Raw genomic sequence first — 50,552 nt, forward strand, 5'->3', positions numbered from 1 at the left:
CTAACTACACTACTATGAGGCTTTACAAAGGAGGAAACTGAGGCACTGAGAGCTTAATAACTTGTGTCCTGTGACAGGATTCCTGGGAGGCAGGATGATCCTTGAGAAGTGTTATTGGGGTCAACACTGAGGGGGGTAGAGGGAGCAGCATTGTGCAGAGGAAAGCAGTCACGGCAGAGGCCTCAGCCTCCACTGGGGAAATGTAAGGGCTCCAATCTGCTGTCCTGGGGTGCAGACAGTCCTCAGAGGGAGCGGCCTCAGGCTAGGTGGCCCTGTTCAGGGCAATGTGTTTCGTAGGGCTGGGGTAGAGAGCACGGGGGGTGGGATTAGGAATCAGGGCCGGTGCTAATGGGCGTTGGGGCACACGCAGCTAGCAGCCACCCAGAATGTAATCCAAGAGCCTGTACTCTTGGAGGTGTCAGGTTGTGTCACTCGTCCTTTGCTCCCAAGTAAGCCTGTTAGCTCCAGAATTCATAACCTCGAGAAGAGAAAGGACATTAGGCACAAAGAATCATAAAATCATGTAAAAGGCTAAGAGTGTAGTGTGTCCACCTGGCCTGTCTGGGACAGGGGAGGTCTCCGGGGGGGGTGGTGGGACCTCTACCCATAACCCTTTGCTCTTTGTAACAGGACACTGGCCAGTGGGGGCCAGCTGGACCAAACCTGAGCCTAGCTTTGAGCAGCCTGTCTGACCAGAACTCTGGATGATGGAAACCAACCCCCCAGGAAGCCTGCCAGAGCTAAGGCAGAGAAGCCTGGTCTAGCAGAGAAAATCCTGTGATCCCTCCACCATGATGCAGTCCTGGGTGGATGCCAGAGCACAGCAGGGTTGCTGAAGCAGGTCAACAGCAAGAATTGCCCTCCCACCAAAGGAAGTCCCCAGAGGGCAGAGCTGGGGGCCACCAGGATCTCTCAAGACAGCAGGGCAGCAAGTCCTAGTTCTCCCTGCTGGACAAGGTATACAAAAGGGCAAGTGACCACCAAATGCTGCTTCTCCTTCTCTTTCCAAGTGGATTTTTTAAATTGCAATTCTCTCGTTTTTCCTCTATCATTAAGAATTGGGTATGTTAGAGACAAAGTTATAACTTAGCCCTCAGAGTCAGGCTTAAGGGGACCTGCTGATTTTAGTGCATATCAGACAGCACCCTTTCCTAAGTCCCTTGATGTAGGTGTCTCCCTGTGGAGGTGAGGGCAGCGGGATGGGGAAGACCAAAGTCAGATGCCAGGACTCAGGGCACTGGAGGAGGATATGGTGAGGGAAGTGCTAGCTGCTGTTGGCCCTCCTCATACCCCTGCACACCCTTTCCCACACAATTGCTTCCCTCTGGATTCTGAAGCCAAGGGGACCTGTGGGACTTGGGGTCCCTCGGGACCAACTTGGGGCATGGGGCCCTTCCAAGTCTTAGTGGCAGAAGTCCAGGCTCCTAATTCTGATCCAACCACCCATGAGCCGTCCGTGCCAGGCAGGTCAGGTGCTGTCCCCAAACCCCAGTGTCCTCAGCTATAAAGTAGAGAAATCAGTGTACCTATCGCACAATGAGGTGGTGCAAACTTGAGTGTGGTGACTGGCACAGTAAATGTTTAATAAAAGGTAATTGTTCTTTTTCTAGGCTGGAGCCCCAGGACATGCTGAACCTTGGGGCCAAGCCTTATAACTTGCTTCAACCATGACAAACAACAAACACTGAAAACCTGTTCCTTGTTTGAACCGCTGGGATCTGCATTCCTCCAAGGAACTTGCTGAAAGCGTGGTGGCTGTATGAAGAGGCCCACGGAGGCAGATTCTCCCACGGGTGGTGAGTGGGCGAAGGGCCTCGTTCATCTGTTAGGGTCTGGGCTCACTCAGAAGTGGCTTCATGGGGCTTCTTGAGACAAAGTGCTGAACCTTCTCTTACATCATTACCCTACTCCCCAGCCTCTGGCACCCACCCTTCTGCGTTCTGTCTCTATGAGTCTGACTGCCCAGGGGCCTCTATAAGTGGAACCACACCGTGTTTGTCCTTTTGTGTTCGGCTTACTTCACTCAGTATCATGTCCCCAAGGTTCCCTCATGTTGGAGACCTCACTGGTTTTACTCTGTGTTCCATATACTATGATGATGTGTGTCTGGGTGCTTTTGGAAGAAGTTGGTTAGAGGATTTGACCTTGTGCAGTTAAGGGAGCTGCCTGACCGGTTTCTGGGTGACTCTGTCTGGTCTTTGCATGTGAGGTGGCAGCTTAAAGACCACAGGGCAGGAAAAGGTGTTGCCTTAGCCTGCTCAGGCTGCCATGACAAAATACCGCAGGGGGGTGAAGGGCTTAAACCACACACGTTTATTCTCTCATAGTTCTAGAAGCTGAAGTCCAAGGTCAAGGAGCCAGTCTACTTGGTACCTGGTGGGGGCTCTTGTCCTGGTTTGCAGATGGACGCCTCCTTAATGTAGCTTCACGTGGCCTTTCCTCAGGTATGCACAGGGGGGTGGGGAGAGGAAGAGAGAGAGAAAGAGAGAAATAGAGAGAGAGAAGGAGAAATGTCTTTTTCCTACAGGGACCATCAATCCTATCACTCACCAACCCACCCTCGGACCTTATGTAACCTTGATTACCTAAAAGCTTATCATCAAATAGAGTTACATTAGAGTTAGGGCTTCAACATATGAATTTGAGGGGGGTCATCATCCAGTCTATTGCAGATGTAAAATGGGGGAGAGCCAGAACAAGCTGGGACCCACATGCACACGGTAAAGCCCACAAGGCTGGACTGTAACTCTGACCTTGACAAGGGTTTCCACAGAAGCTGGGGTGGGGCTCTCATTGCCCGGCTAAATACACATCCAGTCCAGGAGCCAACTACCTGGAGGGTGTGGGGAAAGGGGAATGGCTGCAGGCCTGGCTGCTGCCTGGTGCTGGGAGGTGAGTCTGCTGACCAGCATTGAGGTGTGGGAGCAAAGCTGGCCCTGTTCCATTTCTGCCCTCCAAATCTCCCAGGACTTCACATGGTTCAGTCTAACCAGAGACACATTTTGGTGAACTTATCACAATACAAAGTCACTGCATCCTTTGAAAGTTCTAACACTATTTTCACATTTGGCCCTTAATTCACCTGCGTTGACATGTACGATGTGATGTAGGAAGCTAACTCCATCTTTTTCCATGTGGATAATGGGTTTCTCATCAGACTTCTGCACTGATCCACATGCCACCTGTAACCTTCATGTCTCCACGTATACCTGGTTCTGTTTCTGTGCTCTCATTCTTCTTGTTTCCTCTTGTCCCCATACCAGTACCATTAAATCGCTTCCTACAGTGAAGTTATTAGACTTAGTCTCTTATGTTCCATCTTCTGAATGGGAAGATTTATTTGGGAATAATCCTGCCATGTCTTTGCTCTTCTTCAACTGTGTCTTGGTGATTCTTGGTTTTATTCTTTCATGCTCTTGCATATTTATTCTATATTATGAACTCCAATACTCATGTATTAAAATTTTTGTTTGCAATTATATTAATTTCATTATGTTAATTTAAAAAGACAATTGTTATAACATTGTAACTTCTGTAACAACACATCTTCTGTACATGAATTTCATATCTCTCTTTTTATTCAGTCTTTAATACTTTCAATAAAGGCTTATAATTTTCTCCATAATAGTTTTCACTAATTTTGGTAGATTTATTCAAATAACTATGTATTTGTTGCTGTTGAAGTTACATACCTCTGTAGTTTTTCTCATCTTTTTATGATGACACATTTTAAAGGCGCAGAAAATATGAAAAATTAGTACAATGAATATATGAACACCATCCTCTGAGACCCAACAATTTTTAACATTTTTTCATATGTGGCTTTTTGTTGATGAATCATTTGAAAGTAAGTTGCAGACATTGTGACATGACTCTTCAAGAATGACATTCTCTTACAAAATCAAACTACCATTATTGCAATAAATAGTACATGTTAGATTTGCATTTCCAATGCTTAGTTGGTGGTAGAGAAGAATGCAAGCTATTTTTGCGTATTTTCTCTATCAAATATAGGTGACTAAGTTTTCTTAATTCTCAGGATATCCTATTGATTCTTTGAGATTTTGTAGGCATACAATCATATCTTCCAATAATGACAGAATTGTTTCTTCCTTTGTAATTTTCATTAGTGTAATTTCTTTTTCCATGTTGACTACCTGGGCTAAAACATTCAGTACGACGTTGAGCAAGGCGATGCTAGAGTGATCTTTTTCCTTTTATCATTAAGAATATTTGAAGGAATTTTTATAGATACTTTTTAATAGATTAAAAAGTTTCCTTTTACTTCATCTTTACAAAGGACTTTTTTCAAAGTCCTCATGAAAGTTTACTGAATGCTCATTCTAAATATGTTATTATGGCTTTATGATTTTTTCTGTTTTAATATGTTATTGTGTTGAACTATACTGAAAGCTGCTTTTCTAATGTTAAAGCAATATTATGTTCCTAAGAAAATCCCAACTTTGTCATAATATTTTTTATACATTGTTGGATTCATTTTCCTAATATTTATTTGATATTTTTATATTTATATTCATGAATTAGATTGGCTTATAATTTTCCTTGAACTATCTTTCCTGGTTTAGGCATTGGTGAGTTGGACAGTATTTTCTATATTTCTGTTGCTTTGAAGAATTTCTGAAAGACTGGAATAGTATGTTTAACTATTTCTAAGAATTAACCTGGAAATACATTTGGCAATTATTTGGTGTAGGTGTCTTTATATGCCATTAATAGAGTTTATTCATTGTGTTGTTCAAATCTTCTAAATTTTTACTGGGTTTTTGTTTGTCTGCTAGTTGGTTGGTTGGTTTGACCTATCATGACTAAGAGAGAGGGTGGTGAATTTGTGAAGATCTTGTAATTCTAGAAATTTTTTCTTTATTACATTTTTGGAGATTATGCTGTTAGGTATATACAAGTTCACAACTGTTATATTTTTTCCCAGTTATTTGTCCATTTTTACATTATAAAGTGACTCTCCTTATTCTCAATACAATTTTTTATTCTAAAGTTAACTTTTTTCAAAATTAATATGTATAGCCAAACCAACTTTTCCATATAAATACTCATTCCACAAGGTTTCATAAATAACATATAGCTGTCTTGAAAATTAGATAATCTGAGCCTGACCAGGTGGTGGCACAGTGGATAGAGCATCGGATTGGGATGCGGAGGACCCAGGTTTGAAACCCCGAGGAAGGTCACCAGCTTGAGCCGGGCTCATCTGGTTTGAGCAAGGCTCACCAGCTTGAGCCCTAGGTCTCTGGCTTGAGCAAGGGGTCACTCACTCTGCTGTAACCACCCCCCCCCCCATCAAGGCACATACGAGAAAGCAATCAATGAACAACTAAGGTGCTGCAACAAAGAATTGATGCTTCTTATCTCTCTCCCTTCCTGTCTGTCTGTCCCTATCTGTCCCTCTTTCTGTTTCTCTGTCTCTGTCACACACACACATACAAAATTAGATAATCTGAAAATCTTTTTAAAATCTACCCATATAAAGTAGACCATTTGGATTACTTACATGTATCATGATTCCTGATGTATTTGAATATATTTCCACATTTATATTTGTTTTGTTTGTGCTGAGTCAGTTCTACTCTTCTTCTTTCCTTCATCCTTCTTCTCTACATTATTTCACTTGGTTTCGCTGAATTGTTTCCCCCTTTCCCATTATTTCCACTTTATGTTTAGACACAATCAATATATACTCTATTTTAATTTTTTGTAATTATCTATTTAACAAGCATGTTCAACAAGTTTAAAGTTAATCAGTATATTTATTCACCTCCAGAGTAATACAATCATTGAAATGCTTTCATTTTTGTTCATTCCACTAGGGATTATACTAGGATTTCATGCTATTATTTTCCAATAATTTAGTTTTACTTTTTTGTTGTTGTTTCCTTACTTTTACAAATTAAACATTTTCAGTAGTATAATTTTATGTTGTCAATATTCGGTTAGATTTGCCCACATTTTTACTATTTCTTGGCTTACTATTTCCTCTTGCATTTCTTTCTGGGGTCATTTTATTTTTTCCTGAACTACATCATTTCAAGTTTCTTTCTTTTCTTAATTTTATTTATTGATTTTAGAGATAGAGAGAGACAGGAACATTGATCCATTCCTGTATATGCCTTGACCAGGGATCGAATCGGCAATCTCTGTGAATCCGGTGATGTTCTAACCAACCAAGCTATCTGGCCAGGGCTCGTTTCTTTTTTGTGGTCAATACTGTCTTTATTTCTCTGGAAATGTTTTTTCCTTCTTTGTTGAAGGGTATTTATACAGGATATGAAATTCTGGTTGACAATCACTTTCCCCCAACACTTTAAATATTTTATACTACTATAAATATATTCTGCCTTTCATTTGGGGACATTTAATTTTGGGATGCTTATAGATCTTTTCTTTATTTTGAGGATTCTGCAAATATATAATTTTACTATATGATGTTTAAATGTGGATTGTTTTTTTCCCCTGCTTAATATTTGTTAAGCTGTAATAATCTAAAAATTCATAATTTTTATCAATTATGGAAAAATTTCAATAATTATTACTTCAAATATTGTTTCTACCTTGTTCTCTTAATTACCATGTTTGGAGATCTAATTAGATCATCTTACTCTGTTCTCCATACCCGCTTAGTTTCTTTTTATATAATTAAAAAATAACTTAGTACCTCTGTGTGAATTTCTTCAAGTCTATACTCCATATCATTGAGTCTTTCTTCAGTTACTGAAAATTTACATTTTTTTGTTATTTCTCAAAGTATTCTTTAGTATTTTCTCCCCATTTCAACCAGGTAATTTTAACCAATCTTTGTTTCTTGTTCATTTTTGGATTCTCTATTTTATTTTTTTAAATAATATACTTATTTTCTCATCTGTGTCTAATAATGGCAATATCTATGATCTGATTATGTTGCTTGTTTTTGTCTGCTTTTATGTCTTATTTTAACTTTTTAGTTAATTTGCACTGTAATAGTGACTGTGTGGGAATTTTTCCTAGGTTAAGGGGTGTATTAGTCAGAGTTCTCCAAAGGAGGCAGAGCCGATAGGATGTGTATGTATGAGTGTTTATTATAGAAATTTGGTCACAAGATTATAGAGGCTGAGAAGTCCCATGATCTGCAAGCTGGAGACCCAGGAAAGCTGATGGTTTAATTCAGTGTGAATCCAAAAGTCTGAAACCCAGGAATGCTGGTGATTTCTTTCCTTAGTCTACTGATTCAAGTGTTAGCCCCTTCCTGGACCAACCTCACAGACACACCCAGAAACAACATCTTCCCAGTTGGCTGGGCATCCCTTAGTGCAGTTGAGTTGGCACATGAAATGAACCATCCCAAGCAGCATTCCAATAGAGAAGATCTGAGTTTGCTTCCACCACATGCCTGGGGCCGTACCAATCTAAGACCACTTTAGATTAAATTTTGGCCTGACATTTTTCTGACCACAAGGCTAGTGGAAATTTGAGTCTCAAACTAAAATTCTCATATGAGGGTTTGTGTGTAGCTGTAAAGTCTCAGGAGAATATTAGTCTTCCTTTCCTGAGATCCAAGACTAAGATACAGACAAACTTGTTGGCCATCACCCTCCAGTGGGGTAGATATAAATTTTTTTAAAAATCATTCTTTCTCCAAGGGTAGACTTGATGTGGTGGTTTCCTAGCCCACTTCCCAGCTCGCAGAGGCCTTGACCCTGGTTGAGGTGGCTGGATGACTTCAGATGTCTGCCACTAGAATTCCTTTCTCACTTTCCTGGGCATATGCCCCACTTTGGCTTTTATGTCTAAAGATTTCTGAAGTTTTCTTGCAAATTCTGCTGTAATTTTAAAGGATATTAACTATATATTCTATCCAACTTTTGTTGTTCTTGCTTTGCAGTGGGGGCCTTATCTCAGGATATCTAGTCTGCCTTTTGACTATGAAGAGAACTCTGTTGCTAATTTTAAACATATAATCACGTTGTTTTGTTTTCATTGCGTCACACCTATTCCCCTTGGTAAACAGTTCTGATTTTCTATTTCTGTTCATGAAAGAAGCCATCAAGGGGGCTAACCTTCAGAACTGGTTTGACAGAGTGACTCTATGATGTCAGGAAGAATCGGGTTTCTAGCCATCTCTATGCTGGGGTTTTGAGGGAGCAGATATCTTTATCCTGGCCCCAGCTTCCCATGATGGAACGATGGCAACCAATAATTCCCAGACTAGTTGACTCTTCTTCCACCAAGCACAAGGAAATTCCCTTAGAAGAATGGGAAACCTCTAAAGTCAAGATTTTAGCTTCTAACACTGCTTTCCACAAGAAGAAAAAAAAGGTGCTTTGCCAAGTAGCTGTTTCCATGACTTGAGGCCACATCTCACTGGCCAGAGTGGGTAGTGTGTTCATCTCTGAAGCAGGGATTCTGCCAGAGACTAAGATTCAGCTGCTGGGCCAGTGACTGACCACATCCCCACCTCTTGCACTGCGTGGGGCTGGCTCCCAGTGGTCTGCTCCTGGGAGGTATGTACATCCCAACAAAAATTCCAGAATGTTGCCAAAAAAAGAGGAAATAAATGTTGAAAAAACAATTAGCACAAGAGAGCTAAATGTGGAGACACACAGACTCCATGGTGTGCGGTGGACATTAGGGATTTGGGAACAATGGTGTCATTCCTAGGAAGCTCCAAACATACTATTCAAAACAAACAAGTGGCCCTGGCTGAGTAGCTCAAGGTTAGAGCATTGTCCTGATATGCTAAAGTTACACGTTCAGTCGCCATCAAGGCACATACAAAAATTCAACCAATGGGTGCAGAAATAAGTGGAACAATGACTTGATGTTTCTCTTTATTTTCCCTCTCTCTCTAAAGTCAATAATTAAAAAAAAAGTGAATTGCCACCAGAAAAGAACCCGACCCGATATATTTCTACTTAGGACAACCTGGGCACCAATGAACTATGAGAGATGCATAGGATTGATGCATCTACAAGACAGCCCCTTATTGTGGATCTAAGTGGGAGGACCCAAAGGGAGGATGGAAGAACTTACTAGGAAAGTCCAGTTCCCTGGGGGACCTGCCCGGAAAAAGCGCTGAGCCAAGGCAGCACGTGACTTGGAATGAAGGTTTTCCTATGCTAACACCTTATTCTAAAACAACCCACATTACTTGGTATATTGCAAACAGCATTGGAAAAAGCCACTTAAAGATAGGGGTTGGAGGACTGGGGAAGCCATGCTTTTGGACTAAGGCTTATTTCACTCCCTTTCCTCACCACCTGTCCCTTGCCTTGGGTGGGTAGTAAGTCCTCGCGCCACTTCTGGGGATGTTTTGAAGAGGAGGAAGAGACTTAGGACCTGTGGGCAAAGAAAGGCGGCTCAGGAGGAAGGGAGGGTCCTGGGCTCGCTGCGCCGCGTCTTCCGGTTCTAGTGCCAGGGTCAGGGGTCTCCGGGAGCCAACGCCGCGGTCCTCGCCAAGCTCAGAGGGCAGGCGGGGGTCGGGGCCAGGCCCGGGCCGGCAGTCTACAGGAGTTCGCAAAGCAACAGCTCCCAGGCTTACAAGAGGTCTCGATCTTTCATCCAAATCGAGTCCTTGGACTGGAAGCGTCCGCAACAGACGAGATTCAACGGACTTGGTGAGGGAGACGCGCTCCTCCCCAGTCCTAACTGCCGGCGGCGAAACGCGGCCCCGGTAGCGTCCCAGAGCTCCCTCTAGGTCCCGCCGCGGGCCGGGGCCTGGAGCGCGTCCCGGGGTTTCCCTTGGGGAACGCCTCCTCCCGCCCCCCACCCAGACCCGCCCCGCGGGAGCTGCAGCTCCGGTCCGTCCCCTCACCTAGCCAGAGGTGACCCGAACCTGCACTTAGGGGTGTCGCCCTGGGCACTCGGACACCGCCTCCTGTGATTAAAGCGAGAGTCAGGGAGGGTCGAAGACACCCGTGAGGGACAGAGGAGGACGCGAGCTCTGTAGGAAGCAGAGCAGGAGGAAGGGCGAGGGGCGCGAGCTCCGCGACCAGAGAGCGGCAGGTGAGTGTCTCTCCACAGGCGAAGGGGTGCGAGATCACGGGCTCAAGACCGAGGGCGACCTCCGCGCTCAGGTGGCGGAGGTGAAGCCAGATGTGCGCAGCGCGAGCGCTGGAGGTGTGGGACGCGCGGGCTAAGCAAGGCAGGGTGCCCTCCGTGGGGGCTGGGAGGATGCTGCGGGCCTGGAACCCCTAGTGCGCCGCTTGGAGGCCCCCGGCACCTCGCGACTGGGGAAGATTGTCCTGTGAGGTCCCTGGCCAATTGGTCAGAGAAGAGGGTGCCTCGGGGTTTCTCCAGTGGACCCCCTCGGTCGTAACCGGCTTCTGCTCCACTTAACCTCTGTGGCCCTGAGATGGGGTCCAGGGTGCGCCCTTTTCCTTCGGGAACGAGGAAGCGGGGGGCTTGTCAATCCGTTTCTTTGTTTCGGGGAAATCTCTGCAGCCCCGGAGTGTTACCTGAACTCCTTCAGCTTCTTGGTTCCCTCCGGAGGTGGGGAGAAACTGGAAACTCGCTGAGATGCCCGGAGCGATACGGCCGGCGCGGCTGGGACCGTGGGGAAAGGCTCCCGGAGGGTCCCCTCCCGAGGCACACATGTCTCGACGGCCCGGGGGGTGCTGCCTGCAGCCTGGGCCCCATTGCGGCGCTGCGGCAGTGTCAGTCAGAGCTGGCTACCTGGGCACCGGGCACCCGCAGAAACCGGTCGGTGGAGCGGTCCTGGATCTCGGGCGCGCTCTCCCTGCAGGCGAAGTCCAGGCACTCCGGACACTTTGGTCCGCCGCATGCCGAACTCACAAGTGGCTGGGCAGCCAAGCGCATCAGCCAGGCAGTGGGCACCTTGCTCGCGGGCCCCACAGACCCTCCTGTAAAATTGCTTTATGGCCTAAAAGTTTGTGCCTCCGCGTCACAGAAGCCTTTTAAGCGGATGGCCACCGGCATTGGCTCATAGCTCCGAGCCGGTGCGGCACATGGCCGCCCCTCATGAAGGCGTAGTGCAGTGGCCCCCAATACTGTTTCTTGCGCCCAGGCTTGGTCAGGGGGAATCTTAGTAGTTCTTTTTAGGAGGGAAGTGATGGCATGGCGCCCGCGGTATGCCTGGTCGGCAGGGTTCCCTAGGGCTCAGCTTCCGGACTGCGCACCCTTGGATTCAAACGCGCGCGGTCGTCGTGGCGTTAAGATAAGAGGCGCACAGGGGCGCACTGATCCGTGTGCTGCTGGCGCTCACAGATGTGAAGAACCACTCAAAGAATGGAGAATTACAAAGGCAACAAAGTGGAGTTCCAAGATTTTTAGAAAACCTAAAGTGGGGGAGGGTTGTTGACTTTGTCAGGGAGGTCGGAAGGTTTTCCAGGAAGTGAGAATTGAGCCGACCTCTCTAGGTCTAAGGGGGGACGGAGAATGTGGTTCAGAGTTTACCAAGGCTAAGGGACTTGGGGTCCAGGCACTGAGGGAGCCTAGGCAGAATCCTAGGCCGCCCTGCTGCTGAGTGAGGTGGGAGGGGTCGTCTAGTGGTTCAGGTGATGGGGAACCCTGCAGGAATTTCTAGAGGGTTGCTCCCTACTACTCCAACTTTACCAGAGATGGGGCTTACTTACCTCCAACCCCCAACCCGGGTCATACCCTACTGGGCTGATGAGATTCGAGTGGAAGGCAAGGGTTCCATTGAGCAAGCAAAGACAGCACAGGAATTGGATACCTCCTGGGCTGGGACCTCTGCAGACTGATCTTTCAAACCTGTTTCTATTTTTTATAAATAACAACTGGTGAGCAGCTTGGACTTTTGTTCTTGATTTGGACATTTGTTTGGTCCCCAACAACTTCGTTTTCATTGATGCTCCCAAGGGCAACCTGGGCACAAGAGGGTTGTGTTATTGCTGGAGTGCCTTGGAGCTTGGCATCTCACACCCTGGCTGCCCCACCCTGGGCCAGTCACCTTAATTGTCTGAGCAAACTTGGCCACACTGGTGTTAGAATATCAGCAAACATGGATGTGGCACTGTCTTCCAGCCAGGCATCATTCCTTGCCTATTTAACGTGATTAGAAGGAAACTGATGCAGAGAGACGAGATAAGTTGTTCAGGGTCCTGTAGGGAGAATTGGGAATGAGGGCTAGCCATCTGGCTCTGGCACATAGGTCACTTCCCTTGTCTTCCTTCAGAAGGTTTGAATGTATGACAGCCAGTGGAGAGAAGGAGAAAGGGGAGCAGAGAACAGGGCCTTGGGACCCTCGTGTGAAAGGGACTTGTTTGTGGGCCAGGCTAATGCCCCCCCCTAACCTGAGCCCAGAGCCCTGGTGGCAGCCCCACCTGGTCTGGGTGCTGCCCTCTTCTATAGTGACCCATAGAGTGCTTGGGACTCCTTAGTGGAGCTGACCCCCTGGGTGATGAGCCACCAAGGGACAAGACGTTGGTGAAATGTCCTGTAGATGGTGAAGCCTAGGCACACACAGGACGTTATGCCAGTAATTATGACCATCTTCTAAGTGTGCTGACAGTTTCTCTGGGGATCCAGTCTAGCCTGGGGGTGGGGGGTGGTCTACCAGGAAGCATAAACCAGGACCCTGGGTTGGTGATTCTCTCTCTTTCCCACCTGAACCTGTGACAGGGGTGCTGGGGAACTTTGTAACAATAGGAGATCATTGCCTTGGTTCCAACGACTACATCTGACCCTGGGAGCAGGCAGTCTATTGTTCTAAACCAGGGGTCCCCAAACTAGGGCCAGCAGGCCACATGCGGCCCCCTGAGGCCATTTATCTGGCCTCCGCCGCACTTCCTGAAGGGGCGCCTCTTTCATTGGTGGTCAGTGAGAGGAGCACGTTGACCATCTCATTAGCCAAAAGCAGGCCCATAGTTCCCATTGAAATACTGGTCAGTTTGTTGATTTAAATTTACTTGTTCTTTATTTTAAATATTGTATTTGTTCCCGTTTTGTTTTTCTTTTTACTTTAAAATAAGATATGTGCAGTGTGCATAGGGATTTGTCCATAGTTTTTTTTTATAGTCCGGCACTCCGACGGTCTGAGGGACAGTGAACTGTCCCCCTGTGTAAGAAGTTTGGGGACCCCTGTTCTAAACCTTCTAGAATGCTAGGTTTGGGAACTACCACTCAAGTCTGTCTTGGGTGTGGAAGCAGAAAAGGAAGGCAACTGGGTCAATCTATCCACTGGTCAGTTCGGGTTACTTGAGGATTGGAAGCTCAATCCTCAAGTCCCTGCTGGGGAGGGGTGTAGAGGAGGGTTTGGGGGGCATTCAAGGCCGCAAGGCTTTCCCTCCTCTGTTCTCTCCCTCTGCTCTGGGTCCCATGGGTGGTCCCACATTCTACAGTTGTTGAGCCATTGCTACCTATTCTTCTTGGACTCCCTTACTTTTCAAGGTGCCTGCCAGGTTCCCCTGAGGTTGGGTCTGCCCCAGGATGAGTCAGGTGGCCTCTGGGCATGGGGTGCAAAGGTGTTATGGACCTAAGGACTGAGATTTGCACTGGGTAGGACCCAGTGAGCCTTTTCCTGTTTGTAGTTGGGGAACCCCAGAAGCCATTTTAGGCAGCTCTGGCTTGAAAATCCCCAGGGCAGTGGATCCTGGTATAAGCAAAGGGGACACACAGTGCCCCTGTGCCACTGACCATCCTAGCTCCAACTGCACATGGAATATCCAAGACTAACAGATGGCTGGGCTGATCGCACAGGAAGTTTTGGGGGACCATGTAGAGGGGTCAGGAAAGAAGAGCCCAGTGTGGAACCCAGTTTGTCCCAGCCACTGGACGTGGTCAAGAGAAGAGGAACTGGGACACAGGGAAAGTGTCATGGGCAACAGCAGAGAAAGGCAGACACTGATTTTCTGGTGGGGGTGTGGACAGTCACTTGGATTGTAAGTTGTGGAGTTTGAAGAAGAGAGGTGACCCAAAGATAAGCTTTTGCTCTTATTAGAGGAAAGCCAGAGAGGAGGAGGAAAAGGACTTATTCTAGGTGACAAGTCCAGATATTTGGTTTGTGTCTCTGAGTGGAGGTAAGCCATCAGGCATCAATGAAGGGGGGGATAGGGGTAGGGGTGCAGGAAAGTGATAAGAAAAATGAAATATTTGGAGGGTGCCACATGTTTTTGGTTGGGGCTTCTGGCCTAGAAGTTCATTCAAGGACAGAACAGATGGAAGAATTGAGAGTGTTCGAGGAGGGCTGAGAAGAGAGAGCATGGTGATGGCAGTGCAGTGGATGTTTGTTAGAAAAATATATCCAAGTGAGAGCTGAATGGGAAGATTCAACAAAGCTCAGTCTTTATTATTGCTGGTTCGTATGTGGCTTGAGACCCAGTGTCAGGTTCCCTTTAAGGTCATTGCCTTCCAAGGGGCCTTCCTGGCAGGGCACCACACTGACCTCCTAAGCCCTTGATCTACATTTTCTAGGGACGATGGGTTTGGAATTCGTTCTTCAAGTTTCTGACCACACAGAATAAAAGATCATCATGTCTGACTTCCCAGCTAAAGCCCAGCTCTGTTTCTTATTTTTTTTTCCCCCAGAGGGAAAAAGAGAGAGAGAGAGAGAGAGAGAGAGAGAACAGAGAGAGAGAACCATCAACTTGTTGTTCCACTTAGTTGTGTCATTACTTCTTTTTTTTTTTTTTTTTTTGCAAGAAAGACAGTAACAAAGAGAAAGAGGGATGAACAGATAGGAAGGGAGATGAGAAGCATCAATTCTTTGTTGTGGCACCTTAGTTGTTCATTGATTGCTTTCTCATATGTGCCTTGACCAGGGATCGAGGGAGGGCCCCAGCCGAGCCAGTGACCCTTTGCTCAAGCCAACAACCTTGGGCTCAAACCAGCGACCTTGGGTTTTAAGCCAGGAACCTTTGGGATTAAGCCAGTGACCAAGGGATCATATTTATGATTCTTTGTTCAAGCCGGTGGTGTTGCACTCAAGCTGAAGAGTCCGTGCTCAAGCCGGTGACCTCAGGGTTTTGAACCTGGGTCCTCTGTGTCCCAGGCTGACGCTTTATCCACTGTGCTACTGACCAGGGTCTAGAATATTCTTGAGTAATGATCTTTTAGTATTGGATCAAACATTTTTAACTTTGAGAACTCTATTCTTTTCAAGGCACAACCCAGGTGACATTTGAACTTTCTCATTGTTGGAAATGTGGTTTCCCTGGGGTTGAGTTAAACCTGCCTTTCTGATATTCCTGACCATTTTGATACTGGTTCCGTCCTTTGGATTTACGCAGAGTAAATGGAGTCCCTTTTCCATATAACAGCTCCTTAGAAACTGGAAGGTAACCCCCTGCTGCTGTTATGGTATTATTCCTGAGTGCCCACCCCATGTTGGGCCTGGTGCTGGGCCACTTACACGCTTCATCCTTGTGACAACTCCACTTGTTAATTGTCTGCATTTCACAGATCAACTGGCAGAAGTTCTATAAACCTTAGCCGGTGGCCTTTGCACATTCGCTCCTGGAGAGACCTAGACCCATCTGTCATGTGAGGCGTGCACTCCGTGTTGCACACCTGGGCCTGTGTGGTTTTGTCCCGTTGCCCTCTCGTTCTAATATTGCATCTTTCTCATTTGGCCTTTGGAACTCAAAGAATATTGGGACAGTTTCTTTGTATAATACAAGCAAGCTAGATCTTTACAATAATAAATTAAAAACGACCACATCCAATTGCTGCCCTAAGAAGTGTGTTGGGCCTAACCTGTGGTGGCGCAGTGGGATAAAGCATCAACCTGGAAGTGTTGAGGTCGCCGGTTCGAAACCCTGGGCTTGCCTGGTCAGGGCACATATGGGAGTTGATGCTTCCAGCTCCTCCCCCCTTCTCTCTGTCTCTTCTCTCTCTCTCTCTCTCTCTCTCTCTCTCTCTCTCTCCTCTCTAAAATGAATAAATAAAAAAAATTAAAAAAAAAATAAGCATGAAAAAAAAAAAAAAAAGAAGTGTGTTGGGACCATGAGGCATTCATCAAAAAGGGAAGATGGATGACACAGCCAGTACCTTTCCTGAGGGGGTGTCTGTCTGTCTCTCATCATTGTGCATGCTGTTTGTCTGATTGTCTTATATTTGTTTGTGTTGAGCTGTTATTTAAATCTACCACTGTCTGTTAAATTTGACAGTGTGTGATGTCCCCAACAGGTATGAGAGCATCTTTGTGTATAATATGCTTTTGTACCATGGTTGAGGCATAAGAGACTCTCATGGGTCATTTGTTTATTGGATAGGGAGCATCTACTGCTGATAATTGCTTTGGAGTTTGAAGAAGAGACACAGAATCTGAGGTCCAGGAAGGTGGGCCGCATTGGCTTGTCACACCTTATCGCACCTGCAGTCCCCCTCAAAGGCTCCCAGCAGGGCTTTGCAGCGCCAGAGCAAATGCATGAATGGAAGTGCAGGGTGAAGTCAGTGAAGCCTTCATTATAGGGAACCCTCCTGGCCCCATAGGTGGGAGTCAGCATCTGTGAGACAGAGCTCATTTGCATTCTTTTGGGGGTTTTCCCAATTAGTCTCCAGTAAACGTATGCTGAGATGTGCAGAGAAAAGATACTGTGAGGAGAGTCTGTTCTTGTTTGGGACAAGCTTTGTTATGTCATGGGGTGCAGCTGGGCCTCCATGGCATGATCACAGGTGACTCAGCTGTGACTCAGCTCCCTGAAAGGAAGGCCCACAGTGGACCGAAACAACTGTGCCATGCCATGTGGTGTGACTCACGTGGACGATTGCTGGCCGTCAACAAGGTAGGTGGGGTTAAGGAGCTTCAAGGCATATTCACTTTTTTTTTTGTCACTTAAAGGAAAAGTGCTTTATTGTGGCTGGCGTTCGGCAGGCAGTACAATCACCTGTGTCCTTTAAATGACAGGAAAGAACCTTTGTGGCACAGTGTTGTCTCTCTCTGGCCAGCCAGGTGGCCTGGCTCCTTTCAGAGACCAGTTAGAGATTCGCTATCTTGTGTGGGCGTGGACATGCCGTTTGTGGAGCAGCCGGACCGAAGGTGATCTCCAGGTCTCCTTTCAGACCCAGTTCCATTGGGAGAATTCTCCCCACCCCCACCCCTGGCCCTTTTTCTTGGCCAGAGAAAATTATGGGCAGCACGACTCGTCCTCTATTCCAAAGTCCAGGAAGCTGATCTGGGCACACTTGTGTTTTTGGTTCTAAGGTTTAGTGGGATCGCTGGATGAGACAGGATATCTTGCCATTACTTCTGGGTCCCCGGGCTTTTACTGGACAATTCATGGCCGTGGCTCTCTGGGCGCTTGCCTTCCTCTCTGGCTTCCTCGGCTCAGTGTTAGGGATCTTGAATGAATAGGAAGCCTGGATTGGGAGCATCGATTCCTCGCGCCTTTCGGAGGGCTCCTCCACTGGGAAAGCCGCCAGTGGGATCGAGTTTTCATTTCCTGAAACTTCATCCGAACCTGTGACTGGTGGGATGGCTCAGAGGCGGGGGCAGTGACTGCCACCGAGGGCTGGCAAACCAGAGGGGTGGGAAGGCCCTTCTGGCCGCGACTCTTTTGAAAGTAATCTCAGGACGGTGACAAGTTTATTCCTGCTCAGATGAGAGGGGAGTGGAGCTCATTGTGCTGATGTCAAGTCTTAGAAGGTTCTCTCCTCATGGAATAGAGGTAGGAAAGGTATATTAATATGTGATAATCATACTATTTAAAAGCTTAAATATTATATTCCAAATGGTGATCTCTCCTGTTGTATTGATCAGTTCTCTTTCCTCTTCCCCAGAAAGCTGTTGACATTTTTAATCTTTAAAAAAAAAAAGAAACCTCAATGCTGTCCATATGAACTAGTCCTTATATTTAATATTTACATGATCAGTCAATAAATTATCTGGTGCATTTGGGAGGAACCTAGTTAATGAGGTTTCCCAAGATTAAGAAATCATCCTCGTGTTTTTATTCATAACATGTTGTTATTTTTAGATTAGTAAGCCAGGAAACAATTTTGCTAAGGAGACAGCAAGAACAGAAGAAGTGTGCTGGAGTGGACTCTGCTGGGTTTTCAGAGCTGGTGGACTTCCTGCTGGTAGCTCAGGAGCCCTGAACCAGAGGCAAATATGCAAATGCCATGATTAGCCCCTCCCTTCTCTCTCCCCCACATCAGGCTGCTTACTATGTATCATCGTTACAATCACTTCTATTTAAAAGAGAAATGTATGCAGCACTTTACTAAGAGCTTCCCTAACATCAACTCCTCTCATGCCTCCAACAGCCCTGTGGTGGGTGTTATTATTAGCCCCTTTTGCAGATGAGGAAACTGAGGCAGAGAAATGTTAACTGACTTGCCTGAGGTCACAGCTAATGCAGGACTGAGCTGGGGTCTGGATCCAGAGGCTAGTCCGGAGGTCCTGGGCTTTCCCACGTGCCGTGCTGCCTGCTGCGGTTTGAGCACCTACTGTGTGGTGGGCACTTCACAGATGGAAAACATTCAGACCTGAGCTGGCCAGTTTCGCAGTCCAGAGCTTTCTCACTGGGGATACAATCTTGTGGACAGATGATTGCAAAGGCCTTTTCTTTTTTTTTTTTTTTTTTAATAAAGCATTAGTAATATTAAATGCTATATGTACTTTTATTTATTTATTTATTTATTTATTTATTTATTTATTTATTTATTTATTTATTTTTTACAGAGGCAGAGATAGACAGGGACAGACAGACAGGAACGGAGAGAAATGAGAAGCATCAATCATCAGTTTCTCGTTGCGCGTTGCGACTTCTTAGTTGTTCATTGATTGCTTTCTCACATGTGCCTTGACCGTGGGCCTTCAGTAGACCAAGTAACCCCCTGCTGGAGCCAGCGACCTTGGGTCCAAGCTGGTGAGCTCTTTGCTCAAGCCAGATGAGCCCGCGCTCAAGCTGGCGACCTCGGGGTCTCGAACCTGGGTCCTTCCGCATCCCAGTCCGACGCTCTATCCACTGCTCCACCACCTGGTCAGGCGCAAAGGCCTTTTCTTGAGGCATTCTTTGGTCCTTGCCAGAAAGCAGAGAGGGCAGATAAGAGCCCTCATTTGCTTACAAGAGGAAAAGGGATGTCAGGTGGGGCTTTCCCATAGTGCTTTTCATGTTGATGGTCTTTCTAGATATTGTAGACCATTCACAGACATCAGCAAACAAATGACCCAGAGCTCTGTCTTCATTAGAGACAGTCCAAATGATTAGTTCTGAATTTTTTTCTTTTCTGGATTTAGACTAGTAAACGGTGTAGTAAGTGAGTGTGGATGTGTTTTACAGATTTTTTTTACATGGGTGTATATTAAGAAATGGAAGATTCCATATGGCTTATTTAAAAAGTCAGGTGTGGCCTCTACCTGGTACTAAGTTCTAGACCACCTGCTCAGGGTTGTGGCTACTTCCTCATGCCCATGGTACTTTCTCTGCAGCCACAAGCGAGGTAGCGTCTGACCGCGTCCACTGTCCCCCAGCGCCGGCTCTGCCTGCACCCTCTTGCTGAATCCTCAACTAAACAAGACAGTGTCCATGATTATGTCCATCTGTCCGAGAGTCAGAGAGGGTCAGTGATTGCCCAGTGATACCTCCGGGAACTGGCCCTGCTAGGAGTTGACCCCAGGTATTTACCCACCTGTAGCCTCTGCTGAACTTGAGGCTATGAGTCAGCTTGTGTGTGTTCCTAGTCCCTGGATTCTCCTTTCCGTAGTGGTAGCCTAGAGGAGGGTGCAGCCCCAGACTCCTGTGAGTGGCAGTGGGGAGGATTCCACTGCTTGTTCTGGAGTAAGTTAACTTTCACCGTCCTAGACAGTCTGCTAGTGCTTTCTTCACTGATCTTTCAGAAACTAATTGGTACGGAAATATTACAGTCTTATCATTCTTTCTTCTAGGTCATCTTGAACATTCCAAATACCTCTTGTTACCTGATGTTGCTGATAAAGTCGAGATGGCTTTAAACTCAGTAAGTTGTGAACTATTACCCTTCTGGACTTTTCCATGTTCCCTTATTCCTTCTGTTACTTCCCGGGGTGTGTGTTGCTCAGCACTTTAAGAGCTGTTTGTCCTGACTGGGTGTGCTCCGTGGATGTTGGTCAAGGCCTTCTATACATTACAAGTGAGTGGGAGTCAGGGCGTGGCCACATGGTAGCCGCACAGATGTGAGTCTCAAAGCCGTTGGGTGGATGTCGGGAGATGTGGGTTCTCACCTTGGCCTCTTCTCTTCCTGCTCTGAGGGTAGGGGTGGGACAGAGGGCAGGGGTGGTGTGGGGACAGGTGGTGGCAGGATGATGATAAGAGGCGGTAAGTCCAGGGGAAAAAGGTGTGTAGCATACATGAGCCTAGCTTCCTGATATCCTGGGACAGGTCATAATTGAATGGGGCGTTGGGCTGGCTCTCTCTCACTGAATCCCCCGGCCCGCTCCCCATTAAAGACAAATGCACTATCCTTGTTCACCATCATATCTCACTGGTTCATCTTATACCTGGGAATAAGTATGTTTAGTAAAGAGTTGTGTTTAATAACAATTTTCTAGATCCTGTATCTGGAAAATAGACCTATTGCTCCCCTGATCCCCACCGCCTTTATTTGTTACTAGTATATATTTTTGGGGGGTCCATTTAAAATTTCATATCCACTGCACAGGAATCCGCCAGGACAAACAACTGTGCTTGCGGCCTTTCCTGGGCGGACGGCATGTTCTCAGATGCTTCCGATAGAAGCCCAATACACGTGCTGCTTGTTCTGCCTCTGGTGCCCCATTTAGATGGGAGATTACATCTCGTTTTCTCTCTCTGTCCTCTGCTCTGGTTTAGACTTATAATCTTTGGACTTTTGAAGGAGAACATGGGTGAGTTATTAAGCTAGGGTGAACTCTGGGAGCTCGTTTTTATAATCATGCTTCCCTGGAGGCTCCATTTAAAATTCTAAGCCTTAAGTTGCTCTGCTCAGAGTACCAGTCCTCTTAGAAATTCTCTGAGACTACATCAATAAAAAATCAGGGGAGAAGTTAATGAGCAAGCAGAAAGTTGGCATGGGGACCTCAGACACTGATCACGGGGCAAGTATAGCTTCCCAGCCAGGGCGTGACTAAAGGGTGCTGATGTAGGGAAGAACTCAGGCTGGCGGGGTCTAGAGTGGCTTCCTGGGGTCTGGGTCTTGAAGGGTCGGCCTGGAGAGTCAATTCTTAGGTAGAAAGAGAGAAGAAGGAATTTCTCAGAATATAGCAACCAGACCAGGGTTGCAGCTGAAAATAAAATGCTATGGCTGGAGCAGCACCTTCCACTTCTGGACCTAGAAATTCCACACACAGAAATGTAGCTACGGCAGCCTGCACACCCTTCCACAAAAATGCTTGTGCTGTGTGAGGATTGTTTTATGCAGAACTGCTAAGCAATGGTAAACAAGTTATGTGCCCATGAATAACAGAGGGTGAGTAAATACATTTCTGTAAGAGAAGAGGAGATAGAAAAGGAATTTGCAGAATAGCTTGCATAGATTCCTTAACCACTGTCATGTGTCTCTCTGCCAAATGGCTGTAATTCTGGTAGCGCTAGTTCATAACTTTGTGCCCCATTCTTGAGGTGTTGAACCATTCCAAGACTTCTACACTTTTTCATTTTTTATTTATTTTTTAATTCACTGAGAGGAGGGGAGGCAGAGACAGACTCCCACATGTGCCCCTATGGGGATGCACTTGGAAAGACCACTAGGGGGCGATGCTCTGCCTATTTGGGGCATTGCTCTGTTGCTCAGCAACCGAGCTCTTCTTAATGCCTGTGGCGAGGCCATGGAGCCATCCCCAGTGCCCGGGACCAACTTAATCCAATCGAGCCATGGCTGTAGGAGGGGAAGAGAGAGAGAAAAGCAAAAGGAGGAGAGGTGTAGAAGTAGATGAGTGCTTCTCCTGTGTACCCTGACTGGGAACCGAACCTGAGACATCCACAAACCGGGCCAACGGTCTACCACCAAGACAACTGGCCAGGGCCTACACTTTTTCTTTAAAAATGTGATGTGTGTAGGGTTAGGGTTAGGGAAAAAAAATGTGATGTGTGAAATGGGTGAAGGGGGTCAAAAAGGTACTACTTGTAGTTCTAAGATAGATAAATCTTGGGGAATGTAATGTACAGCATGATGATTATAGTTAATAATACTGTATTACATATATGAAAACTGCTAAGAAAATAGATCTTAAAAGTTTCATCATAAGAAAGTAATTGTAACTCTGTGTGCTGATGGAAGTTAACTAGACTTACTGTGGTGATCGTTGCACAATTTGTAAAAATGTTGAATTATTATGTTGTACACCTGAAACCAGTACCATATTACATAGTAATTATACCACAATAAAAAAATGAATAGTAAACAAATAGAATAAAATCTATTGACAGTTAATTGAGAATTCTGGTTAGCTTTTATTCTAGGTAGGTTTAGCTTTTGGTATAATATAGACACCCTAAAAGAATCTGAAGAATGCTTCCAGTGTCTTGTCTGAGTGCACTGGGATATATATGTATTCATTAGGGTTTCATATTATTCTTTTTTTTTTAATTGTTTAGGGATTACCACCAGGTGCTGGACCTTACTACGAAAACCATGGATACCAGCCTGAACGCCTGTATCCCCCACCGCCCCCCGTATCCCCCAATGCCTACCCAGCGTACCCGGCTCACTACTACCCGTCCGCAGTACCCCACTACGCCCCGAGGGTTCTGACAAACGCTTCGACACCCGTCATCCACACGCAGCCCAAGTCCCCATCTGGGGCATCATGTACCTCAAGTAGGACCCATTTTTGTGTTTATTTGCTATACTGGAACCCAAGTTTGGGGTCTTCCTTCTCTAAAGGGCTCCCTTCCCACCAGCTCTGTGGCCAACTCTTCTCGGCTGCTAGAGCTGGTCCATTTAACATGCCTTCCTTCTCCCCTTCCTCTGTGTCAAAGCTGTCAGCTGCCCAGGGGTCACCTCCTGTCCTGAGGCCTTTCAGGAGTCTCTGAGCTGCAAAGATCTTCACATTTCCTTAACTCTCCTGTCCCAGCTTTGTCTCCCAGGATGGTCTTCCAGAATGGGCCTCTCTTACTGTTCTTTGCCTCTGTGGCTTATCTTGAATAAATGGTAGGTAAGCTTTAGATGCAGGAGTAAGCGATCTGACCTTCCTTTGTGGTGCAGTTCCATGGATACAGCCTGTTGTGGTTAAGAGGCTCAATAAGGATTTTGTGTTCAGGGAGTAAAGTGGCTAGTGAGGTCCTTGAGACTTTGGCTTGGCTTTAATGACCTGTGGGCAGGCCCGAACTGGCTGCAGAGAGGACCTGAGGGACTGCCAGCTATGTGTCCATTTGTCATCGATTGATCGTGTCAACAGAGAGTATCTCTTTTACACTCTCATTCACCCCCCTTCTTTGCATTGGACTTTGTCTCCTTCCTCCCCAGACCCTTTCTTCTTCTTCGTCATTTATGTTAAGACCTGCCCAGTGCAGCAGTGGACTAGGACAGCCAGCCCTCTTCCAGAACCAGTACAGTGGCTCTCCTAACGTTTGCATTGCTAATGTTTTTATTTTATTGAGGGAGATATACATGTGTATGCAACTCATGCTGTCCCAGGTGAATAACAAAGTGCATTTCCATTTGCCCACCACAGCATGACCGAAGTGAATCCACCTGTGTTGTTTGGAGCCTTGTAGGCCATACCCCCCCCCCCCAACCTCCCTGCTGTTAACAAGCACTATCAATTACTCTGGTATTTTTGCCTCCCTCACTCTTCACATGGCTTGTCCATGCTGTTCCTTCTTTCCATCAGCCTTTGCTTTATTTTATGTAGCATTTTTAATCCCTTCATGAAGGAATCTCAATCATTTTCGCTTCTTTGCTACAAGGTCCTCTCTTCCCCTCTATTACTTCCTCTGTTCAAGGAAGGCTGCCTCCATGCTAACATCTTTCTCGTGGTTGTTGGGCAGGTGGAGACCAGTGGCCAGTGGTTCTTCATTGGGAGGACTTTGACCCCTGGAGATATTAGTCTGAGAAAGTTTTGTTAAAACCACGGGTGGGGCCCTGGCCGGTTGGCTCAGTGGTAGAGCGTTGGCCTGGCGTGCAGGAGTCCCGGGTTCAATTCCCAGCCAGGGCACACAGGAGAAGCGCCCATCTGCTTCTCCACCCCTCCCCCTCTCCTTCCTCTCTGTCTCTCTCTTCCCCTCCAGCAGCCAAGGCTCCATTGGAGCAAAGTTGGCCCGGGTACTGAGGATGACTCTATGGCCTCTGCCTCAGGCACTAAAATGGCTCTGGTTGCGGCAGAGCAACACCCCAGAGGGGCAGAGCGTCGCCCCCTGGTGGGCATGCCGGGTGGATCCCAGTCGGGCGCATGCGGGAGTCTGTCTGACTGCCTCCCAGTTTCCAACTTCGAAAAAATAAAAAAAACAAAAAAACAAAACAAAAACCCCCCCAGGGATGAGTGCTACTGACATCTCCTGGGTGGGTGCCAGGGGTGCTGCTCAACATCCTACAGTGCACAGGGCACCCCCAAATCCAAGACTGATCCAGCCGAGATGTCAATAGTACTGAGGCTGAGAACTTAGTCCAGCAGTTTTTCAACATTTTTACACGTTTGACCAGTGAAAATAGGAGGATCATTTTGGGGACCACTAAGGCAGAAATCACCCCAAGCATAAGCAAATTCGACTAAGATCATTGGGTCTGTAATTTTCATATAACATTAGGGTGGTTAATTCTTTCATAGACTGGCATGAAATTTCTGGTGGACCGGTCCAGAGGATGGCAGTTGAAAAACACTGACGTCTGTCAGCGTGGTGGGAAGGGAGCCAGGTGAAGAGGGTTGAGGAACCTGACAGTGATACCTGCCTCCTGAAGAAAGAGGACAGGGGTCAGAAACCAGGGGTCCCCTCTTGAGGTCAGCACCTTCAGTAGGTGGTACTCATAAGAATGACCGTCCAACCCAGGCCAACTGAAAGATCCCACTTGCCTGACATGCATGTTCTCACTTTTCCAGGGGAAAAGTTGGTAATGACAGACACCTGGACAGGAATATAGGAATCTCTTGTCAGTTACTTTTTGTGGGAAGAATAGGACCCTACACATACGGTTTTGCGTATAAAACTGTCCATTAAACTGAAAAATAGCTTTTGAACTTACCTCGCTATTATTTTTAGAACATTTTGTTGGCTGATAACATATAAAAACATATATATTTATTAAGTGTAACATTTGACCTTGGAAGTACTTTTTTTTTTAACGATATACTATTTTTTAAAGAGTAGTTTCAGGCTTTTAGAAAAATTGTGTGTAAAGAGTTCCTATATACCTCCTTCCCTCATCCCCCAAAGTTTCCTATTGTCTTACCTGAGCATGACACATCTGTTAAAATCAATGACCCAATATTGATACATTATTGTTAACAAAGGTCCTAGTTTTAAATTAGAATAATACCCTTTTTTATTGTATATTGGTTTTGACAGCTGTATGATGGCACCTGCCCATCATTATTACAGTATCATATGAATAGTTTCATGCCCTAACAGTTTTTGTGCTCTTAGTGTTTATTCTTCTCTCTTCTTGCCCCAGCATTTGGCAACAAGTGATCTTACTGTTGTGTCTTTTCCAGAAAGTCATATAGATGGACTCAGGCGATCTGTAGCCTTGTCAGAGCCTTGACAGTACAGTATTCTGCAAGTGACTTAAGTAGCACAAGTCAGAAGATTCCCCCACCAGGAGTACAGGGGCCATCCTTGGACTTAATGTATCTGTTTGCTTTAGCAGCAGTTACATGTTTCACTTTGAATCACAATGCATACACATGTTACAGTTTAGGTTTTGGAGAATGAGGGCCAGCAAGCCTATGATGCAAACAAACAGTAGGGCTGAATCCTCAGTAGACTAAATTGATCATGATGAAGGTAAATGGAAACCAACATAGAGTCAAGTCTGGGCCGAACAGACACTGATTGCAAAATGCTGGTCCACCAAAGGTAAAACTGGGGGTGCCCACTGCCCACCTGCTCCCAGTAAGACCTGGGCAGATTACCGGCCACACACTCGAGAGGCTGAGATAACCTAATTTAATATCCCTTAACTCACCGGGCAAGTTGTTTTTTTCTTAGATAAAATAACATTCGTGAAAATTGCCCAAAGGAAAAGATTATTCTTGGCCAGCGGGTAATATTGGCCATTTGGAATTTCTCCAGCAAGCGGCCTCTTTGACTCCACCTTGCCTTCCCCAGACATCATCGCTGTAGGCCAAGTTCTGATAATGTTGCAGGGTGGCCCTTGGCGCTCCTTGGAGCAGTGGCCTTGAAGTCACCCGTGAGCCTGTTGGGAGCTGCAAATTCATGCCTTCCTCGCCCCCGTATGAATCAGAATCTCTCCTCTGGTGATTCCTAAGCCTGTTACAGTATGAGAACAGACTGTGGAATTCTCAGAACATGGCTTTCAGCCCCAATCAGATGGGTCAGCTCTGGTCTGTCCACTCCAGAAGCTGAATTTCTTGTCCTGATTGACTTGCAGAAGACCAGAGGTGTAGCTGTGGGTGCACCAGGCCTCCCTATGCAGTCTTCCTTTCCAGCCTGGTGTCCTATGGTGTATACTAAGGAGGTTCGAAGATGTGTTTAAATTTCTTTTCCCCATTTCCCCTCTACCTCTCCACCTTCCTCCCAAAGAAAGCTCCCAGGGGTACCTGGGCCTGGAGCTGCCCTCCATGTAGGAATTGCCACGGGTGAGGGTGTCTGGGGCCGTTCTCTGAAGCTACGTACAACATTGGGCTTACACTCTGACCTATAATGGCATGCCAGTTTGTTTTGACTAGAGATCACTGGTTACCTTTACCGAAGTCTTTATTCTTAGCTAAAAATATTGCTGCCCTCAGACCGAAGGGTCGATGTTAGCGCTGCCCAGTAGAACTTGCCACAATGACAGCATGGTAGCCAGTGGCCACAGGGACCATCAAGCACTTGCATTTACCGAACTATTTAGTAATTTAATCACAATTAATTGAAAGTGCAAATAACCACATGTAGCTAATGACTGGACAAGGCAAGGTGGGTCTGTAGTGTCATTTCATGAACAGCCATGGTGAGACAGTTCTCTTGCCTTGAGTATCACTGACCTGGAGGTGATAGTTTTGGGGACATTTTTAGGATTTTGCTTATGCTTGTAACTACTGAAACAAGGCACTTTTCCTCTTTCAGCCAATTTGTTACATTAATCATTAATTTAACAATTTTGAGACCATACTTTTCTTTTTAAGAGATTAATTTTATTGTATGTTGCTTTATATCATGGCTTCCTACGTTTGGTTTCTGAAAAAGCACACAGTTTAGTGCCATGGAACAATTAAGACCTCCTGGGATACATCCTCAAATGTTGCTTTTTTAAGCGCATAAGAATTATTATTTCTTGATGTACTATATTATAAAAGTAGTAGAATACATTTGAGAGTGTGATAAAAAAAAAACACTTTTCAATAAATCGTAAACTTGTTTCTTTTTCTCAGAGACTAAGAGAGCACTCTGCATCACCTTCACCCTGGTGGCCGTCCTCGCCGGAGCAGTGGCGGCCGCTGTCCTGCTCTGGAAGTTCAGTAAGTGTGGAGTGACCACCCCGAAGCTGGAGAGGGTGTGACTTGGGCCTGGCACGCGATGCTCGGGTCGTTGTGGTGTGCTGAGCACTCAACAGCCTTGATCTTTGGTCTGGGGGTTTTCTCTCCTCCAGCATGAGCTGTCTTCTCCTTCCTTCTGTTTAGTCACTGCGATGCATGGATAACCATTCCTGGAAGCAAGCATCACCTTGTCTGAGTCACGTGCTTCTTCCTAATCTGTGGGTTGTTGAGGTCCCGTGCCATGAGTGTGGTGTTGACACATGGTGGGAGAAGCATTTCAAGTTTACTCAGTGGTTTGGGGCACCAGGTGCCACCTGGCACTCTGAGCACAGGTTCCCTGCCTTGGGACCACACCTGGTCCCCTGTGTCACAGTGTATAGCAGTGACCAGAAAGGTAATGGAGCCTGTTCAAATCTAAGGCCAGGAGTCCTTCGCAACAGCCCTGGAAGAGGCGTGCCCTAGGTGCTCTGTGCTGCTGCCCTGTAGCCTTGTTTGCTTTGATGTATTGTAGCAAGGACACAGCCTCTCGTCAAAATTAAGGGGAAAAGATTCTTCCTCATTATGCAGTGGAAGACAGAACTCGTGGTTATGGGGCAGGTTCCTTGGTTCCTGAGCCTGACAAGCGTCTCCCTCCATCTCTACCAGCACGGAACAAGTGCGCACTGTCAGGGATGGAGTGCGGCTCCTCGGGGACCTGTGTCAGCGCCTCCCACTGGTGTGACGGGGTCCTGCACTGTCCCAGCGGGGAAGACGAGAACCAGTGTGGTGAGTGGGGGACTGCGTGTGGTCAGGGCCAGGCACCGGGGTCCACCATGTTTAGGACATGCCAATGCAGGCCTGTATCATGCTTCCCTTTCTGGAGTCTTGAGTTAACCCCGATTTTCAGATGAGGAGACAGCTCAGAGAGAGTGTTCCTGGTCCTGCATCACACAGCAGTAGGAGGGACACGACAGGGCCAGTCACTGGGACATGCCCACTCCCATCTACCACAGAATGTCACCACATGACTGTGAAAAGGAGCAAACAGCTTCAAATGTAAAGTTGAGGGCACACTCTGTGCTGTGACTGTAACTGAGAAAGAGATGCTTGAGTCCCAGAGTTGGGCTAACGTCACTGACACCCACACCCAGAGAGCAGTGCTTGTCCTCTGAGCTGATAACGTTTCATACAGTTAACACTGGGGAAAGACTGCCCATATCATGGGCATCTTCCTTTCCTCGTGGCTTCCTTGGTGAGCTTTCTCTTCCTGCACATCCTCACTTCCTGGGCGAGACACCTGTGTGGGCTGTGCTGTCAGCCCTGGCTCCTGGACTCCTCCCTGAGGAAGCCTGGGCACCGGGCTGGCCTCTGCTACCCGCATGGTCACCTGTGCCCACAGGTGAATGCCCCCGTCTCTGTGCCAGGAGCTCCTGGTCGGGGAACGTTTGCACTTGCAATCGACTCACTCTCCAAACTTTTGACACAGTGCCTGCCTTTATTTTAGCCATGATCTGTTGGTCACCCGTTTTTGACATTAAGTGGGAAGTTTTGGAGGCTGAGCAGAGGGTGGTTAGGGTACCGGGTAGAAATGGCTTTTGATGTTTCCTACACACTTGTGCGTGTGAGTGAACCAGCTCCAGCGAGACAAATTCATGTTACCTGTAGAGTCTCCTTCTCTCTTTCTCTTCTTAATGTCTGTTATATTTTTCTAAATATATGAAGAATTAATATACTCAAATGGCTCAGAATTCTGAAAGTACCAAAGCATACGTAGTGATTTTCTCTCCCCAACTCCGCTCAAACACGCTCACACACTCACACACATATACACAAACCCACACAGCACACACATACACTGTGAGATAATATATATTGGTCTCTGCCCCCAGCTCCTGGCACAGAGCTCCTGAAACCCTTACAATTTCCTAAGTGACAAGAGCACTAAGAACATCTTTTGTTTTATTTGGACGTTGACATCAGCTCCCGACACCAGACTCCTAAAACCCTTTTAATTTCCTGGGTGACACAGGTATATTTTGTAATGAGAAGACTCTGGGTGTGGGCCTGGATGAGGCTGGGCACCAGAAAGAACAAGCCATGATTAGAAGCTGGGAAGTTTTAGCCCTCCCTCCCATACTCTTGAAAAAGGAGAGAAGCTAAACACGGAGTTGGTGGTCCATCATGGCTACGTGATGAAGCCTCCATATAATCCCAAGAGTATGGTTTTCAGCAGCTTCCTGGTGGGCGGGTGGGCAGAGGTGCCAAGAGAGCGGTGCACCCACGTGCCTTGCCCTCCACACCTCCTCCATCACGTCCTGTGATCCTAAACCAGTGCACATAAGCATGTTTTCCTGAGTTGTGTAATTTCTTCTAAAAATCTGACCAAACCTGAGCAGGGGATGGGGAACCTCCAGTTTGGTCAGAAGCATGGTGACCATCTGGCCTTAGAGTGAGAACAATCCTGTGGGACTGAGCCCTTCACCTGTGGGATCTGAAGCCATCTCCAGATAGACTGTGTCAGGATTAAGTTGTAGGACACCCTGGTGTGGAGAATAGCTTGGTGTGGGGAAAGCCCCCTGCATGTTTGGTGACCAGAAGTGTCAGAAGTAAAATATTCTGTGAGGATAAAGGAGACACATGAGAAACAGGTGCCGGGAGGAGGGAAGAGCTGGGTTGTTTTTCTAACTCACACACACTCATCCACACACTGTCATGTACACGCACCACGTATGCGAACACACATATGAAGTATCCACATACACACTCTCTCTACAGAAACACCACTATTCAATCATACACACTCATGTACACACAAGTCAATTATACACATGTAGACACAGCACATAGAAAACACTTATCAAGTACACACACGTATACTTTTCTCTATTAAAATGCCATAAGAGCCTGACCAGGTGGTGGCGCAGTGGATAGAGCGTCGGACTGGGATGCGGAAGGACCCAGGTTCGAGACCCCGAGGTCGCCAGCTTGAGCACGGGCTCATCTGGCTTGAGCAAAGAGCTCACCAGCTTGAACCCAAGGTCCCTGGCTCCAGCAGGGGGTTACTCGGTCTGCTGAAGGCCCGCGGTCAAGGTACATGTGAGAAAGCAATCAATGAACAACTAAGAAGTCGCAACGCGCAACAAGAAACTGATGATTGATGCTTCTCATCTCTCTCCGTTCCTGTCTGTCTGTCCCTGTCTATCTCTGCCTCTGTAAAAAATAAATAAATAAATAAAATGCCATAAGAGAAACAGAAGAACCACTTGAGGGGACAGAGTTAACATAATGCTTTAGGTACCTGAGATTTGCTAAGAGGGCAGATCTAAATGTTCTCACCATGAAAAGAAAGGAAGGAAGGAAGGAAGGAAGGAAGGAAGGAAGGAAGGAAGGAAGGAAGGAAGGAAGGAAGGAAGGAAGGAAGGGGGTTGAGGTGAATATTTATGCTAATTAGCTTGACTGTGGTGATTATTTCACAATGCATACATACATCAAAACACCAGTTGTATACCTTAAATTTATACAGTTTTTATTTGTCCATGATACTTCAGAAAAGCTGAAAAAAATCACAATACTTAAACAAAAAACTGCTTGAGACCTGCTAGGGTTCTCTGGTGCACCAGCTGACATCTTTTCCCAGTTAGCATTTGAATATAGATAGTTGGAAGGGAAAAAAATCCCTCCCCAAATGTCCATAAATCAAGAATGAAATGTCTCCCTTACTCTCTACCATGTTAGTGTCACTTTCTATTTTTAATTTTGAAAGTATATCTAATTCTGATTACTTAAATTAGTAGGCATACTCAGAAGTTGAGCAGAGTGCAGAATTCCCATCCCCCTCACCATCACCCCTATTTCTTTTAAACTTAAAAAAGTTTTCTTTCCATTGATTTGAGAGAGAGGAAGGGAGAGCTAGAGATAGAAATAGAGAGAGAGAGAGAGTGAGAGAGAAGCATCATCTTGTTTCACTTGGTTGTTGCATTTTAGTTATGTACACATTGGTTGCTTCTTGTATGTGCCCTGACCAGGGATCAAATCCACGACCTCTGTGTGCCGGAACAATGCTCTATCCATTGAGCAACCCGGCCAGAACACAGTTGCCCCTACTTCTAATGTCTTGTACTAGTACAGTACATGTATTATAATTGATGAGCTAATATTGATACATCATTATTAACTATATTTCTGAGGTTACAGTAAGGTTCACTCTTGTTATTGTGGTCAAATGTTTAATGTATTTACGTTGGGATAGTGGATCTGGACACATATATAATGACATGTCTACATTTTTATAGTGTCATACAGAGTAATTTTACTGCCTTAAACATCCTTTGTGTTCCACGTGTTCATCCTTTCCCCAACCTCAGGCAACCACTGATGTTTTTACTGTCTCCTTGGTTTTGCATTTTTCAGAATGTGGTATTTAGAATCATACATTATATGACCTTTTCAGATTGGCTTCTTTCCCTTAGTAATGTACACTTAAGTTTCCCCATGTCTTTCCAACTTGATAGCTCATTTCTTTATAGCCCTGAGTAACATTCCATTGTCCGGATGCAGTACAGTTTGTTTACCTGCTCACAGAACACTTGGCTAACACACACATGGCATGTGGAATCACTCATCACGGAGGTATTGGGAAATAATGAGACCAAGGCTGATATTCCATGGAGGAATGTCAGTCATTCTGCCCAGCAAGTCAGGGGTCATGGACAGGAGGTGAGAATGAGGTCCAAGAATAGTGGGTCCTTTATCGTACACTGTGAGCCCACAGCTGTTCTCCCCAAACCACAGAGCTCGGTTTTTCAGAACGCTCCAGTTAATCCAAGTCCTCTTAGGTCCGTTCTGGGAGTCGCCACTTGACTTTTCTCTCACACAGTGAAATGTGCTCAAAATTCTGAGCTGTGGTTACTTCTAGGGAGAGAGAGGAATGGAATTGGGAGGGGCTTACGCTGTGTTTATAAAATTTTATCTCTTTAAGCAACAGAGCTGAGTTTTGGCTGAATGTGCATGAATTTAGAGGCAGAGCCTCCACCAGGTACTGGGCACATTGCTGGGCGCTCTGCCCTGGCCCAGGGTTTGGGCAAAAGACACTCCACATGCTGCTCAAAATGACTGTTGAAAGAGCATTTTTCAAAAACCTTTTATTTATTTATTTCTTCAAAGCATTTTTTTTACTGAGATATAATTCACTTACAGTAAGATTTATCTTTTTAAAGTGTGTGATTTGGTGGCCTTTACATATTTGCCGATTCGTGCAGCCATCGCCACAGTCAATTCCAGAATAGTTTTGTCCCTTCAGAAGGAAACCTTGAGCTGGCTTCTTCCCACCCTCCAAGTCCTAAGTAACCACTAATCTTTCGGTATCTACAGATTTTCTACGCTGGACATTTTATAGACAGTATGTGGCCCTTGTGCCTGGCTTCTGTCACTAAGTGGTATCTTCCGGGTTCACAGATGTCCTGCTTGTCGGTGCTTTATTCATTTCTGTGGCTGGATAAGATTCCATTGTGTGGATAGACTGCATACTGTGCATTCATCCCTCGATGGACTTTTGGGCTATTTCCACCTTTTGGCTGTTGTGAACAGTGCTGCCAGGGAACATCTATGTGCAAGGCTTTGCCTGAATCTCTGCGTTCAATTATTTTGGGTAAAGAGCACTTTTTAAGCAGGGAAAGAATAGATGTGTGGCCTCCCCCGAGGGCGGTCAGCGCCTTGGATAGAGGGAACTGGCGCCTGAGACCCTGTGTAGGCGGCAGGGCCATGCAGCAGTCGGAACAGCTGTCTGAAATGCATGGGCTGCGTCTCTCCCTGCAGTTCGTCTCTACGGTCCACACTTCATCCTGCAAGTGTTCTCGTCCCAGAGGAAGTCGTGGCACCCCGTGTGCCAGGACGACTGGAGTGAGAGCTATGGAAGGGCAGCGTGCCAGGACATGGGCTACAGGTGAGTTTGGAGCCCTGTGACCTCACAAGTGGGGCTGGGGCACCATGGTGACTGGGACAGGCAGCAGAAACTCGAGAAAGACCAGTGGTTCTCACTGCCCCTCCTGGGAAGTGCCAGCACTCGAGCATCGTGGACAGTTTTCTCCTTCCCAGGGCTGATTTAGGAAGCCAGCTAGGGGACCTCCTGCCCATCACATCTACCCCTGCTCTCTCCCTGCCCGCCACCCAGCTCTGCCTTGACCTCTGTCCACTCCTGGTTCCTCAGGACCATCCAGTGCTGTGGTCACCAGGGCCCAGTATGCTGATGGAGGGCCTCTCTGGGTGGGGACTGGGGTTGGGGGCTGAGTCAGGAGGGCTGGATGGGGAAGTTGGCAGGAACCAACCCTGCACAACCTTCACAGCACACACATGCTAGGCATTGAAGGTGATTGAACAGGAGAGGATTGATCATTGTATTGGTTCATGAGAGAATTCTTTCTTGCACATAGTCACAAGGAATGTGAGAGAGAAGGAGGGACTGTCCCCTCCCAGAGTCCCAACTAGGATCTCACCAGAACATCACTGGTGATTTTATTACTGCTATCTCTTCTTTGGGGTGTCCCTGTGTGACTTCTATGCAGTTCTAGGGTGTTCTCTATATGCCTGTTTCCAAAAGGAATTGCAACTTGATAAGAACATTGGTATCTTAGCTAATGAATCACTTCAAAATGCCATCCCTGCTGCAGAGTTGAATGACAGAGTGAAGCCCGCATCACAGTCCAGGACCTGTACTTCTAACCGGGGGCATTTTAATAGCTGTAAAATCTGTTAGATCATATGTATGTACACATCCTTATTCTCGTTTCTTTCTTTTTAAAATATTTTTATTGGTTGGTTTTAGAGAGATAGAAAGGGAGGGGAAGAGAGAGAGCGAGAGCGAGAGAAAGATTGGTTTGTTGCTCCACTTGTTTATGCATTCATTGGTTGATTCTCATATGTGCCCTGACCTAGGATCAAATCTGCAACCCTGGTGCCTTGGGACAACGCTTCCACCAACTGAGCTACCTGGCCAGGGCAATTGTTGTTTCTTTATTCTCACCCAAACTAGATTAGAAAGACGACCAGTGGAGGACTTTAATCTGACACTTGAGGGTAATGGTGTCGAGAAAGATGGTTATAACGTAGCCACTTGTTCAGAACTTATAATTTTCTTTTCCAAAATGCTAAAGTGTTCCCCTTTATCTGAAGTTCATGCAAGAGAAGTAGTGCGATCTGACATATGATTTGTGATCACTCACAACTTAACTATTATTTTAAATATGCTTTTTTGTCTCTCTCTCTCTTTTTTTTTTAGGAATAGTTTTTATTCTAGCCAGGGAATAGTGGACGACAGCGGGGCCACCAGCTTTATGAAGCTGAACCTGAGTGCCAGCAACACCGATCTCTACAAAAAGCTCTACCACAGGTATTTGATTTCCGTTCTCCTTTGAAAAATGTAGAATGAGAATGGCAGGGGATATCATAGGGCATCACTGTCCTAAGTCTGATTTTTCTGAGCTGCAATGGTGGGTTTGGCTGCGTTCTCATTGCCAGGGGTATAGAGTCTGAGCAGGACAGGTCACCCTGAGTAGCTGGGTTCATTCTGGAGAAGGATTATGTGCCATTTCATTGTGCCCTCCACCCTCGATGGTATTGGATGCCATTGCAAACCTGAGAGTCCACATTATTGTCTTCACTATCTGGACATTAGAACTGGACCTACTATGTGTCAGGGAGGGTCTCTAGAGACCAAGAGAGCAGCTTGGGGTCCCAGCAGGGTGACCAGCTCACGGTTTGCCCAGGACTTGGCTGGTTTTAGCACTGAAACTCCTGTTTCCCAGGAATTCCACAGTTCCAGACAGCGGGATGGTTGGGTTCTCAGCCCCAAGCCTTGTGCCACAGGACGCCCTGTGAGAGGCCAAGAGGGAGCAACTAGTTCTGTTCAGCCACATTTACTGCACTTCCAAGCCAACTTGCAGTCCTGGGTGGGTCACAGTAGTCCTGTGGGTGGAAATGAGCCCAAACAATGGAGTGGGGCAGGGCTTAAGCTACTCGATTTGTTTCACAACTGTTTAAAATGCTTACAGTCTTCCTAGTATCATCATTATCTGACTGTTTTCATGTCAGAGACACAGTGTCTTTTGTGAATAAGCTTTCCTAAGCTCCCTGGTCCCTGTCACTCTTCCCCAGGGGGTAGCCAGGCCATCCCCTCCCCATAGGCCAGGTGCCACTTTAGGGCAGGATGGGTTAATCAGTCCTCCCTCCTTTCCTGTGAGTGGGAGGTTGGAAGGTTTGCATTCCTGGTGGCCGCTGGCTGAGATGTCTGGGGGGCTGACTTCCTCCTGAGCCTGGCTGTCCCAGGGAATGTGACAGGGTGAGTCCAGGGGGAAGGGTGTGAGTGGCCAGGTGTGCCCATCAAAACTATGGCTGTGGTTTGCCTTCCAGAGAAGCTAAACACAGCTGCTTGGGCTCCTTGTAGGGGCTGAGTGTTTCTTTGTCTTCCTGGGTTACACACAGATGCAGAGCTGCGGTAGGGAGGGGAGGCTGCCATCTCTCTGCAAGAGCCTCGGGGACTCACAGGCAGGCTGCCACATTTGGAGGAAAGAAGAGAAGGTCATTTGTCTGGCACGTGGTGTCTCTTAAATGTGTTGGGAGGTGGCAAGACTTTTCTTTTGATTTCAGAAGTTGCTCTTTAATATCAGAGTCTCTTGGCTTCTATCCTAGTGGCCACAGCACACTCAGATGCTGGTGGCTTGCGCAGTGGGGTTTTTTTGTAGAGGAGAATCAACCTCACAATTCTTAGAAAACATCTTCTAGTTCGTGGAAATGTGCTTCTTTTGGCATGGCCAATGCCCCTCAGCCAAAGACCACCAGGACACACCCACAGTCCTCGGCACTGTGGAGCATCTCTGTTGGAAGGGGTTGTAAATGACTTCTAGTATTTGGGCCTGTGTTGCGTCATTCTGGGGAAGATTCACAGAAGCAGGGATTTGCTCTGGTTTGGATGGCTTTCAGAAATCATGGGTGATTCTTGGGTTGGTATCTTAGTGCTTTTTTTCTAGAAGGTGGGTGGCATGCAGTCAGGCTACCTCCAGGACTGGCAAGGAAGCTATAGTTTTGCATGGTAGCCGGCAGAGGAGGTGGGCAGTCATTGGTTTGGAGCAGGTTCATGGTGTGTGTTCAGACAGCACTATGCAGTGGACTGTCCCGACGTTGGTCTCTGTGGAGTTGTGTGCAGCAGAACGCAGCCTGCTGTGAATGCCTGTGAGTGCGTCTGCCCTCTCCAGCCTGTGCAGATGAGAATTTGCTATACAACAGAATGCACCAGTTCTTTCTTTTTTATCTGTAACCTCAAATGTTTATCTCTTAAATGAGTAACTTTTCTTCTGCTCCTGGGAAGATAATTAATCATATTGTTTTCTGTGCAATAATTGTAAAGCAGTCACAAGGAAACCAGTGTTTACAAATGGAACCCTTAAAAATATTAGAGGATCATTTTAAATTCCAGAATAAAAACAATGGCTGACATTGTTGTGTTGCTTCCCCTCAAAACCACCCTATGAGTTAGTGCTGCTACTAGCCTATTCTGCATGTGGGAAAACTGAGGCACAGAGGTTAAGTGACTTGCCCAAAGTCATGTACTGAGTGAGATTTGAACCCATACTCTTCATCCCTGTCCCCAGTGTGGATTTGCTTTCCTGATTCGACCCTTCAGTCATGGATCCGTCTACATTTGGAGAGGCAAGGGAGTGAGAATGTTGAAAGAAAATATTAATTTCTAAGTATTTTGAGAGTCAAGTGTCTCCTGATGTATTGTGACCACAATTTTCTTTCTTCTTTTGTAGCGACGTCTGTTCCTCAAAAACCGTGGTGTCTCTACGCTGCATAGGTGAGTGAGTCCTGACTTTCCTCTTTGTGTTGCAAAAAAGGAGACAGTCTGTACATTTGAATGGGTATCCCCATGTCTTTGAGAATTGGAGAGAGAAGGCCCCCTTTTTGAACCACCCCAAGGTGGAGCTGCCAGTCCCTATGCTGTGTTTGCCTTACTTATAGTTTCCAAACCTTTTATCAGCAGGGAAGGCACTGTCCCTATGCTTCCTCTTGGGTACAGCCCCATTCTGTTCCTTCATGGGCTCTTGGTCCTGAAGCTCAGCTTCTCTGACTGAAGGGGTGACACTGGCAGATGCTCCTGGTGGCTCTATGTCCCAGTGGTCCTGGCACTGGCTTGTCTGCAGGGCTGGGATCAAGCTTCTTTGGTTACCAAGAGAGCGTGGTGCCTGACCCACCTTCCAGCCCCAGTGGCACCAGGTGGGGAATGCGACCAGCACACAGGGGAAAGTCCCTCCTTCACTTTGTTCAGGAATTCTGGGCCTCTGAGCAGTCAATGCCTCTGGGACTCAAAGAGATCCCAAGGCCCTTATCATTCAGGAACCCCCTGCTGAGTGTCTGAGTCACAGTGTCACAAAAGTGGTGCTTCCTGGGGGTGGGGGTGGGGGGGCTGGAGGAGTGCTCTGTCATCTCTCTAACCAAAAAGAGGCCAGGCCATGTTCTTTCCTTTCAAAGTCAGACCCCGAGCCAATGAGAGTGAGAGGTGGTGACAGTTACCCACCAGCCTGGCGGTGGGACCTTTGGGATGGCAGCCCTCGGGGCACACACAGTGCTAGGGGCAGTGGCGGGTATTGGGGATGCAGGGTGCCCCAGATCTTGTTCACTGGCCAGCTGTGTTGTGCTTGTCACCTTCAGAGTGTGGTGTCAACACGAAGATGAGCCGCCAGGGCCGGATCGTGGGTGGGACGAATGCCGCTCCAGGGGACTGGCCCTGGCAGGTCAGCCTGCATGTCCAAGGCGTTCATGTCTGTGGAGGCTCCATTATCACCCCCGAGTGGATCGTGACAGCCGCTCACTGCGTGGAAGAGTATGTTCATGGTGGGACAAGGGCTTCTGGGTTTGGAGGTGGCTCCATGGCCATGTGGCCTTGAGTGAAGTCTTTTGAACTCTTGCAGCTGTGGTTTCTGTGTGTTTACGTGGGAGTTCTAGTGGTGCCCGCTTTGGGGTATGGCTGGGGAGGTCAGAGGAGCTGCTGCTTGTGAAGCACATGGTCAGACCCATCCCTCAGCAAGTATGCGCTGGGTGTCCACACATGCAGGCGGGGAAGCAAGATGCAAGGTGGGGCTGGGATGTCACTGTCCTTCTCTGCCCTCTTGGAAGCTCTGATTTCTTGTGGACAATTATCCTTGGTCTAGAGGCTGCAGTCAGACTCGCCCGGGGTCTCATTCTTCCCCGCAAGAAGGTTCCCGGTGGCCTCAGTTAAGTGTCCTTGGGCCAAGTGTTGCCCACACAGCCAGGTTGGGAGGGGTGAGGGTAGGCATAATTTATAGCATTAACTTCTTGGAAATATTGCCCCTTCCTTTTTTTCTTAAACATAGAGTTTTTTGGTCACACATCAGTGTTGGAGGAAACCTCCCTCATCAGAACAGCTTTTCTGGGTTAGGGTGTGTTGGGGCCTGACTCAGCTCTCTGACCATAGTGTGCACCTGTAAGACAGGTGCATCTGCTCCTCCTAAGAGCAGTGGTGAGGGCTGCAGGAAGCAGTACTCATTCCCCAAGCTTGTCCCCTCCCTCCCTTCACTGGACTCTGATGGCTCTCTAGGATTTGGGGTGCTCTCAGTGGGAAACACCTTGATGGCTACCGACCTAGAGTCTTTTCATTCCTACACATTTATCAAGCACCTCCTGTGGCAGAAAATGCCTTAGCATATAAAGGTAGGTAAGACTGGTCCTGCCGAAAATGAAGTTTAAAACTTCAGAGGGGCATTTGGATCCAAGAAAAATATTCTCAGAATTGTGAGGGTTTGTGGGCTAGTGTGGAAATGCACAGAAGTCACAGGTTCACCCATGAGGTAAAGCAGGGGCTAGAAAGAGGGAAAGTGTGGAGGTGAGGCCATGCTGAGGTAGGGATTGAGGAGAGGAGAGCCTGTGCCTTCTTGCCAGTCTTGCTGGCTTTGATGGGGGCATGTCACCCCTGGGAACTTTGGCTCCAGTGTATGACTTTAGATCATCAAATGAGTGTTCACACTATGGTTCTGAGATGCTGAGAGGTATTTACCTTTATCTTCCAGACCTCTGAACAATCCACGCTATTGGACGGCCTTTGCTGGAATTCTGAGACAATCTTTCATGTTCTATGGAAGTGGGTACCGGGTAGAAAAAGTGATTTCGCATCCAAATTATGATTCTAAGACCAAGAACAATGACATCGCTCTTATGAAGCTGCAGACGCCTCTGACTTTTAACGGTACATATTTTTGTTTGTGAGACTCAGGGTGCATGAACAATTTTGACCAAACCTTAAGGTGAGGCGGATCGGAAATCAAACTTGTGCTGTGGTAGTAAATGGAAGGAAGTAACTTGCACCGGGTTGGGGTGGCATGCGGGAGGGTTGCCAGATGGATGTGAGCTTGGCAGAAGCCAGACTGCCCGATGATGTGCCCATATGTGTTGAGGGAAGCGGAGTGGCAGTGTAATCAGTCCATGAGAGTTTAGACAAGGGTGTCAGCCACAGTACCACAGACATCCGGGGCTGGCTAATTCTCTGTGGTTGGGGGTGAGGGTTGTCCTCTGCAGTGGGGTCATTTAGCAGCATCCCCAGCCCCTGCCTACTAAATGCCAGGAGCTACCCCTCAGCTGTGACAAGCAAAGTTGTCTCCAGACATTGTCAGATGTTCTTTGGGGGCAAAATCACCTCCAATTGGCGACAACTGGTCTATAATTTGTAAAGATGCTTTAATTTTTTTCACATAAATTCTAGAAATAAAATACTTTAACATAATAATTTAAAATGATTTAAAAGAAACCAGCAAACATGCTTTTCCTTAGCTTCTTACTTAGGTCCCGTTCTAGTCCGTCCGAGGGTTCAGGGTGCCCTATTTCCACATGGGTCCGGGAAAAGGGAAACCTCATCCCTCCCCTTGAGAGGTCTGCCTTCAAGCCAGGACGCTGTGGGTGCAGGAAACCAGCCCATGGGGGCTGGTGAGCAACGTGGGGTCCCAGGGGCAAGCTAGAAGTGCCCTTCAGCTTTCCAACCACTGTCACAGTCTGGTTTTTTTCCTTCTGTCCCTTGGAGACATTGTTTGTTTTTAACCCCTATTTCATGAAGATTTAAGTTTGAAGAAAAGTTAACCATGTAATTTTTTAAACAGAGCTAGTAAATAATTCCATTGATAAGTTGCATAACTCCCAGAAGCGAATGTCTTGCCATTTGGAAGGAGGGCGCTGGCAGGGGCAGCCGGTGGGAGGGCTGGGGCTGCTGGGGTCTGGCATCCCCTTGGGCAGGATGGCCCAACAGCACACACATGGGGAAGTTCCAGGTGAAGATCATCGCCAGTGGTCTTCAGTTAGACCAGACCAGCTCACGGTGTTATTTTATTCTTGAAACAGACAAAGTGAAGCCCGTGTGTCTGCCCAACCCAGGCATGATGCTGGAGCCGAAGCAGTCCTGCTGGATTTCCGGGTGGGGGGCTACCTACGAGAAAGGTGAGGCTCCTCTGGGCACGCATGTCTGCAGCTCCCGTGAAACACAGCACTGGGTTTGGGAGCAGGAGGCCTGGGTGTCACTCCTGGTTCTACTCCTGAATGGTTGGATGACTGTAGGCAGTGCACGCAGCCTTCATGCCTCAGTTTCTCCATCTGCTGAATGGGAAGAATCTGATCTGCCCTACTTAACATACCATGTTCAGGTTAAGATCAAATGGGACAGTGTGTGGAAACTGCTTTTGGAAGGATACAGGCTACGTGAGTGTGAGGGGGTAATGTTGCTCTGTGATTGTGTCCTGTTGTTGCTAACAGGCCACGATGGAAGTCAGCCGCCCTCGGATGGCGAGGGATAATGAACTCAGTGTGGGTGGGCTTGCATGGCCAGTGATGGCCAGCTGTGGGCTGTCCAGGGCCTTTGTCCTTCTGCCCTAATCCCGCAGAGAGGAAGATGAGGTAGGCTCCCCTGGCACAGACCTGCTCAGCTTCTTTTTGTTGTCATTCCTTTTCATCTCAAATAATTTTCAAATGAAAGGATTCTGGCTGTTTCCTTTGTGTGGAGTGTTTAAGTGCTTACTGGTACAAAGGAGCATTTTATATATTGTTCTCACCCTTCTTCCAAAAAGTGTTTAGGGTACACGTACAAAGGAGTTCTTTAGAACAAGGTATAGAGGACAAGGGCTGGGTGATGTGGGATCTTCCCGGAAGACAGTGGTGCTGGGTGTCCCAGCATCTCATTTCGAGGAAGTCCCTACTGTTGAGCCTCAGAGTCGCGAGCAAGGCTTCAGAGCAGTCACAGCAGAAAGGAAACTCCGCGGGTCATTTGGAGTACCTGCCACGGTGGGAATGCCTTGATGAATGAAATAAAACATTCTGCCCACAGAAACGTCACCTTCCTGTGTGGATGTGTGGTGCAGGATGTGATCAGACAAACCGGAAGCATAACTGTCGCTGCTTTGAAGGGGGTGCGGGGGGGGGGGGTGTGTGATCAGGGAAGGCCTCTTGAAAGAGGTGACACTTGAGGTGACATCTGAATGACAAGGATGTTTAAAGAGCAGCAGGGCCAGTGAGGCTGGGGCAGGATGAGCCAAGCATAAGGGTGTCATCTGGAACCAGATTGTGTGGGGCCCCACGGGTTATGATGAGGACACTGGCTTCTATTCCTTACAAGATAGGGAGCCATTGGAAGTTTTAAGCCAGGGAGTGACATAATCTGCTGGCTAGGCAAAAGTAGCCGGGACAGGACAGTGAAGGGACCACTAATGTGGTCCTCCATGATAAGATAGCAGCTCAGACCTGAGTTTGGGTGTGCAGGGAGAGCAACCATATAGATTTGGGATAGAGCCATCGGATCTGCTGATGGATTGGATGTCAGCAGGGGCGAGAGTGAGAGCATCGAGGGGGGACAGCTTTCAGCTTTGTGATGTGGAGCCCCAGATGGTACTGGAGGCAAGGACTGGGTGGAGAGGTGGGCATTGTGAAGTTCTGTTTCCTCACATTAAGTGCATGGTGCTCAGAGGCGTCAGGTGGAGGTAGCAAGGTGGGAGGGAAGCAGTAGAGACGGCAAGTGCCGATGATTACTCAGAGCAGTTTGAGAAGTGAGACAGCATGTGGAGGAGGGTGTGGGATGGAGAAAGGTCTGTTTGTTTAAGGTGGGAAACAGGAGCTCCTTGTGTGCTGGGGATGGTCCAGGGAAGAGGGCGTGATGAATGAGGAAAGTTGATCCTATGGGAACCAAGCCGTTGAGTGACTACTGAGGACAGTCCTAGAACAGAAGGAGTTCTATAGCTCCAGAGGCAGGAAGTCTCCTCCCTGAAACCAAAGCCTAGAGCTACGTTAGGCACAGACCCGCCAGCCGCAAAGACAGCCCAGGTCCCCCAGGAGATTGCTTGGGAGGTGGAAGGAGGGAGGGGCGGGGACAGGGCCACCTGTCTAGTGTCAGCAGTGGCATGTCTCTTCCTATGGGAGCTGCTGGCCGCACTAAATGCACAATGATGTGCTCTGTCCCAGGGAAAACATCAGAGGTGCTGAACGCCGCGATGGTGCCCCTAATCGAGCCCTGGCAGTGCAACAGCAGGTTCGTCTACAACAACTTGATCACATCGACCATGTTCTGTGCAGGGTACCTGCAGGGAAACATTGATTCCTGCCAGGTGATTGCAACTTTTTGTTCAAACTTTGAGCCTTGCCTACTTCACTGAGTTGATGAACCCCTCTCTCCCCACCATGAGAAATAAGGTTCAATGTCTCTGGGACATGGAGCCAGCTCTGAGACATGATGGTAGCTAACGGTCATGGTGTGAAAGGTTTTGTACTATCAACACTCATATGCCGCTGCTTCCTCCAGAAGGATTTTATATTGTCTAAGCATTGGTGGGACAGAAATAAGTATCTGATATTTGGCTATTTTAAAATATGGACACCAGGTGATTTAGTAACTGTTAGCTGTTATAGACTAAAATTTGTCACTGGCATAGTCTCTTTTGGGGGTTGTTATTACTATTACCTTATTGGAGGAGATATGAGACCCATCCCACACACCCACTTGGAAGTCCAGCTGAGACCCTCTCCCAACCCACACCCTCTGTGTGCAAGGTCCGTGGTGTGTGTGGCTTGTGGTTTGACCTTCTGCTCTGTTACTTGCTGTGTCCCCCAGGGTGACAGTGGTGGTCCTCTGGTCACGTTGAAGAGCAGTGTCTGGTGGTTGATTGGGGACACGAGCTGGGGATCGGGTTGTGCCAAGCCTAACAGACCAGGAGTGTACGGAAACGTGACAGTGTTTACAGACTGGATTTATCGACAAATGAGGGTAATTTTTGCATTCATCCTCTTGACTGAAATCTCTCACTTGTGTCAAATCCCAGATGCCTATGAGCTGTGGTCCTGCTTCAGGGAGCTGACTGCCATCCACCCATTGGCATGATGCAAACAGTGCTTCTCTTGACCATGGTTTGCATCTAGCATCACCCCCCCACCACCACCACCAAGTGTCCACCTGTCACTACTGGTGGGCCTCACTTGTGTGCTGCCCAGTGGTGCTTGGATGAGAAAATCCAGGGCTTAGCTTGGCAGGGCTGACTTTGCCAATGGACTTGTGCTTTGCTGACCACATGGTCCTGGCTCAGTGGGCTCCACCCAGACCTCCCCAAATCCAAAATTTGGTGATGGGCAGAGAGCACAGGGATGCAAACTGGCCAGCTGAGTCGTGACTGTGCCCTGTCCTTTTCTGGGCTATTGACTGCACCCTGTGCAGGTCCCAAAGTTTAGGGGTGGAAGAGCAGCTGGAATTCTTTGGTACAAATATAGGTTGTGAAGACAGGAAGTCCAAGGGGCTCCCTGCCATCCTGCCCTCTGGGACTCCCAGCCTGACCACACTGCCTAACAGAGACCTCTTCTCAGGCACTGCTCGGATTCTCGGCGAGAACCAGATCCCTCTCCATCGTAGAGGCCCCAGGATTGACAGTCTCCACAGATTTCTGCCCCTTTCCAGGCTGGGGAGGGAGGGGCAGGACCAGAGGACACTGCCTGACATGGCCCCTAAATAAAACCATGGGACCTAATACCTTCTAGCGACCACAGCAGCTGGCCAGTCCGCACCTAGCAAACGTCTGAGTGCTAGAAATAGACAACCTAGCTGTCTTGTTGGGGCTGCACGGTGGAGGGAAGCCAGTGGAGCTGGGGTGGGCCAGGGTGCTGAGCCAGGCCAAGGGTGGACTGTCTGACCAGTAGGTAAGAGGGCAAACCACCTGATGTGCTCGGGGCACAGCCGATGGCTCAGCACAGCCAGGGAAAGGCTAGGTGGCAGAGACCACTGGCAGGGAGCCAGGACTGTTACTTGATGTGGTGAAGTCAAGCTTGATTTTCCCAGTGAAGGCCTATGTCCTGGCTTTGCTACACTGTTTGCTTTCCCACACACCCGGCTGCCTCCTCCCTCCAGTCCTGCGCACACCTGGTCCTCAACCCAGCCACCTTCCCTCCATTGTTAGCCTAACTCCTTTACCTTCATGCTGTAGGGAAATCATATCCCTTAGTCCTATTAAGCTCACTCATTTGGAGTATAAATGCCTCGTCAATGGGGGGGGGGGGAGAGTAAGTTTCTGTCTTGTTTATCTTAAGAAAATAACATTCTTTCTTTTCCCTTCTGAACAGGCAAACAGCTAATCTGTCCGGCCTCGTCTTTAACACCATTCCACAAAAAATGAAGGGGCTGAGTTTTAATTCCCTGTCCGTAATATATTTGTAGAAATGATTCAGAGGTCCTCTCATTTTTATTAAATAGTGAACTTGTCTGCCTTTGGCACTCTCCACAGTTCCATGCAGGCCACAGGCTCCTTGACATTTTGTCCAAAAGGGGTGACAATGTCCAACTCGGAGTTGTGGATGCCTGGGGCCAACACAGGGCAGAGGGATGGAGTCTGCCCACTTGCATCTTCCTTCTGAGCCCACCTAGGGGGTGCCCATGGGGCTGGTGACCTCTCAGCTGCTGGATGGCTTGAGACAGAAGGGGAGCAAGCCAGGTGGGACATGCAAAGGACCCAACCCCTCTGGTACCACTGCTATGGAGGGCCTCTTAGGGGAACCTTGGCGCCTGTCTCCCATGAGAGTTTTTACCAATCATTTTAAAGTGCCTTCTTAGCAGCCCTGGATGGTGGCTGGAAATAAAGGGACCAGCCCTTAGTGGGTGATGACTTGATAGTCACTTGAAAGGGCATAGAAACCTTTTTTACTTCTTGTGAGGTGAGAGTACAGACAGAGCCCTTGCAGATGTGTCCCCCCTGCGCACTGCTGGGGCCATGGCATGTTGGATGGGGCTCTGCCCAGGGAGATTTACTCCCCACCCCTCACCCTCCTCCCCGGCGTACAAGCCGCCCAGCCTCCTTGGGGACATTCACTAATGGTGGTCCTCACAGGGCGACCATGTGCGATGAAGATGCTGTGCTGACCCTCTTCGGCCTGCTAATCACAGGAAATTGAGGTTACCTGGGGAAATCAGGGATGTGTGATTTGAGATCCACTGCTTCCACGTGTTACTACCTCAGTGCTCATGGAATCTTGGCTGTGATCCCCCTTAGTTGCTACCTTTGATTCTCTGAAACTTTCGCCGAGGACTAGCTGTGGCCAATTTGAGCTGCTTTTCCAAGTGACTGGCTCCTAACTTCACCTTCCACAAGTGAGTTTGTTGAAGAACAGCAGCACCGTACTGCTTCACAGAGAAGAGAAAAGTGTACTTTGGACTCCGTGTGGCCCCTGCCAGCCCCTGCGGGTGCCCTGGAGGAAAGGGCCATGCTTGAATTGCCGACGGGGAAGGTGAATCTTGCACTGGCTCCTTCCCCCGAGGTTCTGCCTCCTGTCCAGCACACTGGTTTTCAAGAAGAATGAGATGATTCTCCTGCCTGGACTTAACCTTAGAATGGAAGGTCGTAGAACCCCGTTCTCTCAGGATGCTCCGCCCACGGGCCTCAGTGGCAACAGTGTTCCCAGAGGTCCTCCAGACATGCAGCACTGAGGTGCCTGCTCTCCAGGCCGGATTCCGACAAGCCTTGTCATGGGAGAAAGTGTCCCTCCGCAGTGCTTCTTTTATTGATGTGACCTGTTTGTCTTCTGTTTTGTATCTTTTTGTAAACTATAAAATTAAATTGTGAAATATTGTACAAATAAATTATACTTTTTTTTCCAAATATTTTATTTATTTATTTTGTATTTTTCTGAGATGAGAAGTGGGGAGGCAAGAGAGACAGACTCCCTCATCTGCCCTACCAGGATCCACCCGGCATGCCCACCAGGGGGAGATGCTCTGCCCATCTGGGGCGTTGCTCCGTTGTAACCAGAGCCATTCTAGCGCCTGAGGCAGAGGCCATGGAGCCATCCTCAGTGCCCAGGCCAACTTTGCTCCAGTAGAGCCTTGGCCGTGGGAGGAGAAAAGAGAGATAGAGAGAAGAGAGAGGGGAGAAGGATGGAGAAGCAGATGGGTGCTTCTCCTATGTGCCCTGGCTGGTAATTGAACCCAAGACCCCCACACACTGGGACAACACTCTACCACTGAGCCAGCTGGCCAGGGCCTCCAAATATTATTATTGAGTCTTTGGAACCCTGTTCCACCCCAGCTGGTGTTCTGCTGTGTTCATAAAAGTGCTGCGAGTATGGAATGGGAGGTTACAACTCAATGTTAGCAAGTGTGCAGGTTCACAGGTTTAAGGGATTGTGAATGATGACTGGTATACACCTAAAAACGTTCATGCAGGTGAGCTGACAGGCCTTTCCATTGTATTCTTCATTTTGGATTCACCTTGTGACTGGTTTTCCTTTAGGATGCAGTGGGTGTCATCTTCAAGGTCTATCCAGAATGCTGAGACTAGGGAAATATTGATAGTTTGGAATTTTAAACCTTATAAAAACAAATTATTAATTGCTTACTATAAAATGACCCAAAATACTAATTGTAAAGTGAAGGTGTGAATATTAGTGAATGTGCATGGTGTGTACTGATCATTTTGTTGTTTCTTGCAGCTGGGTCAGCCGGTGGGGTTCCCAGCATTGAAATGGGTGCCTGCCTTGATTCACTGTTTGCTGAGTTGTTACGGGGACAGTCCTGCTTTACACTGGGGTCTGGGCTGTCCTCAACTCTTTCTGTTTTGCAGTCCCTCTGATCCTGCTTTAGTTGCACAGCCTTTTCTCCTTTGGACTAACGCTTCCTCTGGAGCCTGACTTTGTAAACAGCCACACATACGGGACCCTAGCCCTTGGCAGCTTTGGATGCGGAGGGAAGGCAATGCGAATGCCAGAGCTTATGCTTCCAGGGTTCCCAGTGTTTTAAGAAAAGGCTGGAACTGCCTGACTAGGCGGTGGTGCTGCAGATAAAGCATTGGACTGGGACACTGAGGATCCAGGTTCAAAACCCTGAGGTTGCTGGCTTGAGCGTGGGCTCATCTGGCTTGAGTGGAGGCTCACCAGCTTGAGCATGGGGTTGCTGGCTTGAGCAAGGGGTCACTCGCTCTGCAGGAGTCCCCCAGTCAAGGCACGTATGAGAAGGTAATCAGTGAACAACTTAGGTGCTGCAATGAAGAGTTGATGCTTCTCATCTCTCTCTCTTCCTATCTGTCCCTATCTGTCTCTCCTTCTGACTCTGTCTCTGTCAAAAATAAAAGGAAAAAATTAAAAAGAAATGGCGGGAATTGCCTGACCAGGTGGTGGTGCAGTGGATAGAGAGTCTACCTAGGACGCTGAGGATCTAGGTTCAAAACCCCGAGGTTGCCGGCTTGAGTGTGGGATCATAGACATGATCACATGGTCGCTGGCTTGAAGCTCAAGGTCATTGGCTTGAGCAATGGATCGTTGGCTCAGTTAGAGCCCTGGTCAAGGCACATGGCACGTATGAGAAAGCAATCAACGAACAAATAAAATGCCACAACTATGAGTTGATGCTTACTGCTCCCTTCCTGTCTCTCTCTAAAGGAAAAAAAAAAAAAAAGGCTGGAATTAATGTTACTTAAGTAACATTTAATAAGTTCACTTATGTACCAGCTATCACATTCTGAATAAATTAGCTCCATAAATCATAGCGTTGGAGCCATCACTTTGTTGTGACCAAGGAGCAAATCTTGTCACTGCCTGAAAAGCCAGTGCACCACTGAGACCCCTTTTCTCTAGAAGGAAAAATAAGGTGGGATCTGACAAGTGGAATTCCTCGGCATTCCCCTTTGCTGCTTTTAGTGCTGCCTGGCAGAGGACTAGCTGCTCAGATTGGAATCTTTTTCTCCCAAACACAGACCCTTGAAGGACTTTCCCAGCCTGATGGGTGCCTTTGTCTTTGCTTTTGCTTGGGAAGGATTATGATAAAGGCAGGTGCTCCGTAGCATCTTAAGAGGATAACTACAAATGCAGAAAGTCATTTGAACAAGTGCCCAGCATCTCCACACCTTCCTCCCTTCCTCCCATGCACTTATTAAGCACCTGCAGTATGCCAGACCATGTGTTCTGGAAAACGAAGACTTTTGGTCAGTTCAAGTCTCTCCAGCTCCTCACCTCATTCTGCTCCTAACTCAGCCCCATCATGTGGGTCCACTGAGCGCAGACTTGCCTGGAGTGAGGGTCATGATAATGTGAGCATATCCTGCACGGGCTGATGGACTTTCAAACCGGTGCTACAGAGTGGGCAGCAGAATCAGGGGATGTCCCTTATGGGGTGGGGTGGGAGTGGGGGACATCAGGGGCAGTTCAACCCCTTGCTGAGCCCTGCCACCCTCTGAAGGAATCACCCAACAAATTCTCCAGGAATATTTCTTCCTGTGCCCTGAATGCTTTGGTGAAGGGGCAGTGCACTTCTCTCCTACTGATGGCTGACTGTACAAGTCTGGGAGATCCCTGGATACTTCTTCCATGGCCAAAACCAAACAGATCTTGAGCGCCCATCGGATTTACACACTGCCCCCCCCACTGGGTAAATTCCCGATAGGGAGCATATATAACCAGCTTTCTGGGGCTACCAGGAAAATTATAACAGCAAAGAAACCTTGGCAACACTGCCACCTGTGTATCTGGTCCCTCAGAATCTTCGCTCGGCGTCAAGGATGCCTAGTACTGGAGAAGACTCAGGTTAGCCCTGAGGGGGTATGAGCTCCCAGCACCAAGGTGAGAGGCTGGCATAGTCTCTTTAAGAGATGCTTGCCTAGTTACTGGCCTGGGGATGCGTGCACGGCCTGCTTACCCTTGCTCCTACAAAAAGTCTGCAAGTGTTGGTATACTGTTCCCTTTAAATATGAGTCACGCTGGCTTCTGCAAGTGCTTGGGCCTGTGTCAACCGGCAGGTGTTTGGCGCCTGGGAGAGACACAGAGGTGCTGCCCCAGAGAGGTGTGTGCCTATTGTTCTCCTGACATGCCCTCTTGTACATAAATTCTCAAGTTGTCCCAAAGCATTGAGCAGCATGCAGTGTCAGAAGTGATGAGCGGGAGAAGGCTGGGTGGGAGGAGACAATGTGACTAGCCCATCTCTTTGGCCCTGACAACGGGTGGCCCAGCTTGGCTGGAAGCCCTTCCTTTCTGGACACCTTGGTAGAAACTGCTCCCGTCACCCCTGCTGGTTGCGCATGGGTCCTCCTCTTTGGCACGGCTGGCACCAAAGAGGAGGACCTCATCTTTCTGCTTCTCCCCTGGCCTTCTCTCCTCCAGACTTGGGAAGAGAGATGCTTCCGCACTTTAGAGGCTATGGTATGGGTCCTTTTGGACACCTTCTTCCCTACCTTTATCCCTCCAATCCCCAGCTACAGGCCCCCTGTTCAGTGTCTTGCCCCTGAGCTGGAGCGCCCCCACCCCTGGCCAGACCAGAAGTCATGACCATGCTATACTCCTCCGGGGCAATTCACAGCTCGTACTCTGCCGCGCTCCTCCGGGGCAGTTCACGGGTGGCACTCTGCCGCGCTCCTCCGGGGCAGTTCACGGGTGGCACTCTGCCGCGCTCCTCCGGGGCAGTTCACGGGTGGCACTCTGCCGCGCTCCTCCGGGGCAGTTCATGGTTCATACTCCACTGTCTCTGCTTTCTGGACCTCCCCCCCACACACACACACTT

At 47.7% G+C, this 50,552-nt stretch overlaps 1 protein-coding gene across 6 annotated transcripts; it reads left to right on the forward strand.

The window, feature by feature from the left end:
* Positions 1–1,772: 1,772 nt before the first annotated feature.
* TMPRSS2 (transmembrane serine protease 2) lies at positions 1,773–46,668 on the forward strand. Of its 6 annotated transcripts, none has more exons than XM_066370145.1 (15): positions 9,817–10,011; positions 19,361–19,548; positions 19,817–19,887; positions 22,482–22,704; positions 27,419–27,505; positions 28,169–28,288; positions 33,317–33,443; positions 34,776–34,886; positions 37,306–37,349; positions 38,204–38,375; positions 39,580–39,755; positions 40,898–40,993; positions 43,001–43,143; positions 43,647–43,799; positions 45,140–46,668. In XM_066370145.1, exons 3-15 carry the CDS (start codon positions 19,873–19,875, stop codon positions 45,149–45,151), a joined length of 1,479 nt encoding a protein of 492 aa, XP_066226242.1. In that variant the 5' UTR covers positions 9,817–10,011; positions 19,361–19,548; positions 19,817–19,872; the 3' UTR covers positions 45,152–46,668. The 6 variants fall into 6 exon arrangements, with proteins under 6 accessions (XP_066226239.1, XP_066226242.1, XP_066226240.1 ...); XM_066370147.1 differs by lacking the exon at positions 9,817–10,011 and adding an exon at positions 17,144–17,594; XM_066370142.1 differs by lacking the exons at positions 9,817–10,011; positions 19,361–19,548 and adding an exon at positions 1,773–1,796.
* Positions 46,669–50,552: the final 3,884 nt, after the last annotated feature.

The sequence above is a fragment of the Saccopteryx leptura genome, chromosome 2, assembly GCF_036850995.1.
Source record: "Saccopteryx leptura isolate mSacLep1 chromosome 2, mSacLep1_pri_phased_curated, whole genome shotgun sequence".
Taxonomy (NCBI): Eukaryota; Metazoa; Chordata; class Mammalia; order Chiroptera; family Emballonuridae; genus Saccopteryx; species Saccopteryx leptura.

Bases quoted from the DNA above. Each gene is read 5' to 3' on its own strand.
- TMPRSS2 (XM_066370142.1), top strand. The intron at 33,444-34,775 runs GTGAGTTTGGAG...TTTTTTTTTTAG, and splicing joins TGCCAGGACATGGGCTACAG to GAATAGTTTTTATTCTAGCC. The intron at 37,350-38,203 runs GTGAGTGAGTCC...TGTCACCTTCAG, and splicing joins GGTGTCTCTACGCTGCATAG to AGTGTGGTGTCAACACGAAG.